Source organism: Phoca vitulina, unplaced genomic scaffold, assembly GCF_004348235.1.
Source record: "Phoca vitulina isolate PV1807 unplaced genomic scaffold, GSC_HSeal_1.0 scaffold12, whole genome shotgun sequence".
In the NCBI taxonomy this organism is placed as follows: Eukaryota; Metazoa; Chordata; class Mammalia; order Carnivora; family Phocidae; genus Phoca; species Phoca vitulina.
Genome location: NW_022589715.1, coordinates 30,386,723 through 30,458,301, shown reverse-complemented (window position 1 = coordinate 30,458,301; position 71,579 = coordinate 30,386,723). Strand labels below are relative to the sequence as shown.

Genomic DNA, 71,579 nt, shown 5'->3' with positions numbered 1-71,579 from the left:
CTCCCCCTGACTCGGGCAATCTACAGGCCAGAGGTGGGCTGATGAGCTGCTTTGGAAGGAGGCTGGATGGCCCTGCATGCCCAGTTTCTCAGGGCATGGAACACGAGAGTATGTCTCATGGACATGATGGTAGCTGAACGAGAGAGATGAGCCAGGGGGTTGTCTTACACAACCACCAAAAGGCCCATCTAGAGGAGCAATGGAGGAGCAAAGGAGAAGTTCGAAGTAGATTTTTAGGGACTGTCTGGAGGAGCAAAGAAACTGCTGCATTTCTAGGTCAAGAGAACTCACCTGAAGCTCAGTGGGGAATCAGCTTCTCCCTCTGCCCCTCCCCTCCCCGTTCATGCTCCCTCTCTCTCTCAAATAAATAAAATATTTTAAAAATAATAAAATAAATAAAACTGAAGTTGCTGTTAGGATTATAAGTCATACCTCCAGCTTTTTCGACATACAGTTAGATGAATAATGCTGGTAACAGTGTAATTCCCATTACTACGGCATCTTGTTTTCTCTATCGGATAGCAGAGGCTTTTTGTCCCCCAGCACTCTGTACAGGAAAGATGTTGCCTTCAGTCAGATTTGCCCTGTTCAAATGTGTCATTGTCCTTGTTTTTGGTTTTGGGTTTTTTTTGTGTGTGTGTGTGTTTTTGGTAAAAAAGGAGAGTGGGGATGAGCTTTAGTAAAAAGCCCCAGGAAATCTCTTGAGTTCTGTTTAATGTTCCCTTTTTCCTAAGTGCATTTTCAGAAACAGAAAAGTCTTAGCTCTTACGGAACTAAGTTTTGCAGTTGAGTCTGAACCTGGTCAGACACAGCAGTGGCCATCCTGGAGGGAAAGCTTTCCTGATCGGGCCAAGGGTGCAAACAGAAACTGCCTGCCTCCCGCCAAGCTGCAGCCCTCACCGTACGTGTCTGAGCTTCTGGGGAAGGCAGCTCCAGCAGAGAGAAGACGCTCTGCGGCTGTTCTGCCGACGAACACTGCAGTCGCACCCAGTCAGTCCACGGTCTGTGAAACTCTTTGGGACAAAACGGACTCCACCTTGTGGTCATACTTGAGAACTGCACCACTGCCCTCCGGGCAACTGGATCACCGTCCCCTCTTCCCTAGTCCTTTTCATACCTCAAGGTCTCTTAAAAAAGAAAAGTAGACCAAAATAAAGGCTACTGTGAGGAATCTGATGCAGACATCTTAAACAAAATTTGCCTCAAACTGTTGTGGGATCGGGAGCACAACAGGCAAGAAAGAATTCTTGAGATGTTGTCCCAGGCAACTGAGTAAGTTTATTTCCGTAGCTCGGGGACAGGACCCGTGGGCACAAAGAGCTGCACCTTTGCTGTAGAAAGCTGGTGGTTATATGCTTAGTGCTCTAGGGGGATGGGATGTGCAGGGAGTACTAGATCATAGATGTTTTCTTCGAATTTCTACTTATAAAACTACTTCCGCAAGATTTCTCTGGTGCTTATCATCCAGCTTGATATTAACTATCAGTAAGATGTACAGGCAGTCATGAAACCCTTTAAGAATGTAGCAACCAGTATGTGTTTGATCCTTGTCGGAACTTTGCGGGCTCTAAGTCAGCCTTGTGGGCTAAAGGCGAACATTTTTCTGCTTTTATCCCTCATCAGAACCACCTATATTCTTTATTCTCCAAGTTTCTACATTCTCTTCAATCGCTATTATCCGTTTTCTTTGGTTTCTTCAAAGCCACAACAGGCCAGGTGCTTTAAAAACGCTTTCATATTTAATCCTACAATAACTTGAGAGACTGACAAATGTTACTGTGGCCATTTCACAGATAAACAAATCTAGGCAAATGGGCTCCAAGTTTCAATAACGCACCCAAGGCCACACAACTAATGAGTAGAGGAGTGGGATTTGAACTAGGTCAACCAGATGGACAACTCAGGCTCTTTCCACCCAGCCTCGCTGCCTTTTCATCTACTCAGGTTTTGAAGCTGGAAACCAGTAAGGTGTTCTTGATTACTCTCTCTCCTTCACCCACATGTGGAGATGGTTTACTGACCCCACCTCCTAAAGGACAATGGAACATGTCCTTTCCTCTTTCCCACTGTCACAATCTTCCTTTGGCCCTTCCCTGTCCCTCGTGTGAAATACTGCAACGGCCTCCTAACAGTTTCCGTCCCTCCTGCACGCTACCCCACTGGAGAAAGGTCCTCATTTTAAAATCTAACTCTGAAAAGGCACAACCCATCCAGAGGACATTTAGGCCCCATGTATCAAGAGCCTTAACAATGTCTATACCCTGTCAATCAGTAGTTCTATTTCTGTGACTCTACTTCCAAGAAAGAATCCTGCGTATATAGAAAAAGCTAAATGCACAAAGACAGTGGGGGCAGTATTTTTGTTGTGGAAGAGTCATCCTCTACCACACTTTGAAAACTCCATGATGGGATGAATGATGTAAATTAGTTCGTTTCAACTCTAAACCAAAAGGAAAGTGTGGCCCAGGCCATCCTGGGGAGGTCCTTGGAAGACCCTGCAGAGCAGGTAGGTCCTCCGTGGTCACCGTGGAGGCCCCGCTCTCTGTTTGCCAGGTTCTCTCAGTCCGAGGAGCTCACGAGCCTACATGCCACCCTTGGGGACATACGGATACATGGTGGGGCTGCTCCTCACTGTTCCTCTCTGAGGTCTGGCCACCTCCCTGGAGCGCTGTCTGGGCGCTGGGCACAGGACCCTGGACTCCTCCCCCAGCCTGCGGACCTCTTGCCTGGGAAAGAGCCCCCAGTGCCGGCTCAGCTTTCCCTCAGAGCCATTGCCGGTCTCCTGCCTGCGCGGACAGCCACTAAATCACCTCAGGGGGTTTCGGCTTTTGAAAACAAAGGCAGGAAGGGAAGTGTGCTGTAGACAACTTCTTTTTTTTAAGATTTTATTTATTTGTCAGAGAGAGAGAGAGAGCATGAGCACAAGCAGGGGGAGCAGCAGGCAGAGGGAGAGGGAGAAGCAGGGCTTCCCTCGGAGCGGGGAGCCCAATGCGGGGCTCGATCCCAGGACCCTGGGACCATGACCTGAGCCGAAGGCAGACGCTTAACCGACTGAGCCACCCGGGGTCCCTCTGTAGACAATTTCTTTCAGCGTGCCACAGACCTCCCTGGAGGAAAGTAAGCCCAAAGCCAGGGCTCCCTGCTGGAGGAGGAAGAGGGAAACATGGGGGAGAATCCCACATTAGTGTCTCAACAAATTTCCTCCCTTGAGAAGCTCGAGCTGGCAATGTCAAAATGAATATTACACATGAAGTCTGTGGGCTGCACAGAGAGGCTGAGAGTCTGGACATCACACAGTTTCTACAAGCCATTCACCCCACTCATTTATTCTAGATGCAAATGTCTGCAGTTTTGGTGAAGACGGTTGAAAGAACAGATAGTTTTACAGCAGTGGCACTTGGTTTTTCCAGCTTTCCATGCCTGTGGAAGTCCCTCTCCTGTCTGTAGCCTTAATTCTCTCGGCCATATGACCAACTACCCTATCTCCATCTCCAGCCCTGACTTCTGAAATTCAGCTCCACGTCTCCAAATGACTAAGCGACAGCACTACCTGGACACCTTTCACTTCTTGTCCCAAACCAACCTTGCTGTTCTTCCCGAGTCAGCTTCCCCTGCACCTGTCTTATTTCTGTCAATGCGATGGCACTCTATATAAGCCAAGCAGCGTTCCTCTCTACACTGGCCCCTTCCAGAAGCCTCAAAATGCCTGCCAAAGGCCCCAATTTAGGCGCTTCTTTACAAAAGTTGTCCTGTTACGACCTCAAAGGCAAACAAATGGACTGGAAGGAGCCCAGTCACAAGGGCATCCGAGGTAGTGGCCAATCTAGACCCTCTAAGTTGCTTGGAGTGAAAGTGCTGACAAGCCAGAACACCCTCTATTACATGGTGGCCAAACTATCCGGCCATTTCTCTGCTCTGGAGACGCAGACAGGGGGAGCTGATATGGGCAGGAGAGTAAAAGTGGAGCTGGAGATAGATAGCAGAGTCACCATAAATGAGGACCCATGAACTTAAATTAGGCCATCAGGGGCGGCTGGGTGGCTCAGTTGGTTAAGCAACCGACTCTTGGTTTCAGCTCAGGTCCTGATCTTAGGGTCTTGAGATCGAGCCCCCCACATCAGGCTCTGCACTGAGTGTGGAGCCTGCTTAAGATTCTCTCTCTCTCCCTCTCCCTCTGCATCGCCCTTAAAAAATTTTTTAAAAAATAATAAATTAGGTCATCAGGAACTCTGTGGATATTATTCTCTCCTATAGCAGGTGAGCTTTCCAGACAGCTGGGGAGTAGAGAAGAAAGTTTAGATGTTTGCTCTGCTCTGCCCTCTCTCCTCCCTCTCTTCCTACCATCTTTTTTTCTTTTCCTTTCTCATTCTCTTTCCTTTCCTCCCTCCCCTCTCCCCCCTCTTCTTTTTTCTGGCCTACCCAGCATCTGAATAACCTCTCTGTTTGAGGGGAACCCCCCATTGCCTGAGCCCTGGCCGAAGGCAGGGCACAGGATCCTCGGCGGAAGCTGAGAGAACCGGGCACTTTCTGCCCCACACCCTGGAAGCTGGGATTTGGGCCCCTGGAGATCCTGCTACTGAATCCGACGCTCAGAATTCGTTGAGAGACCATTGCAGCAGGGTCTGATGTCAGCCGCGGCAGCTTTCAGAGGATGCAGCGGCCTGGGTGCCCACAGAGTGTGCAAGCCAAACCGTCCCAGTGGTAGAAAAGCTGCAAAGCTCTGGGAACAGTGAAGGGGTACAAGGGAGCTACCCCTTCTTAAGTGAGCTAGGCATCTATTGCTGTGAAACCAAGGACTCCAGGACATGGCGGGTTAAAGGAACAAATACTTGTGTCGCAGCTTCCCTGGTTTGGGACCCCAGGCGCTGCTCAGCTGGGTCCCCCATCAGGCTGCATGGGGTGGGGGAGGGTTCACGGGGCTGCCGTCTCACAGGGGGGCAGGTCTTGGGGGACATCTCCTGCTAAGCTCACTCCCACGGTGGCTGGCAGGATTCAGTGCCTCACAGGCTGTTAGACTGAGGGTGTCCGTTCCTCTTCAGCTTTTGGCCTGAGGTCTCCGGGTCACGTGGAGCTCTTCTCCATGGGGCAGGTCCCAGCAGTCAGCTTCCATCTGAGCCAGCGAGGGAGAGAGAATGTCCAAGAGGGAAGCCACAGAAGTGACACCCCATCATCTCTGCCACACGCAATTTGCTCGAAGCCCAACACTAAATCTGTCTCAAGGGAAAGGGCTTATGCAATGGTCTGAACTGTAGGAGGGCAGGTGGGATGCACCAATTGCTGTTTCAGAGGCTGTAAACCACAGATTCCTTGATTGTTAACATTTTGCCACGTTTGCTCCTCCTCCCCTAGATGTAGCCATAGCTACAGTTAACCTTGGAACGAGGTAGGGCTGAAGGACGCCAACCCTCCCCCCCCAGTCAAAAATGCATGTATAACTTTTTTTCTTAAGATTTTAAGTCATCTTACCCAACGCGGGGCTCAAACTTATAACCCCGAGATCAAGAGTTGCATGTCCCACTGACTGAGCAGGCCAGGTGCCCCTCCATGTATAACTTTGACTCTCCCAAAATTTAACTAATAGCTGACTGTTGATCGGGAAGCCTTGAAGATAATATAAACAGTCGATTAACACATATTTTGCATATGTGTTATATATGGTATTCTTATAATGAAGTAAGCGAAAGAAAAGAAAATGTTATTTAAGAAAATTAAAAGGAAGAGAAAATACATTTACAGTACTGTATTGTACTGAAAAAAGTCTGCACATATAAAGAGATGCACGCATGTGTGTGTATAAGCATACACACATATACACATACACACGTTTGATTGAACAATCAAAAATAGGTTACAGGTGTGAAGACATTTCACGTCTAATTACTTCAGCACGCATCTCCTGAGAATAAGGACATTTTCCTACATAACCACAGCGTTGTTGCACTATTTAACAATAGGGCTGTAATACCATCTATTATAGCCCACACTCACCTCTCCCCAACTTTCCCCAAAGTATTTTTATAGCTCTTTATTTTTTTTTTTCTGCCCCAGTATCTAGTCGAGGTCTCAATACTGTTTTTGATTGTTTGATCTATTTGATCCCTTTTCATCTAAAACAGTTCTCCCCAATACCATCTCTTTCTGGTTTTTCATACTGTTGACATTTTTGGAGAGTCCAGGCCAATTGCTTTATAGAAGGCCCCATATTGTGGAGATGATTATCTCCTGATGGAGGTGTTTAACTTCTCCCCATATCCACTTGTAAGCAGGAAGCTAGGTTAAACCATTTTGGAAAGAATACTTAGGAACCACATGTCTGGTAAAGCCTTTATTAGTGATGTTTGGGAACTGCTCGATTTCTCCTTTAATAAACGTATAACTTCCCTCTTGTCATTTGTTCTCTTTGGGGGGATACTGGGAGTCTGTGTGAATATCCTGTTCCCCAACAACCTTCTTCCCAGCAGGTTAGCATCCAGGAGTAATCCTGGACTTGCTTAATGATTATATTTGGGGTGGCAAATGCTAATTGTCTAACCTATCATTCCTTCTACATTTGTCACTCTGCAAAGACGAACTTTTCTTTTTCTCCCTCTTTTTTTATGTTCTGTTTCTTTGCTTTAGAATTATGATGAATTCATGCTTTTAAAAATTATTATATTATTAATTAGCATTATTCTTTTGATGTGCAAATTGTCCCAAATTCGGCCAATGAGAAACTCTTTCAAGCTGACTCCTGTATCCTTTTTTTTTTTTTTAAAGCTTTACTGGCATATAATTCACTTTCTACACAGTTCACTCATTTGGAGCATACTGTTCCATGGTTTTTAGTTTATGCACAGAGTTGTGCAACCACCAGCAAAATCCATTTTAGAACATTTCATCACCTCCTGCAAAAAACCCATTACCCATTTAGTGGTCCCTTTCCATTCCCCCAACTCCCTCAGGCCTAGGCAACTATTCATCCATGCGCTCTGTTCTTATATATTTGCCCGTTCTGGGACATGTCATATAAATGCAGTCACATAGTATGTGGTCTTTCATGAATGGCTTCTTTCACTTAGCATTATGTTTTCAAGGTTCATCCATGTTGTGCTGGCTCACACCAGTACCTCATTCCTTTCTAATGCCAGATACCATTCCTTTTTATGGATACACCACATTTGGTTTATCTTTCCATTAGTTGATGGGCGTTGGAGCTGTTTCCACTTTTTGGCTATTATAAACCATGCTGCCATGAACACTCATGTACGGGTATGTGTGTGAACATGTGTTTTAATCTCTCTTAGGATATACCTAGGAGTAGAATTGCGGGTCATATGGTAAGCCTATGTTTAACCTTTTGAGGAGCTGCCAGACTTTTCCAAAGTGGCTGCAGCATGTTACCTTCCTAGTAGCAATGTATGAGGGCTCTGGTTTCTCCATATTCTCACCAACATTTGTTATTACCTGTCATTTTGATTATAGCCATCCTAGTGGATGTGAAATGATAATCTCATTGGTTTTTTTTTTTAAGATTTTATTTATTTATTTGACAGGGAGAGAGCACAAGCAGGGGGAGCAGCCGGTAAAGGGAGGGGGAGAGGCAGGCTCCCTGCTGAGCAAGGAGCCCCATGCGGGGCTCGATCCCAGGACCCTGGGATCATGACCTGAGCCGAAGGCAGACGCTTAACAGACTGAGCCACCCAGGCACCCCTCATTGTGGTTTTGATTTGTGTTTCCCTCAGGCTAATGATATTGAGTCCATTTTTACCCTGGTACCTTTGGTTCCTTCCAAAAATTCATGTCTTATTTTATTTCAAAAAAATTTCCTTATATAATAGATTTGTTTTATTGGTATGTTTTTCTTCTTTGGGGACTCTGGTGATATATACATTGGCTCTTTATCTTCTGTGTCTCTCACTTTTTCTTGATATTTTTACTTCCTTTCCAAATTTACTTTTGGTTCTCTTGACCATCTTTAAATTTTTTTCCAAAAAGAAAATAATTTTTTTTTCTCAATGGCCTTTATTAAGTTCTTCATCTAACCTATTTTCCCTTAGACACCATATAATTTAGTTTTCATATCTCCAGACTTTTTTTTCCTTTCCTGAATTCAGTTAATCCTCATTTTGTTGCTTTCTTCTTTGAGCTTTTAAATATCTGACTTTTTATATTCTTTATAGCTGCTGTTGCTTGCTAAATGATATTTAATCCATGTTGAGAGAGCTGTGATGCCATTTTCCACTGCTTTTTGGTCGTATTTTCATTAGCTCAAAAGGTTTATTATTTTGTTCTGCAGTTTTTATATGGATGTCGGTTGCCATTTTCTGTTTATTCCAAAAAGTTTTGGATCCTCCTGCACCAGAAATAACAGGTGTTTCTACTGAGGGGAGATGACAGTGTAGCAGGCCTAATTAATAGGTCGTTACAGCAGGAGCTCAGAAGGAAGCAAGGAAGGATGATTTCTTAGGAAGGAAACCTCTGGGGGAAAATGGAAATGGGGGATGAATGTGAGCATTTAAAACAAAGTACTGGTAGAAATATGACATGCTTTTTTTTTTTTTTTAAGATTTTATTTATTTATTTGACACAGAGAGAGAAGGAACCCAGGCGCCCCAAAATATGACATGCTTAATGGAAAAAATAAGGGCAGATACAATGAAATCTTGCAGGTAAAAAACAATCATTAGCTCCGGGCTGCCTGGGTGGCTCAGTGGGTTAAGCATCTGCCTTCAGCTCAGGTCATGATCCCAGGTTCCTGGGATCGAGCCCCGTATCAGGGCTCCTTGCTCAGCCGGGAGTCAGCTTCTCCCTCTCCTTCTCCCTCTACCCCTCCCCCACCCTGGTTATGCTCGCTTGCTTGCTCGTGCTCTCTCTCTTCTCAAACAAATGAATAAAATCTTTAAAAAAAATCATTAACCCCAGGAAAAACAAAAAGCTGTAAGTGAAAGAAACATACCATTGTATAGAACTCATCAGTAAACAATATTTACCAGGTCATAATGATATAAAAACTGTCTACTGACTTAAGTTATGAAAATTGTGATATAGCAAATATAAGGTGGATGAGAGAAAATAAGAAAGGAGCCAAAATAGGGCTAAGTTCTCATCCAACACAATAAAAAGTCAGCAGATCAGGTCTCATATTCATAAATTAAAAAATAATGTACAAGTACATTACTTAAAAATATGGAAATAACAGAAGAGAAAGTTAAAGATTTGAAAATGAAAGCCTCTAATAAAGGAGATTAAGGGGTTGAACGGGCAGTAGCCTCCTTTGTCTTATAAGTCTTATAGTACTACATGATTTGAAAAAAAAGAGTAAGTGTATGTATTTAATAACATAAAAAATGTAATTAAAAACAATAGTTGAAGTGCCAGCTGGGAGACAGTGCTCTGAGAATTTGCATATTGTCCTTCTGGGTGAAGCGCACACTCTGAGCCAAGGGCCGCTTCAGTTTCCTCCACAGGAGGCAGATGTCAGGGAACCAGCTGGTGGAAGTAGGTGTGGCACCTCTCTAATTATACCTAATGATTCTCCTCCAAAATGTATGCTTCCCTTTCCTCACAAGTACGCACAGCAGAGCCTCTAACAGTTCCACTTGACTGGAAACTGAGATTGATATGGTCCTCTCATGCCGCTGGAGGCTACCATGTTGGCTGGTGACTGGTCCTGACCAGCAACGGGATAGACTGGAGGGAATGGCAGGAGGAGTATGACTGGAGCCCAGGAGGTCCCCTAGGGCACCTCATCACTACCATGCCAGAGACACAAGTTAATGGAAAGGTACTACATCACATGTAAGCAGTCCCACCAAAGCAGACTCCTCAACATGAAGATTTGGTTCACCCCAGTGGGTAAAGAATTCTGGCCAGCTTGAAGGTAAGGGGAACCTGGAATGGGTAGTGGAGAAGGGAAATCATAAATGCCAATAAAGCTTCTTGACCAGTTGCAAAAAGGAGGATTGTAGTCTCTCCTGGTGTTTCTTTTCTTGTGTCATGTATAAGTGTAGATCTTTAGCTATGGTCCTTTCCTTTTAGCTCCCTTCATTTTGTATTTAAAGAATATGGGTGATGGTTACTTTTTTTAAAAAATATTTTATTTATTTATTTGACAGAGAGAGAGAGAGAGCACAAGCAGGGGGAGAAGCAGAGGGAGAGGGAGAAGCAGAGGGAGAGGGAGAAGCAGGCTCCCCGCTGGGCAGGGAGCCCAATGTGGGGCTCGATCCCAGAACCCCGGGATCATGACCTGAGCTAAAGGCGGTCGTTTAACTGACTGAGTCACCCAGGCGCCCCTGGTGATGGTTACTTCTAATTGTAGTCTACATACTACAACACTGAGATGGGATGATGATGAAAATTGGGGGAAGAATGGACCATCACATACAGATGTGGACCTGAGGGCAGAGAGCCTAGCCATTCTACTTCAACACTCTGGTTAGGGTACATGTGCGAACTTTGCCACCATGAATTGTTTTTCAATTCCTGTGATATTATTCACTCAAGATTCAATTTTGGGCGGGACCACTGACTTGTTCTACTCCAGGTCATGTGCCCGTGTTCCAGCTACCACTAGGCAAGGAGAGTTCTGGTTTCTAGTGCAGCTTCTACTAGACCCATTGGCTTCTAGTGTGGGAGGAAAGGCCCAGACTCCTTCCAAGACTGAGAGTAGGGGAGGCTCCTGCAAATTAGAAGGATATTCAGATGCTGCGTAGCCAACAGGATCTCCATGATAGTGTATGCTTTAGTCTGTCCAATGCAACCATCTCTCCTACAACAACAAAAAACGCACTCATCCCCTCCTCAAAAGAGGACAGCTCCGTCTCATGAATTATTTTATCTGCCCCCAAGCCCACGTCTGTAGGTGATGGTCCATTTTCCCCCTAACTTTCAGGGGATTTCAGGCAGTTCCTCAAAGGAAAGATTACTTTCAGGCAGAAACAAAAGATGCTCAACAGAAAATTACAGAATGTCACAGCTGAAAAGAACCTTGGGAGTCATCCATCCTATCCCCGTATTGATGAGGAAACCATACGGAGCAGAAAGTGATAAAGGCCATGGAAAAGGTACACACCAAGCACTGCAGAGTTCCAAGGAGGGGTAGTGCAGGACTGGTTGAGATAAGGATGGGCTTGCCGAAGGTGGGGGGGATTTAACCTGGGACCTGACACGCAGTGGGTGGACTATACTGGTCTTTTGCTAAACTCAGAATTACTTTTCTGTTCATAGTCTGTTTATCTCAAATTCCACCACAAATAACTTCCTTGGCTTTTTGAGACCTTATTTATTTGGCCTTGGTTTTTTTTTTTTTTTTTCTCAAGTTCCCTTCATTTTGATTTGGTGTCCTGTTTCTCCATTTGACCTGGTTGCCTATTTGGACTTGGCCCGGTTCTCTGTCCAGCTGGGTGTCTTACCTGGAAAAGACCCAAGTCTCAGCCGCTGGGGTTAGGTGACTCTCCCAGAGGTCTTTGGGGTATTCAGAGAAGACCAAGGGTCACATAGGCAAATGCCTTCTGATATCAGACAGGTAACAAATGTGTGAAGAGGCTGGCTGTTAATTAATACACAAGTGGTGTTCATGGGACTTAATTTTTATTAAAAGACAAAAGCAAATAAAATCAATGTGCTGCCCAAACAAAGCCATCTGTGAGCTAGTTTCTGCTTTTGGTGTCAAAAGTTTGTGATTCCTGGTTTAGACAAAACCTGTAGCTATCAGGACAGGTTCAGGAAAACCCAAGTCTTTATGTCCTAAACTGGTGCGGCCCAGGAGCTCCAGGAGAAGGAATTTGTAGGCTATCCACAGCTGGGGTTCAGACCTTTACAGACCTGTTTTTATAAACTAGTGAGGCATTCGATGTAACCCAGATTGCCGAAAGTGCTGCTGAGCAAAAGGATCAGAAAGGAGGAACGGGTCTAACACAGGTACAGTGTGACCCCCTTCCCCACCCCAGCCTGGTGGTAGTTCCTCTATGCCCCAGGATTCCGCTGGGCAGTAAACGCTTAAGAGCTGCGTCATTAGACTCCTAGGTCTCACTGCTGGCGGGGGTGATGGTGGGAAGGGACAAGCATCACAGCCTTCCACAGGCTGGCTCCCTCTTCCCCTTGGACTCCATCACGGATTTCCCATCAGACCTGGCTGCTCATAGAGCCTCTAAGCGGTTCCCGGCTCACTTACCCACACCTTACCCACCCTTAACGGGACTGCTTAAGTCCCACGTCACCCCTGAAGTTTCCCCAACCACTCGGCCTGGAGACCTTCCCCTCCTGCGCTTGTGCCGGGTGGCACCAGTTCGCGCCTCGGTCACACGCCTGCGTGTTTAGATGAGAATGCGGATGCGAACAGGCACAAAGACCGTGGGACCGCCTCCCCCGTGGCGGCGCTCCTCGAACGCGATCGCGTGCCCTGCGCAAAATGAATGAATGAATGCATGACTCAGGGTGCGATCTACACGCTAGAAGAGAGCGCCCTTCCGCACAGCTCCGGAACAACAAGCTCTCGCAGGACCCCGCTCGTCCGAAACAGACAAACCTGAGCCGCGAGCGCGGACGGCGAGGGAAGGACGGCCGAAGAAGATCCGGCCTCCCATAGGCCAGAACGGCACGAGGGGTGGGCTCCTTTGGGGGAACCGGTCGCGTATTGGTCGAGCCTCCAGTCTTAGGGCTGGGAATGACCGCTCCGCCCCAAGGGCCGCCTCCGCGCGGATGGGTGGGCGGGCCCGAAGGGCGTGGCAGGTGCGCGGCCCCGCCCCTGGCGTAGCGGGCTCGGGCGTGAGGGCCGCGGTCTCCGTGTGGGACCCCCGCGTCGGGGCCGCCGCGTTGGCCTGCTGTCGCCGCAGGCCCGGTCGGGGCGTCAGAAGCGTCTGAGGCGAGGTAGGTAGCTTTCGGCACGCGGGCGCGGGAGTGGGGGCTCCGCAGCCCCCGCCCCCGCGGCCCGGCCCCCTCTGCCCAGCAGCCTCTCCGGGTCTGCGAGGCCGGACCGGGCGCGTCGCCGGGCCCCGCGTCCCCCGTCGGGAAGGGCACAAAGGGCTCCTGGGGGTAGGGGCGCCTCGTGCCTTCGCGTCCATTTTGCAGGCGGAATGGCGGGTGCGGGGCGCGGAGGCGGGAGGCCGGGGTTGTAAGAGCCTGAGCCCGGGGAGGCCGGGCCGAGGGGGGCGCGCGTGTCCACGTATCCTCGCGTCCGAGCAGCTGCGCGGCTGGTCGGCCCCGGCCGCGGGCGGACTCACTTTCCCTCGCGGCCTCTTCCCGGGCGTGTGCTGTTTACCCTGCGCGCTCGCCGGGGGCCAAGTGGCCCTGGGAGTCAGGCGCTCGCGCAGCTCCGCCGCGGAGACCCTCTCTCACCAGCTCAGGGTCATTCCCACGGGAAAGATGGAGACGAATGATGCTTTCTTGGTGCCGTGAATGCAGCAGCTGCTGAGGGGAAAAAGCAAAATGTCTTGCTTTTTTTGCCTAGAAGGGCCACCCTTTCCAACTGTCATCACCAGAACTGTTCTCAGCAGCCTAGGGGCACATATATGCTCAGGTCCTTCATAATTATTTGGTTGGGTTCGGTGTATTGTTTGTAATAAAAATGAGCGGAAACCTGCCAGTGCCAGAGCAGATTGGACCTCACTGAGAATTCAGTTGGGGGGTGGGGAGTGGGGCCTGCACAAAGGTAGGTAGTATTCATAAATACCCTAGCAGCTGCTAGATCTAGGGTGAGAAGGATGTTGTTAAAATGAATGACAAAATGTACTAGGTCAGTTTGCCTAGGGTTTGGTTAAAAAGAAGTAGAGGTCACCACTTCTCATCCTCATTCTCTGTGTCACCTGGATCAATTCTAGGCTACTCAGTACTGAAAAGAGCAAAGAACTCAGTTTCATCTCTTCTGAAAAACTTTTAAAGCTCTTCCCTACCCCACAGCTAATTAATCATGTCTTCCTTTAGGCTACTTTCTTCTGCCTCTGCTTTTACACATCACATTGTATTGTGGTTTCCCCAGCTCCTAGCACAGTGCTTGGAACACAGCAAGACACTCAGTGACTGAAGCCAAAACAAGACAAAACAAAACCAAGAAAAGTAGTGTAGCCAAAAGTTGACAAAACAAAAATTTTCATTCCTTTAATTTGTTGGACCAATTATTTTTACAGGTTAGGGAAGCAGTTGACTTCTGGCTCTCTTAAGTTAAAACAGGCTTTATCTGTCATGTTACTAATTCTGGATAAGTTATTTAACTGCCCTGTGCCTCAGTTTCTTTATCTGTAAAATGGGAGTTATAGTAGTACCTACTCCATGGGTTCTGAGGATTAAAAAAGATATTGATATAAAGTGCTTAGCATAGTTCGTGGCTCAAAGAAAATGTTCAGGAGCTGTTAGCAGTTATTAGGATAAAAATAAACAGATACTTGAATAGATTTACTAATACTAAGTATCTGTGTAGTACTTGACCCTTCAGGGTCTATGTGCCTTTTAGTCCTTATCTGTTGCTTGACTTTAAAAAGTCCTTAAGCCTTTCATGATTTTCCCCCACAGTGAAAGTATTCCATAGATTATCTGTGATTCATTCAGAGTCTCACCACCTACTGGAGATTGATTAAGTGCCAGATAATAATTTGGCCAAGTATTACAGTAGTAGTTGGTAAACTCTTGATGTGCTCTGACGCTCAGAATGGTCCTGTAAGAGCAGAGAAACAGATGGGGCCTGTTGTTGCCAACAAGAAATCTTCAGGATGATTGGTTCAACCAGAGAGGCAGAGCTTGTGGAGATGGACTTGGAGTGGCTTTTCTCCTTATAACTTAACTCTGTTCTCATGAAGAAACTGTCTCCTGTCTTTGAAGTTATCCACAAACATTGTGAAAAGTGGAAGAAGTCTTCTTGTTGGCTTTAGCCCTGTTGGCCAGACCTAGAGGTGGCAGATAGAACCCCTAGGGGATGTTGCCTCACTTCCAGGTTTTCCTGCACCCCTTTCTGGGGGCAGGAAGCAGGCTAAGTTGTACATTTCCTTCCAGCTGTAGGTCCCCTTGACATGTCAGTTTCTCTTAAATTATTTGGAGTCTCCAAAACAAATACCTTCTTTTCACTTGTAACTAGCACAGGAGAATTCTGGTCTCTGCTTCTGTTTTTAACGTAGCTACAACGAATCTTGAATCCTTTCTAGGGAATACGGTTCTTTCTGGGGACTCCTTTCCAGATGTGACATACTATAATTAGCTGTTAAAAACCTGCTACAAGGTGTGATCTTTCTCTAGTGTCCTGTTGGAAAGACTTTAAGGACAAGGACCATAGATTTCCTTCTCAGGTGTGCCTGGCATAGGATAGTCACTCAGTGGAGTGCCCCATTGGCGCAGTCTGTAGAGATGCAACTCCTGATCTCGGGCTTGTAAATTTAAGCCCCACGTTGGCTGTAGGGATTACTTTCTTAAGATAAAATCTTAAAAACAAACAAACCACAGTGAATGGTTGTAAAGCCATTGTAGTAGGTCTTTCCAGTGTGCTGAAACAGGCTTACTGACTAACCTGGTGCTTCTGAAACAGTACCAGTCACTTGGAGATCTTGCTCAAATGTGAATTCTGATTCCAAGACTCTGGTGGGGCCTGAGAATCTGCATTCCCAGCAGGCTCTGAGGTGATGCAGATGCTGCTGGTCTTCACACTGAGTAGGAGGGTACTAACACAAGTGTCTGCATTTGGTGGTGGTTTTTTTTTTTTTTTAAGATTTTATTTATTTATTTATTAGAGAGAGAGAGAGCACAAGCAGGGGGAGCAGCAGGCAGAGGGAGAGGGACAAGCAGGCTCCCCGCTGAGCAGAGAGCCTGGCATGGAGCTTGACCCCAGACCCTGGGATCCTGACCTGAGCCGAAGGCAGAACACTTAACCGACTGAGCCACCCAGGCGCCCCTGCATTTGGTTTTTAGAAGTACTGCTAAAAACGGTTTTGTTTTTATGGTTTTGGAATGAAGTCTTGGATTTATGATCTTTTTTTCTATTTATTATGTTACTCTATTTTTAACAATTCTTATATTTTGTTCCAAAAAATGATTTGAGAAATCATTCCAAGATACTTTCCATATAACAAGATTTTTAATAGAAGTAATTGAGGCAGGTAGGTTGAAAGAAAAGTAAGATGAAGTCAAGGGTAAGATTAGTACAAAAGGTGAGTGCCTTTCTGTCCTAAGCTTTTTGGTTGGGTAGGGTTGCAGATTTGTTGCTGAGCTTCCTAGTAGTCAAAGCAAAGAGGAAATTTTTATCAGTTTCGCCAATACCTTTCAAGTAAAAACAAACTGGCTGTTCAGTGAAACACTTGTTACCAAGACCAGAGAATTCTCCAGTGTGTTCTCCAAAAGAGGATCCTTTGGTACAGTGAGCAGCATTCTTATCAGTAAGATTCTTATCAGTCTTCATACATGTAACCTGACTGCCTCACAGAAATCACCCAGCACAGAACAAGCAGTGGCTTGTGGAACTGCAACCATGGTTCCAGGGCCAGCTTGCTCAGACAGTAGGAGAGATTTTTGTTACAGAAAAGCTGTTTTTCTGCCTTGCTCTTTGGTGGGAACAGAAGGTACGGTTATTAACACGTGAAGTCCTCAGTATCCTCATAGGTTGAGTTTTGTTGGATGGGGACAATCTGCTAAGGAGGCCAGAGAGCTTGCAGTTGAGTGGACAGGGGACTGGAAGCTCAGCCAAGCTCCTTGTAGATATGGCAGTGACATCTCTTTAAAGGCCTTCTGAAGACCTGCATGATGAGTTAGAAGACTGGCCTTGCTGTGTGGCTATCTGGTGGTCCCAGTCAGTCGCCAGCCTGTGAGTGAGTGAGTGAGTGAGTGAGAAAGCAAGAGAAGCAGCCTGGCCGCAGCCTTCCCGCCTATATTGATTTACAGGGAGCCAGTGGCTCCTTCTCAGGTGCTGGAGGATTCCCTCTGACTTTAAGCAAAACATAGGGAAGTAGCCCCAGGAGGAGAAGGAAAGGGGCTGCTGGTGCTGGAGCATTCTGAGGATGGCATCAGCCTATTACCAAGCCATGGGAAACATGTCTACCCTCCGTAGCTTCTTCCTTTTCACTTGGCTTTGACCTTCCTTTTTACTTGGCTTCTTCCTTTTACTTGGCTTTGACCTTCGAATAAAAAGGTAGACACGGTGCTCAGGGTGACCTGCCCCACAGGGAAAGACAGGGCCGATGTGGAAGACTAAGGGACTTGGGGGCTTCAATAGCCAGGGCGGGAGCAGGTAGAAAGGCAGTTGCTCTTGGCTGTTGACCTCCCAGTCTCACACCTCCAGCCACAGCAGTCCTGGACCCACCCCATTCTGAGGCAGGCCCTGGCCTCTTGTGACTGTCCCTTTTGTTGGCCTCCGCTGCATATGTATTTACCCCCTATCTTGCTGCCTCCCACGCCTGGATTGGCTTCTGCCTTTAAGCTTCTTTCCCATAAATCCAGTTCCCCCAGAAACTGTCCAGCAACGCTGCAGTGTTGGGTCCTGCGCCGCTCCCTCCCCCTTTCCTAGTGGGCAGGTTCATGTATTTAGAGAAAGAGTACTAAGAGCTTCTTCGTCTGGTGGTCTGGTCAGATTCGGCCACTACGTGTGCAGTGTTCACCACCTGTACCTGTGGGCCCCTGTGAAGACACGGGGAGTTTGAAGCATCTGGCCCCTGAACTGGTAGGGCTTGCTCATGTAGCCGCTACAGGTGGCCAGCTGTGTGCTTGGCGACAGAGATGGGCCTTGCCTCAACGCAGCATCCCTGGCAAAGCTGGTATAAATCAGATGATTTCGTAGGGAGGTCGTGATTTAACAAATCCTGGAGATAGTCCTTTTTTTGATCGGAGGAGGATTGCTCCCTGGTTGATCATTCCTCTCCGAATGGTTTAGTTAGGAGAGGCATATTCTCTCTCTCCCCGAATTCAGCCCTCCTTTCCCTCTCCTGGATAGGAGCGAGTGGGAGGGAGCACCGGCAGCTGTGACGGGGGCCACACGCGCGGGGCGCAGCCGATACCACGACGGGTCAGGTGTCCAGGCTTACAGAGATAGCTTTGCCACATACGTGACATGTGAGCATATTTTTACTGTAGGGCAAGCAGATGCCAAGCCTACATCACTCCTAATTATATATATCTGGCAGGTCATATGGCCTCTGCGGGAGACTAATGAGAATTTTAATAACAAAGTCCAGGTGGTCGCTAGGATATCCTGAAGCTTATATGGCTTGTCTCTTGATTTGGCCAAGAACAGGGCAGTTCCAGTGTGTATAGACCTTTCCCAGGTGGAGGGTTGAATTAACTCTTCATTGTCTGTGCTCTGAGACTTGCAGGCCCTCACTCCAACCTTGTGGTACTTCCCTGTTAGGGAGGAGGTCGGCTGAGGCCTCTGCCCATCCCAGAGCCACTAGCCTGTAGGAACACTGTAAGATATGTGATCTCTGGGCAGGAAGGCCCCACATAGAGTGATAGGTTCTGTTAGCTGTTGATCTGGGAGTTGGTTCAATACCACAAGTCATTTTCTTCATCCGGAGCAGTCCATTGGAAAAGGAATAAGCTGCTTCTCATTGGAAGTGTCCAAGCAGAATCCCCACCTCCACCCACACCCCAGAAGGTTAGAAGGAATGATGTGTAAAATCTAAACCTGTGGAAATGAGGGCTGGGCCTTCGTGCAGATGCCCACCTGGCAAGTGCAGACAGGATTGAACCCCAGAAATCTAAAACTTGTGCATTTGTTAGGCCACTTCATCAAGATTGATGTTTTAAAAATGCTTTGCCTTCAACAGTCATCACTTCAAGGAGTTTTCCCTGATTATTTCTATCCCAGTTGATTTCTCCCTTTGTATTCTGTAGCATCTTCTATACAACATGGAATTAGCTCTCATGGACTTCTTTTATTATTTATTTATTTTTAAATATTTTATTTATTTCACAGAAAGCACAAGCAGGGAGAGTGGCAGGCAGAGGGAGAGGGAGAAGCAGACTCCCCACGGAGCAGGCAGCCCGATGTGGGACTCGATCCCAGGATCCCGGGATCATGACCTGAGCCGAAGGCAGTCCCTTAACCAACTGAGCCACCCAGGCGCCCTCATGGACTTCTTCTTTTTTTTTTTTTTTTCTTTTAAATTTTTATTTATTTATTTATTTGACAGAGACAGCTAAAGCAGGAACACAAGCAGGGGTAATGGGAGAGGGAGAAGCAGGCCTCCCGCTGAGCAGGGAGCCTGATGCGGGGCTCGATCCCAGGACCCTGGGATCATGACCTGAGCCGAAGGCAGATGCTTAACGACTGAGCCACCCAGGCGCCCCCCTCATGGACTTCTTTTAATTCTTTTCTTTCACATGTATCTGTCTTCTCTTAACTTGTGTAGTTGGAGGGGGGCATGATTTGTCAGGCAGTTTAAAAAGTAAGATTATGAAGAGACTGTTCATCCATACTGAGAAAATAAACCTGCCTTTTCCGAAGCACTGTTCTCATGAAAATCATTATTTCAGACCATCTTACCTGGTTGCTGAAGGGCCTCTGGCGACAGTGTTAACCTAGTTCAGGTTTGTATGCACACTTGAAAATTACCTAGAGTTGTCTCCTAAATAGCTTATAATTCTAGCTCACCACTCCCCACCCCCCAGGATAAATGGATACCTTCTTTTTTGAGTAATGAGTCCCGACAAGACATAAAAATTACATCATCAAAACAAAGAGATCATTTGTTTGCACTCTTTTCTTGTCCCAGCATCATCTTATTCCTGCCCCTGTTGTAAGACCACACACACCCTTTAGGGGAACAGGAGAGCGGATAAAAGGGGAATTAGCCACCCATCATGGCCTGACTCTAGCCATTGAGAAAGTTTCTAGGAATGGAGCAAGAAGTAGAAATTGGGGGCTGCGGGTTACACTTTTCCAGCTCATGGGCTCAGCTTCTAAACATCTTCATGTGTAGCTTTTTAAACAGCCACATGGTGAGGCTGTGGCTCTATGAAAACCTGTCTCAGTAGGACTTGGTCACTCATCTCTCCATCCTGTCACTCTCTTCCCTCTTCCATGTGCTGATCTGCTTTGTAACTTGTTCCCTTGATGGTTCATAAAGAGCTCGGGTTCTGGAGTCACACCGTCCTGGATTTGAATCTCTCTCAGCCTTGGTTTCCCTCTCTGTGAAGGGAGATAAGGGGACCTGCCTCCCGTGGGAAACCCACTCTCGCAGACTGCTGGGGGGGTGGTGTAAATGGGTGCCACCCTTAGAGGCCATTTGGCAACATAGGCAAAGTATGTGCAGATGCCTTCCCCTCAGCAGCTGTACTTCTGGGTGTTGATGCTGTGCCCGTGCTAGCAGATGCACAAGGGCTCTGTGCACTGTGTGCTTCTGCCTGGGTGGTGGCGGTTCCTTGCTGCGTTGCTTGCAATAAGGAAAGACTGGAAATAACCCCAGTATCCACCCATAAGGGACCAGTGAAATAAACCAAAAGGCACTCTTCCGGAATACAGTGCTGGGCAGTAATAGGAAAGAAAGGAAGCTCGCGCTCTCTGTGTATTGCTGAGGAAAGATATATGAGATACTTTTTTTTTTAAAAAAAAAAAGGAAAGAAGGGGCGCCTGGGTGGCTCAGTTCGTTAAGCAACTGCCTTCGGCTCAGGTCATGATCCTGGAGTCCCGGGATCGAGTCCCGCATCGGACTCCCTGCTCAGCGGGGAGTCTGCTTCTCCCTCTGATCCTCCCCCTCTCATGCTCTCTGTCTCCCATTCTCTCTCTCAGATAAATAAATAAAAAATCTTTAAAAAAATAAAAAAATAAAAAAAAAGGAAAGAAAACATTTTGAACAGGGTGTCCTGTCCAGTGTGCTGCTTTTACGTAAAGAGGGAGGATGAAAGAGATTTTTGTGTTTGCTTGCATATGCATCAAGAGGTAAGAGACATACAAATTACTGAGACTCTTTATTTTTATGGGAATTTCTAATAGTAAATATTTTGCCTTTGTTCTCTGAAACATTGGCTGCTTTTTTTCCCTCTGTTAGATTCCTTTGTGGCTTGTAAGATGACTTGTTACACTGATTTCTGTGCCCCCCCCACAACGCTGATTGGCACCTGCTGACACTCAGTATACATCGTGCGCCAGGCACGTGCCCGGCATGCCCTGTGTGCGGTAGCTGGTTTGTTTTATTTATTTTTAATACTTTTATTTATTTGTGAGAGAGAGAGAGGGAACACAAGCAGGGGGAGTGGCAGGCAGAGGGAGAAGCAGACCTCCCGCTGAGCAGGGAGCCCGATGGAGGGCTTGATCCCAGGACCCTGGGATCATGACCTGAGCCGAAGGCAGACGCTTAACCAACTGAGCCACCCAGGCATCCTTGTGGTAGCTGGTTTTAGTGAGGGATGGAGACAAGGGCAGAGGGAGACTTCTATCTGCAGCGCATTTTATATTTCAACCACGTTACCTGTCCAGAAAACCCCGTGCAGTGGTTGTGAGAAGTAAGAGAGTACGTGTGAAGTGTGTATGCTCTTCTGGGGTCACCTCTGAATGGGCCTGGAGCCTCATGTGCCCAGGCAGACAGAGTAGGACCCTTTTCCAGGACGGGATGCTCTCAAGGTGTGGCTCTGCCCACCCAGTTCCCCAGTGTGCGAGCTGAGCAGGATGAGCCCCTCTCCACCGCCAGCCCCACTTTCTCAGGCTTCCCTGTTGCTCCCAGCACCTCCTCTTGCTGTCACTTCAGCTCCTGGTCTCTGCGGAAGCAAGGCTATTTTTGTTCAGGTTCTAGCTTTGAGGTTGGTCCAGTGCATTCCAGGTGGCCTCCGAAATCCTGGGCACTATGCTTTCCTTGTTCCCCTTCCAAATCCTCCCGAAGCTCTTGCCCCGCCTGCCAGCTCTCCTGCCCCAGCCCCCAGTGCTCCCAGCCTGTACTTGTTTCTGTACTCTTAGGCTGACCGCAGGGGTCTCTGTTAGCCCTGAAACTCTTAAAGGAACGGTTGTATTTTCAGGTCCAGCTCCCACATTGTTCCTTCCCTCCCTGAGTGCTCGCCCTGGTTCCCCCTCGCCTGCCTGCCCCTCAACCCGGTGCACGCTTGTGTGTGCTCTCTCACTCACTCTCTTCACTGTCCCGTGCACACATGCTATGTGGCCATTGCCATTGTTATCCACCCGGATTTCCACGGCTTCCCTCAGCTGCAAGTTAATCACAACCCAGGCTAGTGGGAGAAGAGTTGCGGCTCGCCCTCTCTCCGGTCGCTGGCCACCCTTGGAGTGAGAAGTCGCCACCAGCTCCACAGCCCGAGGTGGGGTTTCTGTGTTTTGAGAGGATCCTGGCTCCTCCAGCAGGCAAAGCGGTCACTGTGGGAACACCCTGGGCTCAGCCAGGGCCTGAGCAGGCCCTGCCTTGCTGTTCCCTAGAGCACAGCGGTCAGGGCCAGGCCCGAGCCGCCTGCCGATGGGAGCGCTGCGGCAGCAGAACTGTGGCCACGGCCGGGCTGGCGCAGGGAGGCCCCAGGGGGGCCGGGACGGAAGTGCGGCTTTGCGCCTTGGCTCTGATTTGGACCCGCATTCACCTGCCTGGTCCCCCGCTGCTGGGGCTGCTGCTGGCCCTGTAAAAGCAGGGGACAAAATGGTCTGCTCCTCCTTCCCCTTCAGAAAACTCCGGGGCCAGGGAAAAACCAGACCTGTGTTCTCCTCTGAGGAAATAAACACCATTTGTTCTTTCTTTCCTTTGACCAAAAAAAAAAAGAAAAAAAAGTCCTTTTTTTTTGAAGTATAGTTGACATATTTATATTAGTTTCACATGTACAACCTAGGGATTCCACAGTCGTACACATCACACAATGCTAACCAATGTAAGTGGGTAAGTATCGTCACCATCTGTCACCATACGGTGTTATTACAATATTATGGACTTTATTCCCCACACTGTGCTTGCTTTTTATGCATCCCTGTGACTTATTTACTTTATAACTGGAAGCTTATACCTCTTAATCCCCTTCACCTGTTTCACCCATCCCCCCCACCTCCGGCAACCACTAGTTTGTTCTCTCTGAGTCTGTTTCTTTTTGTCGTTCTTTGTTTTGATTTTTAGATTCCACATATAAATGAAAACATGTGGTATTTGTCTTTCTCTGACTTATTTCACTTAGCATAATACCCTCTAGGTCCATCCACGTTGTCAGAAATAGCAAGATTTCATTCTTTGTTTCCATAGTCTTAAGCTGTTTCCATATCTTGGCTGTGGTAAATAATGCTGCATTGATCTGTTCAAATTAGTGTTTTCCTTTTCCTCCCGTAACCGTGCCCAAGTGGAAGCGCTGGAGCGTCCCGTCCTGCGGGCTTTCGGGCTTTCGTTGTCTCAGGAGCCCGCACACTGTTCCGCACAGGCTGCGCCCGTTTCAGTAATTCACCAACACTGCCCCGGGGCTCCCTTTTCTTCACCTTGTCGCCAGCGCTTCTGTCTTATCTTTTTGATTTGGGCCATTCTCACAGATGTCAGGTGATCTCTCACTGTGGTTTTGATTTGCATTTCCCTGATGATGAGTGATGTTGAGCATCTTTTTATGTGTCTGTTGGCCATCTGTGTGTGTTCTTTGGAAAAATGTCTATTCAGGTCCTCTACCCATTTTTAAAAATCAGATTTTTTTTTTGGCGTTGAGTTGTTTTGAGTTCTTTATATATTTGGTTATTAAACGCTTATTGGGTACATGATTTGCAGGTATCTTCTCCCATTCAGTAGGTTACCTTTTCTTTTTGTTGCTGGTTTCCTTCATTGCAGATGTCTGTCTTAATCATTAAAAAGCAAGGTTTCCTAGGTACAGATGCAGAGAATGTATCTTTTTCTTTTCTCTTCCCATTTTGTAGGGAGCTGCAGGCTTCAGGGGAACCCTGACCTGGGGACATCTCCATGGCCTTGGGGGAAGAAAAGGCCGAGGTGGAGGCATCCGCGGACACAAAGACCCCGTCCTGCGGACGGCGGAGCTGCGGAGCGCAGGAGGTGGACACCCCGGGGCTCGTAGGCGGGAAGCAGGAGGAGCCACCGTGCCTGGAAGCCCAGGCTGCGGCAGGGTCTGCCTCCCCTGTGTGGGGGACAGAGGGACTATCTGCCCCTGCCGCCAGCCCCTCTGGAGCCGACCAGCCCCAGGCCAGCACCACCAGCAGGGAGCCAGGAGCTGGTAGATCTAAGCTTGCTCTTGGTTGCCTGCCCCTTCCTGCTGGCACTGGGACTAGAGACCTTTTGCACTCTGTGGGAAGCCAGGTAGGTAATAAGGCGAATGGGACGGTAGATGTAACTATTGTGGTCCTTTGGGAGTATGTTTTAGCATTTCCTTACCATCTTACCTGCTTTCCCAGCCCCTGTACAAGGAGGGGAATTGGGGGCTGGGGAGTCTGGGTGTGATGATTTCTGTTTTACAGGCTCACCTGGAGAGTTGGGCTTTGGGGCCAGTGGGGGACTCTGTCCACAGCATCTCCTGTTCCTCAAGAGTGTGACTGGTGACCTTCTGAAGACTGGGGATGCTGTGGCCAAGACCTTGTGCCCAGAGGGCTGGGCCATGGAAGCTGTAATAGGGGGAGCCGTGTCCTGTTTCTGACTTGGTGATCTGAACTCTTGGGGGTGGGGGGCCCTGACGAGACTTGGGGAGGGAGGGTGCAGGGCTGTGGGCTCCTTCAAGCTCTGAGACTCTATCCCCTTGGGACCCAGGGAACCTGACAGAGCCTTGGAGCCCCCGTGGTGGGCGCCACTGTCCCTGGGTAAGTAGAATTTCTTGGGCCTCCCTGACTGCAGGGAAGCCTTGCCTAGTCAGGTCACAGGGAGCAAGCAGTCGTGCTTGGCTCTGTGACCTCAATCTTTCAGGCCCTCGGTATAATTGGGAAGGTGACCGAATGATCCATCTTTCCCGACTCTGACATCCTATTATGTTCTGCTTGCCAAGGCCCTACTCCATGGGAAAGGCTTTGATTGCGCCAGGATCACTGTGGCCTTGGCTGCTGCATGCTGCCCCCACGCGGTTCTGCCCCGTGAGGATGCTCTGAGTATGACTGTCTGGGAGAAAACACTAGCTGGGCCCGTCTGCCTGGGAGCCAGGGGTGGTGCCCAGGGCACCTGTGAATCCGAGATTTAGTGAGGCAGCAAGTAAATGAGCAAACACAGAAATAGGCTGTTTCATGAGCTCACTACAAATGGGCTTATTATTGTGGTGCCTGTTCGTCGAGCTCTGACCCTGTGCTTTTCACACCTGAGTTCCTTTAATCCTCATGTCCCGAGGAAGTGCTACTATTACTGTCCCTATTTTACAGATGAGGGAAGGGAGGCCCAGAGTCTCCATCTGGAAGGTGGCAGTTGGGTTGGCATCAAGTCTGTCTGGTTCCAAAGCCCACGCCCTTAACCACCATGCTGTCCTACCTTCCTCGGGGGCAAGTTCTTCATCGAACAGATGAGTTGAAGAAGCTGAGATGAGGGACTCCCTTTGTTCATTTATAACAGGCATGAGCTGAACGGGTGGGGCCTGGTGGGTCACCTGCAGAGGGGGCGGGCTGTGGATGAGTCTTGGGGCAGGGGTTTCTCCTGCCCAGGACACGCTTCTCCGAGGTTAGGTGGTGTGCCCCAGCCCCAGCGTGACGGAGCCGCTGTGTGCTTACCTGAAGACGGGAGGGTGGGAGCGGTTTGGGGACGACGGTCGGCTTCCCGGAGCACGCGGAGCTGTCGTGCTGGCCCCTCGCCACATGCTGTCTAGTTCTCGCATCAGATGGCAGACTCCGATTGCAAGAGCTCTCCTGAATATCATCTGGGTCCCCAAGGAAAATTCCACAGTTGTCCTCTAAGAAAGAAATTTGGTTTGCTTATTTTCACCTTAGTGCCTTTTCTTCCCTCTTCTCATTGCAGATGGAGGAGACCAGGCTTTCTGCCTCAGAGGATCTACCTCAGACTCTTAGCGTTCCCCGAGCCGCAGGCCTTTGCTCAGGACACGATGCCGACAGCGAGGATGACCCGTCCCCGGTTGAGTCGCCGCGGGCGCTAGACCTCAGCCAGCAGCCCCACAGCTCGGGTTTCCCTTTCCCGCCAAGGTGGAGGCCGCCGGGGAGCCAGGCCGCCGCTGCTCCTCAGTTCTCCAGCCGCAGCGTCTCTGCCTCCTCCCTGGGCAGCAGTCTGCAGGGCCACCGAGAGAAGGCAGAGCCTCCACGGTGCTCCATTGCCAAGGTCTCCTCCTCCCTGGAGCTGGTCGTCCCGCAGTCGGCCCCCTCTGTGGTGGGGCCAGGGCCGGGGCTCCAGTGGTCACCACGGCCCGCGTCCCCCGGGGTTGATGCTCCCGGGCTGGGCAGGAGGCGCCTCTCCTTCCAGGCCGAGTACTGGGCCTGTGTGCTACCAGACTCCCTGCCTCCTTCCCCCGACCGCCACTCTCCGCTCTGGAACCCGAATAAAGAGTATGAAGATCTGCTGGACTATACTTACCCACTTAGGCCCAAGCCTCAACTCCAAAAGCACCTTGACAGTCATATACCGGCTGACCCTGTCCTGCAGGACTCCGGCGTAGACCTGGATAGCTTTTCTGTTTCCCCAGCAAGTACCCTGAAGTCACCCACTAATGGCTTCCAGAATTGCCCATCAGCAGAGGCCTCTGCCCTGCCATTCTCTAGGCCCAGAGAGCCAAGCCTTATGCGGTGGTCCTCTGGAGTACCCCAGAAGCAGGGCAGCGTGGGGTTGGCATCTTGTAACCAGCTCACATCTACCCCCAGAGCCCCAGGCAGTAGGGACGCTCCTTGGGAGAGCAGAGAGCCAGCCCCGAGGGGTGTGAAGGACTGGCTCCCCATGGGCAAGCACCTTGAGGTGGGTTCTCCCCAGCTGAGGACATGGGACAGAGGGTGGCCTTTGCCCAGGACAGAGAGAGAGAAGGGGGCCAGCCAGGGCGTCTGGCACCCTGCCTGCACAGAGTCTGGGTGGAAATCAGAAGAGGAGGTAGAAAGTGATGACGAGTACCTTGCCCTGCCCACTCGGCTGACGCAGGTTTCTAGCTTGGTTTCATATCTAGGTTCCATTCCCACCTTGGTGACCCTGCCCACTGGGGCTGCCAAAGGGCAGACCTCCCTGGACGTGTCAGACAGTGATGAGCCAGCTTCCCTCCCGTCGGACTCGAGCCAAAGCCAGCTTCCTTCTGGGGCTGCCTTCAGAGGGCCCAGGGGCCCCAAGGGCCAGAACCGCCGTTTGCTGCGCTCCTTCATCCAGGCAAGGGGCTCTGCAGGGGACGGCAGTGTGGGGAGCCGCCAGGCCCTGGGGGTCTCCGGACCGCTGGGAACACGCTCTTCCCTGCCAGCTGTGTGGGACCAGCGCGCGTGCTTGGACCCAGATGCCACAGGGCAGCCTCCCAGGAAGGGAGAGCAGGGAGAAGAATCGCTCGTGCAGTGTGTGAAGGTAAACGTACGTTCAAGGGGCTTCGCCGAGAGGTGTGGCTTCTGCCAGTGCATGGAATCACACGTAGTAACCCTGAGCACTTTATATGTGCCAGGCACCGTGCTGTGCCTTCTTACTTGATTCTCACCGCTCGGCCCAGTAAGGACTACTGTTGTCATTCATGTTTGGAGAAAAGGCAGTGAGCGGTTAGGTAAGCTGCCTACCCAAGGCTGGAGCCTGAGCTTAACCACCACTCAAGGCTGCTTCCTAGGCCTCTTGACCTTGAGGATTAAGAGGTATTCTGCATAAGAAACGTCTGTGTTCACATGCCTTTAGGAAATACTGAACGAAGGTAAATGGTTTTCTTGACTGTAGGCCTTCTGAGAGCTTCAGTTTGATAAAGTGGTGGAGCTGCAGAGTTGGGAGTCATTAGGTGCACTGTGTCCTAGCCATCTTGGTCACCAGAGCTCGTAGACGCGTGACTGACTGGAGGTAGAATTCACACTCTGGGGAACGGGGTCGCCAGCCTCAGGCGGATCTGAATTTGAATCATGGCACTGCCATATTTGGAATTGCAGCTCAGTCTTCCGAGTTTGCTCATTTGTAAGACGGGGAGCCTTGCCTCTTCGGGATGTTGTGTGGATTACATGAAATAATTCACGCCAAGGGCTTTGCGTAGTCCCTGATACAAGGATGTTCGGGAACATGGCTCTCCACACACACACAGTCCACGCGCGGCCTCGTGTCCTGGGTGAGCGCACGGACACTGCACGCGCGCAGCGGCATGCCAGGTGGCGGGAGACCCATGAACCAGCACGACAGACGTTTCCTAGCATCTGAGGGCTTCAGTCAGCCCCGCAATGTCCCATGTAGGATTTTATTTGTCCTGTGAAGGAGGTAGGGCGCATGTTAGCATGTGTCTCTTTTGTGATAAAAGATTGAAATACTTTAAGGAAAATGCAAAACAGGTACATGCAGTTTTAATTCACTTGTTTCCTGCCATAGGTTCAAATTAGTCACGATTATAGTCATTTATTTTGTTTTCCTCAGGGACAGTTAGACAGTTAGCAGTGGTACTCACCCAGGAATCAATCTCCATGGTAGGAGTGCCTCCTCTGGGCCAGTCCCTGTCCTCCCGTCAGCTCCTCTCCCCACGTGCAGGGCAGGCTGCTCTCAGCCTGTCATTTTTGGTGTCACAAAGGCTGAGGGGAGACAGAAACCATATTGCCCTCGCAGAGGTCTGGAGTCATGGGGTGGGGACAGGCAGGGGAGGAGGGAAGAGACTGACCCCTCAAGTGAGGGAACGCTCAGGAAAGGTGCACAGTCTGGCTCCCAGAATCCCCTGGATGGAAATGTAAAACGCAGTTCGTTCAGTAACACTGTGTGTTCTTTTATTTGTCTACACAGACGTTCTGCTGTCAGCTGGAAGAGCTGATCCGCTGGCTGCATAACGTAGCGGACGTTACAGACCACTTGATTCCATCCAAGTCCAATCTTACAGGTCTCAAGTCTTCTCTGCAGCTTTACCGGGTAATATGTGGTCCTGGCTTCTGGCCGTTCACTCACCAGAGTGGTGGCTAAGCACTTGATTACAAAGTAGAAGCTCAAATAACTCATACTCGGTATGCTTGGCGCAATTGGCTGTTTACATGAAATCTAATCAGAGGCCCTTTTCAGATTCTTCGTGCTGAAAAACTAAAATGTAGGAGTTACTTCCCAGGCCAAGCAGAGTTTGGAGAAAATATATTTATCCTCAGTCAGATACACTTAAGGGAATTTGCAATGTAATTTTGCAGATGTCTCAGGGGTTAAGTGTAGAACTGCACTATTACGAGTCACTAGTCACATATGGCCATTTAAGTACAATTAAAGATTCATATTTTCCAGTTGTACTAGCTACATTCAAGCGTCCCGGCATTTCTATCATCACAGAAAGTTCCGTTGGACAGCCCTGACTGGAATTTGCTTCTCCGTGTGTTTGGTTTTTGGGTTGAGGGTTTTGGGTTTTTTTTTTTTTTTTTTTTTGCCTCTTTTTCATTAAGGTCTTGTTATTTTTTAAATCTCTTTAATTACGAGTTCTGGTTAATTTGACTTTAGATCAGGTGTATTTGGAGTGATAGTTTGTGCCTGCTGTTCTGGAATAGTTACCAGTAGGTTCCCCTTCATTCTCAGAAGTACAGTCACCCCCAGTATAACATCAGCCTTGACTGAACTACCCACAGCCCTCTAGCATGTCTGGTTGGCCAAGCATTTCTAACCTCTTTTGAAGGAGCACAGGTAGTATGTGGGGTCTGAGCCTGTGAGGCTCGTCTAGAAAGGATTTTCTGAGACAGTCCTTTGAATTTCTGGAACCTAATCGAGTGCCTTTAGCGGAGAATGTGATGTACGTATGCCTCGGCCAGAGCAGCAGCACCCCAGCAGCCCCGCACCCTGGCAGGAGAGAGGGCCAACGTGGCGCCAGCTAAGATTCAGGGGCGGGGCCTTGCCTGGACGGGCCAGCGCTGTACCTTCGTGGGAATGCTGTCTTCTGCCTGGTGGAGAGAGGTTGCCCTGAGTTCTTGCCCCGAGTATGCTTGAGGAAAGAGAAGACTGAGTGTGATGGGGTCCTCTGTGTGCAGCTTCCGAGTGCGTGTGCAGAGCTGAGCAGCGCCCGCCCCTGGGAGGCTTAGGGGCAATACCACTGTGGGGAGAAAGGAAATTGCCGGGAAGTTGTGCTCACACTATCTGGGTGGTCTCTCCAGAGTGCCTCAGCCTCATCCCCATCAAAGCCAGTGCCAAGGAGAACAAGTACAGTCCCTGCATTTTATCCCTCACTCTGTCCTTCTCTGCCTCAACTTGCAGACTAGCCAGAGCACCTTTCTTGCTTTGTGGGTAGAACTGAGAGCTGAGCTGGGAGTTATCCTCACAAGTCAGTGAAGACTCGCCCTCTTGTGTCACCCACACAGCTGTGTAATGATGTGGGATCACTGTCAGCCCCTTCCCCACACAGATTGGTGCATGCCGCATGCGTATGTGTGAGCTACCTTGACCCCTGCTTAGAGGATAGCTCGTATAAGCAAGTCTGTCCGTGTGTTCACATATTGTCAACCTTGACTCTGTCTCATATGCTTTGTCTTAACACATTGGGTTTATGGCAGCATATGAACTACAGAAAATACTAAAGAATAAAATAATAAGTACAGGTATTAGGGCAAAGGAAAACTAAAGACAGGAGTACAGTTAAATCCAAGAGTAAAATTCTAACTCCAGAATGTGAACCACCAAGTTCTGTCCCCTGTACCAAAGGTTGTCATGGATTTGACTTTACACATCTTAGCAGCTAAAGAAACATCAAAAACAACTACAAGGCTTGGCCCACGAGGGGAAAACAAATCAGCTACTTAGGAGACTCACAGCTTCCCCGATGCCTCCCCAAGGCCCACGGTCTGCACAGAGCAGGGCACTGAGCGAAGAAGTGGGTGGGGGCCCTTCTCTGTGGCTCTTACCAGGTTTGTTAGAACAGAAGACAGTGTGTTTGGGGGAATCCCATAGCCTTGTGAGTTTATAAAGAAACCCTGACTCCCAAGCTGTTCATGAACCAGGCTCTCCCAGGGAAAAGAAGACTCGTCTTTTGTCCAACTGTAAATGGAAAAAAAGATCGAGTCTGTATTTACTCTGGGCTCAAAGTAGGTGAAGTTAAACTAACGTGCTGCTTACTTGGGGAATTCTGAAAATGGGATGGGTTTGTCTTCCAGGGTAGAGGGGAATTGAGCTACTCCACAAAGGATCATTTTGAGTAAGTTTTACAGAACAGTAGTAACAAAGCTTCTTTCTTTCTTTTCTGATGTGCTTTAAGCAATTTAAGAAAGATATAGATGAACACCAGTCCCTGACGGAGAGCGTCTTACAGAAAGGGGAGATTCTTCTTCAGTGCCTGTTGGATAACACCCCAGGTGAGACGCTTGAAGTTTTGAATCCAGCCAGCACTCCTTCCCTCTCAGCAGCAGGTCCAGGGGCCACAGGGTCACCGGTAAGGATCCAGTAGTGCCAACCCCCCCTCCCCCACCCACCGCCTTAGATTCTGTTGGCTGCCCGACGGCCCTCACCTCGTCACTGCCCCTGCAGCCTCTCAGTGAGCTGGTCACCAAAAGGTAAGCGGAGTCGAGCCTGCAAGGACACTGTTTTACCGTCCCCTGGTACTGACCTGCGCCGGAATGCTGGTTTTCATGCAGGCGTCCTCGGTTCTCTGATAGGCTATTCACAGTAGGGGGCCCTCAGGGGTGCCCTTCCTTTCCCAGGCTGGACCCCTCTCTGGTTATGTGCTTGCTGTTCTGCTAGGAGGAAGTATCCGTTTCGGTGTTTGAGAGCAGTCCATTCTGAGGGAGCTGCTGAGAGTTCATTTTGCAGGACGGGTTCCCAATTTAGGAAAATGTAAAATCACAGACTTTAAGAGTACGCCTAAGCAGGCAGGGTGCGAGGATTCACGATCGGTGTTGCCCTTGCTGTGGGCAGGTGGGAAGGAGGATGAGCTCGGAGAATGCTGGGTTAAAGCCAAGAACTGACGGATTGCCCAAAGCAGCCCCTGATTTCCTGTAAGACTAAACAAGCAGGAGCTCAAAGATCGCATCTGTATTCTGCCACGGTTTTGGAGTGAGGTGGGGCTTCTGCGGGAAACCAAGCACAGAAGCAAAGCTGGGCCGGACCCCTGGGCTTGAGAGGCAGTGAGGTGGCGCTGGCCCGACCAGAAGCGCTGGGTGCGTGTGAGCGAGGTGGCCTAGAGCAGTTTCTCAATGGGCGCTACCCACATTTGGGGCCACGTGATGCCGTGGCAGGCGGGCTGTCCTCCACAGTGCAGGAGGGTTAGCAACATCCCTGGCCTTCACCCATTAGATGCCAGGAGCACCTCCACCTCCACCTCCTCTCCAGTAGTTGACAACCCACAATCTCTCCAGACGTTGCCAAATACCCCTGGGAAGAAAAATGACCAGGGTTGAGAACTGTGAACGGGCAGAGGGATTTCAATGGGACAGGGAGCCATCGAAGGACTTTCTAGCCGGGCAGTGGTTATCCAGTGTGAACTGGGGGAGCCGTTGGCAATCCCCTGCCCTCAGGAAGCCTTTGTTTTGGTTCTTGCACAAGGGTTTTTTGGGTTTTATTGGGGCAGAAATTCAGTAGGTCAGGCTCTTGTGCTACTTGTAATTACATCCGTGTTGTACTGAACACCGTGCGCCAGACGCCGCGCGCTGAAGCACTTAACATACCAGGTTTTTGTCCCGTTCAATCACAGCCTTGTGAGATGGATGCTGTTATTACCCTCACCTCAGCGTTGCGAACTTGCCTTGGAGCACACAAGCGGTGGCAGCCTGCTCAAGCCCCCTGATGCCGACTGCCCTGCTGCTGGGTCTGGAGGTGTGGGGGCCCGAGCAGGCAGGGAGTGCGCTCCACACTAGGAAACTCTGCCCAGACAGAGGCCACTTGGAACAACGGGCCTCTTAAAAGCTACAGGTTCTTTGACCTTCCTTCAAAAACCAATCCAGTAATAACTTCTCAGTGCTTAATCTGGGAAAAGAACATCCCCTTTGCCCTTGTCTCAAACTAAGAGTCATTTGGGGGTTCCTGTGATTTTCAGGTATGTACCCAGGCCCTTTGAGATGGACTCATTGCCCCTCCCATCCTCTGCTTGGACTACCAGGAACTTGGGTGTTGTGTGAAGACCACACGTTCCCCTTGACCTTCACAGGGTCTCTTCCACTAGATGCACAAGTATTCAGCTCTCTCCAGGGCACAGTGCCAGCATGGGTCGAGCCTGAGCGCACACCCCCCTACCCAGCTTCGCAGCCCGCTTTCTCCCCCGGCCACAAGCAGAACCATAGGAACAAGAACCACATTCATTGCCCCTCCAAAATGTGTCTGTCTCCGCCTCCTGCCAGAGGCCTCCCCGTGGAGAGCTGGCTTTTTCACTGCTTCGGTGCACGCATTGCCAGTCCTTTCTCATACCCAAACTCCGCACGCAGCTGGATCACACGACTGGGACCTATCGGCCCGAAGCTGACCCAGGCTCCTGAATGTATGTATTCCATTAAAACACCAAAGCCTGGCTGGGAAGGATTGCATTCTCATGCCCAGCTTTCCTTTTCCTTGGCCCCCACCAAATATTCTAACATCCTAAAATAAAAGTTCAGAAACAAAAATAAAGGTTCCCTGAGCTCCACTGACGAACACACAGGACTGAGCCAAGGCCTGGTAAAGGTGGAGGGGAGAGCCCAGCGGCCGCCCGCGCAGAGGAGCTGCACCCCCTGCTGTGGCCTCCCTAGAGGCTGATCTCCCCACAGCTAGACCTGCTTCCTTCTCTGGCCGCATCCTCTACCGATAGGCAGCTTCCCCTTTCCCTTCCGCTGCTGGCAGATGTTGCAACTGCAGCAGGAAACTGGACGGAGTGTTAACACAGCTGATAAAGGCTCAGGAAGCTAAAGCAGCCTTTGTGTTTAACAAAGGAAATAAGGTTTTTAAGAGAAAAACAAGCCTGCTGTGATGCACTCTGAACCTAGTCCATCCCTTCCTCGTTGGAGGAAATCTTGGCCTCACTCACCTCGTCTTAGCTTTGCTTTCAGATCCTTTTCTTTTGAAGTCTGTTCCTCGAGGACCCACCAAAAAGGGTTCACAAGCATTCCCGAATACATTACCAGGCTACCTGTACACCTGCTAAGTACCAGTTCCCCAGCCAACAGAGGCTCTTAGGACCTGACAGCAGGACCCAATGTCCTAATCTCAGCATATTGTTTTAAGCCTGCCCCAGAGGATCTGGGTGTGCCTTGTGTCTCAACTCTAAAAGCCAGATTACACCAGTCACCAGAGAACCATGCTTCTGTGCCTTTTTGTGAATTATGTAAATCCAAAGTGGAGCCAGCGGAATTCTTCTCTCAGCTCTAATCAGAAGTTAACATGGATCCCCCGGTGCAACAGCAGTCCCTGGAGAGTCACTTGTTAAAAAGTGTGGACATCCTGAAATTATTGCCATGTTCCTATTTTGTGTAAAAATGTTACACCCTTCTATGATTCTTTAGAAAATGTAATCACATGTTGTGTTTTTGTTTTGGGGTTGGTTTTTTTTTTGGCCTAATTGCTTTGAACCTCATTTGTTAGTGTTAAAAGATGTCCTCGGGAGGATCTCGAAGCAGCCCAGTGAGCTGGAGAGCCATGCAGATCGCCTATATGACGCTATCTTAGCTTCTCTGGACATGCTGGCTGGCTGCACCCTCATCCCGGACAAGATGCCCATGGCACACAAGAGCACGGATGTGAAGGGGATGCGCCTGGTAAGTAGGCAACCCAAGAGAAGAAAATCTGTCCTTGGACCCCAGTGCCGGTTAGGGTACAGAGCTCCTGCTCTAACAGTTGGCTAGTTCTTAGAAGCTTGTTGAACCAAGTTACTGAAACAAATGAGATGCTAGAAGACTCTGACACTGAAAAAGGGAGATGCTGCCATTGCCAGGAAGAAGGTTGAGGGTCTTCCTGTGGTGAGCTGGCTCACTGCGGTGCCTTCCGGGACTTCCTTTCACCCTTGCTGCCTGTCCGAGGACTAGGGTGCCCCGCGCTCGCACTTCTCTGCCCCTTCAAGACAACAGTGGCAAAACTCCTCTATCCCTAAACTTTTTTAATGTCTGCATGTAAACTTCTCCAGTATAGGGCCACTGTCAGGCTCCCTGTTCTGTAGGCTCTTCTTGCCCAGCTCTTTTTTTTTTTTTAAGATTTTATTTATTTATTTGACAGAGAGGGAACACAAGCAGGGGGAGTGGGAGAGGGAGAAGCAGGCTTCCCGCCGAGCAGGGAGCCCAGTGCAGGGCTCAATCCCAGGACCCTGGGATCATGACCTGAGCCGAAGGCAGAAGCTTAACGACTGAGCCACACAGGCGCCCCTGCCCACCTCCTTTGGTGCTCCATTTTCAAGCAACTCGAAAGCACCAAGTGCGCACAGAGTCTCAGTTACTGATAGGTCCCCACCCCTCCCCTTCCCAACAATGATCTCTGCAGACTGCCTTCCAAAAAGGGCTAAGGGGATTGGCGGGGGTAACATGCCTTAGAGACTTAACAATACAACTTTCTTTTGATCTTTGGGAAAGTGGAACAGGGAATGATAGGGAAGAGGAGCTAAGAGAGCAGAGGGGGTGGGTGCCCAATGTGGGATCGCCACTGCCCAACACTCTGTAGGATTCTACAACTGGACCATATTTTTTCTGAAATTTCCTCTCCTACAACCAAAATGCGATGCTTAATTATCAGACTTTCTAGGTGACAATTCACTGTAGCCAAGAGAACGTAAAGGATAAAATCAAGGTATATCAAGAGGAGGGAGTCCCTGTACTTGCCTCAAAGAAATTTGAGCAATAGTCATTTTAGTTCTAAAATGAATACAGTGATTGTTGTTGTCATTTCTTCCTCTGCAGCACTCTGCCTGTAAAAAAAAGTTTCTCTTTCTCTTTCAGGCATCTTCTCAAGCAGATATGTAATCTGTGGACTAAAACCTGGCTGGTGGGAAACTTTCAGGAAGCCCTTGTAAGAGCCATTTAACACTCAAATCAAGGGGGAAACTTAACTGTAATGTACTAGCTTTAAAATGCCTTTCTCTTCCCTGAAGTAAGGGCTTTTGAGTTACTGTTCTTTATTTAAAATGAATCCTTCCAAACTGAGGTTTTCCTTTTGGTGCTTCTCTACAAAAGCCTGTAGCTTTACAGTTTTTGATAAAATAAGACTAATAAGGCTTACAGGTCTGTCATACCCATCCCCCCCCATCCAGTTAAAAAAAACAGAGCTCCTAAAATAGTCCACCTGCTGAAATCCTTTAAAGGTTCACATGAGAGAGAAGGTACCAAATACTTGGTATTTTCAGGCATACCAGAAGACCCAAGAGACTGAAAAAAAAAAAAAAAAGAATCACTGGCCAGGAACTTGGGTCTTTTTATAAAATTAAGCTTAGGTTTTATAAATCCCTCTTAAAGATTTTAGAAGAGACTTTAAATCCCCAAATTAATAGAAAGTTCTGAACAAATTATTTTTGGTTATTAGGACACTTTTTAAATTATCTTCAGGGTTTAGGAGGGCTCCATCTGCCTGCCTAACTAATACGTCAAAGGAAAATGTGTCAGAGACTTAGGGAACTGCCACTGAGCTTCCGCAGGACTATGGCCTGATTATCCACACCTAAAGGGTACCTCCAGGAGGACGCATCAGTCCATTCCTAGTCTCCAAGATCAGGGAGGAGAAGGGCATGGACAGGGTCACGAAGCCTGGTTAACTACAGAAGCTAAGGCTGTCAGTGGTGAAGGAGAAAAGGGAAATTTCATTGCTTGGGAGTGACATGTACCTTGACAGGAAAAAAAAAAAAAAACTATGGATCAACCATCAGTTCTGTAGCTTTCTAAAGCAAAATGTTCAGCTGTTGCTGGTAACCACAGATTCTGCAAAAAAGGAAAAAAACACCTTTAAAAAATTTCTCTTGTGTGAATGAACGCGGAAGGAGGGGAAATCACATCTCCCCCTATATATTTCTAGCATTATGGTGGGCTAAAGACTTCAGAAAAGGATTCTTCACACTTAAATATATGTGAGATAAGCACTTAAAGATCTCTTTTCAAACTCCTTCCAGATGCTCATTGGAGGAGGGTTCTTAAGAAAGGAAGATCTCATGTTTATAAAGAAAAATGAACAAGTCATCTTGAACCTAAAGAAGGTGACATTGGAACGATTATTCTCATGAGCAGACTTCTGACATCCCCTCAGAACAAAACATTTAATACAAAATTACCTTCTTTAAAAGAAGTTTAGGACTTTAGTTTTGGGGCCACATAATCATAACACTATCTCATCTACCTCCATATGAACTTAAAGTCCTATTATTAAATGTGACTTTTCTGCTTTAAAATCTCTGACTTTATCGTCACTGGGAAAAGAAGCTGTTAAAATCTAATATTTAAAGATTAACTACAAAAGTAAACTATATAAAGTGCACTATTTCAAGTGCCTGCTGCTATGGTATGATTTACCAATGAGCAAGGGCATGATGAGAATTCAACCCTGCCATCTCCATATTAATCTTAGTTCCATTGTGAGATTTAAAAGACAGGACAAAACGAAACACCTCCAGAGCAAATAATTACATACGTAAAATATTCTTAAAAACCTACAGATGCTTTAAAAATGTCTAATGGCCTGTGTTCTTATACTGATCTATTTCACCTTCTCTTTGTGGCTATAAATTGGTACATGCCTTTCTACTGTTATAACAGCCCTGAGGCGTTAAACCCATTTATTTGCTAGTATTTGATAGACCTGTTTCTATTCACAAAAAACCTGAAGACGACAGCCCCGGGGAAACAGACTTGGCCAATGTCACAGCAAGTGAATGCTGAATATGCCATTCTGTTCCCATCCAACCTAATAATTACCAGCTTCAACAGACAGGAATTTTCAGAGCATTTTATTTCAGAGTACCCGGTTTCCCAAGAAAGTTACTACTTTCATTACAGAGATGATCTAAGATATTTTTATCTATCTCCTTTGAAATAAGGTGTGACTGAGGGTACTCTGGACCTAGCTTGTGAATGCCACTGAAGAGTTCTATCTTTAGCAGTGCTATAAGGAGTTTGAGACCACCCTTAAAACTCCAGCTGAAATGGTTTCAGCCTAGGAAGCCACTGCAGCATGTCCATGAGCAGCCACAGCCGGGTTAGGGGCAGACAGCCTGGCCGGCCACTGCACCAGGGCTGGTGTGCATTCGCCTTAAGGACAGAAGTGGCTTACACGGACATAAGAGTAGTTATGAGATCCCACGTTTACCTGTAGTAACATTTCCTAGTAGTCCCTGTAAATCTAAGACCTGGGTTCAGGTTGCAGCTCCACGGCTAGGCTCATCTGCAAATAGGAGACAGTATCAATACAGGGCTGTTTTGAAACTTCAACGGGAACATAAAGAAGGGATGATGTCAAGATGCTGCAATGGCAACATGTATGCTAAAGGAAATCTCAGTCAAAGGTCAAAGAACAGGAAGTTCCTGCTCAGACCAGAGTGGCTATCATTCTATTAGGGTTTCCCAGAGATTGCAACCACTCAGGCTCAGAACACTTGACTTACGTAAGCTTATTCACGGCAGCCACGGGCATTAAAATATGACAAGTGGGAATTCCCCTTATTAAGTGAACAAATTATTAAAGCCCATAGTAGCTTGAAGTGTTTGTATATTTTTTTCAAAACTGCATTTATTGTCATATGCAAAAAAGCAAATAGGGAAGCATGCTGAAACATCCTGCGGTAATAAGCCCCAGTCTTGACTGCTATGGGGGAAAGAACACTGGATTTTCAAAACTAAGTAAGTATGTAAATATGCTTACATCTTAAAATAAATTCATGTAATGTTCGTTCTTGTTAACTCACCAATAAGCTGCCAGTTTGAACAGCTTGCTGTATAAAACTGAAGTGCACAGCATCACATTAACGGTTGTAGCATTCATCTACTTTAGAAAATAGTTTCTGAATTCTTTCCCCCTTTATACTGTATCATTAAGGCAAAAACCAAACCTTTGAAGCATTAAAAAAAAAATCTTCACCCAAGTAACTATTGGTAACTTGAGGGATTTTTCAGTTGCCTTATGTGAGGATGAATAGATCCAACAAGCACATCTATAATACAAAGTAAACTATGATTTTATTGTGAAATTCTCATAGATGGAAAATTAAATTGAATATTTATTCTGTCCATTTCATTTTACAATAATCTTACCACTTATTTTTGTACCATGTATTTCAATTGCCTGTTTAGTGAAAATAAAGAAACCTATCATTTTTGGCTTGTTTTTAAATTTTATCACTGGATTAAAGATCCCACCATAAAACGTGCTGCCAACAGCCACATCCCAAGCGCCTAAGTAGAGAATGTTTTGGCTGCTATTTCAACCCCAAGGAAACAATCTCTGACTTCTATCACCTCAAAATGTCGTTAGCAGAAGATTTTCTGTTTCCCACAATAAAAACAAACCTTAGGATCTTTAAGGTCCTATTTAACAAAATTTTCACATGTGCAAAATTCCACTGAAATAAATACATTTTTCTCATTTATCATTCCCACCTAGCATTTGTGTTTTCAGTTAATTTTTAGGGATATAATTCCTAAAATTAGGGCAATCAATAGTAAATTTCCTGCTTTCTACTTTAATGCTTTAATTCTCCTCCAACCTAAATTATACAATTGTGGAGGATAAAATAGTTGACATGTGACTCAGAGCATGGAAAAAACAGTATCAGCACACACATTAGCCTGATCACTTGCCAATTAGGAAAGGTGTGCTGCTTTCCACCTCTACCACAGAAGAATTAATAAAGTGTTGATCGATGAAGCCATTTCAAATGGTTTTAGAGAAGGAGCAGAGATAATAGACTAGATATCATACATTCTAGACTTGTTTTCCATACAACTTAAGTCTCCCTGAACCACTAGGCTTGGTTAAATCCCAACACAGCACAGAAGCCTCCCTAGGTCATTTACCGGGTATATTATCGGAAAGCATATTGGATGCTGCTCTAAGATAGGTCTACAGTGCCCTGGTTGCACACACAAATGGCTGTTCGGAGTATAATGCAAGGCTCTATTTCCCTTTAACCATAAGAATTAAAACAATACTTATCACCATACAGTTTGATATTACTTCCAATAAGTACAATATTTATTAAACATATCTTCAGTTGTTTTGTTACATAGTGTGCAACAAATTACAATATTCTGCAGCCACAAATTATATGCAGAGTATGAAGAAACTATTAATCAGATAGTGTAATCTTTCCATTTATAACTCTACAAGGAAGAACTAGCAAATCAGATCTTACATATAACATCTCACTAAACTTTATGCATGGAAAGTGACAGACACTGGTTGTGCTGTTTGATACAAAATGGCTGAACTTCATCTTCAGAAGACTAAACCTGACATCTAAACATGCCAATATAAACATCAAAACAAAATATATTCTAACCAACCACGGGAAACAGTCTGGTATCAGGAAAAGCAACAAGGATTACACACATTATTTTATAAACCAGCACACAAAGGTTTAAAACAGTTCTGAAAATGAAGTTAGCTGTCTTGAGTCAAGGGAATAAAAAAAAAGTCAGTATTGACCATTTACAATCTCTGACCTTTGTGGAGACGGTAAGAATCTGTTGTAGTGCAGCTACATACAGTACAATTCAGGCAATTTTGTTTTTTCACTTGGGTTCAGATTGCAAATTCATTGCTGTGAGAGAAGGACGGAGGCAAATTTTAGCAGCAACCTCCACCTGACTGCTTGACCGGAGTGCTCTGAATTTTCACATTGGACTTCTCTGCACCACCAGCTGTTGCTCCAGGACCCATTCGCTTTTTAATCTCAGCTGCCATCGTCATGAAAGACTGTTCTACATTCGTTGCGTTCTTAGCACTGGTTTCCAAAAATGGAATTCCAAGGGAATCAGCAAATTCCTAAGAAAATAGTAAGGATTAATTAACACTGAACATGTTTTCCCACTTAGTGCATTTCTATCATCTGAAATGGGGAGGGAGGACGGCCTGAGTTTACTGAATCCAAACAGACACTGCCCGGGCTGTAAAGGCTGTACGCTGACCGTACCCAACTTCATCCAAACCGAACACCTTCACATTCAGTTTGGAAATCACACTTGAGACGTACCTTTGCTGTTGTGTAGTCTACTACTTTCTTTGTGGTCAGATCGCATTTGTTCCCTACCAACAACTTGTTGACGTTTTCACTGGCGTAACGGTCTATTTCCTGCAGCCACTGCTTAACGTTATTGAAGGACTCCTAAGCAGACAGACATTTTTAAGAATGATCATACAGTTCTGGACACAACTGCTCTAAATAAGCAAGTAAAAACCAAAGGTCTTTCCTGGCCTAAGAAGAACTAGTGAGGCAACTCTAGCTACAAAATAACTACAGTGCTGGGAAGGAAGTGAAGTGATATAAGACTATCGGTACCTATATGAAAAGAGATTAGAATCTGAAGGCTTAAGGGAGGGAAATACAGTTCATCTTTAAACTACAGCTCAAATTAAAGATTTTATTTAAAAGAGCGAGCACGAGAAAGCACAAGCAGGGGGAGCGGCAGGGAGAGGGAGAAGCAGACTCCCCGCTGAGCAGGGAGCCCGACTCGGGGCTCGATCCCAGGACCCTGGGACCATGACCTGAGCTGATGGCAGATGCTTAACTGACTGAGCCACCCAGGCACCCCTGGAATATGCAATTTAAACACACCTATATAAAAACCTGGTTTTTGAAATCTGATAAAATGTTGGTTCATGAACAAGAGTGCCTAAGTGTTGTAATACTAGAGAGATCAAAAGATATTAAATTACTAAATTAAAGATGCTTGTTTTCTTTTCCACAGACATATTTAGGGAAGGAAAATTTTCATACTTCAGTATCTCATGGTAATGACCTGAGATTTTTAAAATTAGCATTTTTTTTTCTCCTGTTGACATAACTCACCCAATACTTCTAATGGCACAGACTGAAGTCTATGATTCTAATTATCTCCTAATTAGCTATGATTTCCTAGGTGAGGTGAGATTTAACATTTGCCACAGAAAAATAAATTTTAATATTCAAAGTTTATCTTTCATTCTTTGATAGAAAAAAAGGACCCTGAAATTTTCTTTCTGATCAAAAGAACATTCATGGCCCCTGGACCACCATCTTCACATTCTCTCTGTACCCCCTACATTCTTTCAACATGAGCTAATCTTTAGATACTCATTTGTCCTTTTTTTTTTAAGATGATTTATTTTAGAGAGAAAGAGCACGCTCAAGCGGGAGGAGGGACAGAGGGAGAGAGGAAAGAGACTCCCTGCTGAGCAGGGAGCCCCATTTAGGGCTTGATCCCAGGACCCCAAGATCACGACCTGAACCTGAGCCGAAACCAAGAGTCGGCAGCTCAACAGACTGAGCCACCCAGGTGCCCCCTCACTGTCCTCTTAAAAATCTTCCTCCAGCTCATCCTATTTCTGAACCATATCCTCCATAGGCAGAGACCTCTAATCTCACTAAGAGGTCTAATTAACAAATTCCTGCTAATACTTCGCACCAAGAGCACAGTATACACTAAACAAATCCACAGCTCCCTACGAACTCTTGCCAAAATGAACAAAAAGTTACTTAGTTGATGATAAATATAAGCAGTCCCTTGAAAGCATATGTAAAAACTAAATTTCCTATTTACTAAAGGAAAATAATATAAAATTTTGGTTGGCCAATTTATTTGATATTCAAATAATGGAGGGAAGAAAAATATCAATGTCCCTTAAAAAGAGTACTGCTTTAAATGTTTTTTAATGTGACATTTACATTTGGGAGTGGACAAAGTATTCTGCCATGTATAATACTGATGCCATATAAGCAAAGTCAAAGAATCTGATATTTATCAAACAACAACTTCCTACTTTGCCACAGTAGCACAATTCCCTCCTGGAACTTACCTGATCTGTCACATCATACACAACTATGATGCCGTGGGCTCCTCTGTAATAACTGGAGGTGATTGTTCGGAATCTTTCTTGGCCTGCTGTGTCCCACTGTTATAAAACAATCAAGAAATCCAAACAATTCCGTTAAATAAGAGTTGGGGGAAAGAGCAGGAAGAGGGAGAACAGTTTAAAATTTACATAGTTTTGGAAATTATCCCGATTTGACATGGAAACATTAACCCTCAATGCTCACACTCCTAAATTGCATGGTAATTGCCAAATACCTGAAGATTCAGAAAAGAAGGTAGTGCCTATAATTTAGCTTGCTGTAATGCTCCCAATAAGCTCTTTGAGTCAGAAACTGTATTTTACTTTTCATATTCCCTACAGCCCTCAGCACGGTGTAAGGCATTCAGTATGAATGCAGAGACAGGTTGACTTGATTAGGAAAGCTGCTGGCCTAATGCCTCATTAACACTGTGTACTTTCACAAATAAGACAGGATCACTTGCTAGCACATGCACTGAAAGGACCTAATTCACATAACTACTAGTCAAGATAGTACTTTAACCATCTCAGTAAGATACTATCTCAATCCTAGGAAAAACAATGTAAAGATGATTCCATATACTTTCATAAAATCATTTTAAGATCCATTTACCACACTTTAACCATATAGGCTCAAGCAATGAAAACAAATGCTTATGTTGTTACATTAAAATTCTGGGTTTAAAAAATGTTAAAAACATCAAGAGGCAAACTCAATTGTTAGATTTAAAAAGCCTTGGTTTTACGGAAAGCAATGAGAATTTTGTTTAAATTACTCCTACTCAATGACTTTTTTTTTTTTTTTTAAAGATTTTATTTATTTGACAGAGAGACAGCAAGAGCAGGAACACAAGCAGGGGGAGTGGGAGAGGGAGAAGCAGGCTTCCCGCCAAGCCGGGAGCCCAACGTGGGACTCGATCCCAGGACCCTGGGATCATGACCTGAGCCACAGGCAGACACTTAATGACTGAGCCACCCAGGCGCCCATCCTACTCAATGACTTCTTAAAATATGTGTGTAATTAGAATAGCTACCCACCCCACTAAAAGAGATTGGTAAAAGATAAGACTGATGGGGAAATAGCACAATGGTTACCATTAAAAACACAAAAAAATGGACTCGATGCATAAGACAAATGGAGATTAAAAAGCAACAGCCTCTTTCTTTTAATTAAATATTTTATTTTTAAGTGATCTCCACACCCAATGTGAGGCTCCAACTCATAACCATGAGATCAAGAGTCCACTGAACCCGGGGCGCCTGGGTGGCTCAGTCGTTGAGCGTCTGCCTTTGGCTCGGGTCATGGTCCTGGGGCCCTGGGATCGGGCCCTGCGTCGGGCTCCCTGCTCTACGGGAGGCCTGCTTCTCCCTCTCCCACTCCCCCTGCTTGTGTTCCCACTCTCGCTGTGTCTCTCTCTGTCAAATGAAAAAAAAAAAAAAAAAAGAGTCCACTGACCCAGCCAGCCAGGGACCCCAACAGCCTCTAAAGGGAGGAACTGTAAAGTTTTGGAATATACTGATCCCCACTAACGTCTTAAATGGCAAAACTAAAGGTTCAGGAACACTCAGTGAAACCACATCCTTTTTTTTTTTTAAAGACCCAGCCCTATTGCAATTGGGGGGAAATCTGAATACAGACTGGATATTAAGAGAATATTATGGCATTAGTGTCAACTTTGTTAGATGTGAAATGGTGGTTACACAGTAAAATAAAGATGCACACTAAAGTATTTTTGGAGTAAAATATAATGTCTGTAATACATTTAGCATTCTCCAGGAAAAAAAGAATGAAGCAAATAAGGTAAAATGTTAACAACTGTTAATCTAAAAGCAAACAAACAAGTCACCACAGCTTCATTACCTTTTCTGTCCAAAGTACTAAGCTTGAGAGCGCAGAAGACTATTTAGATCTACTGTGTAAGTGAGGAGCCTCAAAGTCTTTCAGGATATCCGTGGAGAAGCATGAGCTTTGGAGTCAAAGCAACCTGACTTCAAAACATCAAACCTACGTTCCTGGTTATTTAACACTAGGGAGAGTCACCTAACAGTTTTCTCAACTACAGAGCCTAGGTTATCACTCACCTTATAGAATTGCTAAAGGGGTTTAAATGAACTAATGTTTGTAAAATGTCTAGCCTGATTACAGAAGCTGCTCCGTAAAATATTAGTTCCCTTCTCCACCCACCAACCCCTTTCACAAAGATAGCAAAATTAGACAAGAAAAGGAAGAAACTGTTTCCAAACAAACTCTAACATAAATAATTGTAGCTGACTAAGCAAAGGCATCCAAAGAGTAAAATCTCTGACGTTCTCCTTGCCGCTCTGAAAACTCCTGTGACTTTTCATCCTAACAGTACTTTCCTCTCTAACTGATCACCCTTTGTATCTAATTCTCACTACCCCTCATAATCACAGGGTAACTGATTTTTCCATGTTTGTCTCTCCCACTGAAATGGAATCTCTTCCTAGGGGGCTCTGTTTCCTTCATCTCTATAACCTTGCATCTATCTTTGAATGGATTAATTATGAGAAAAGGGCATGAATCCTGAAGTGCAGAGGAGAAAAAAAATTCAAAGTCCAAATCAAGAGAAGATTTACCCCATGTAGTTCACACTGGCTGGACTCTATCTCATATTTGATTTTAGGAATCACATTTTAATAAAAGGCACTCCTACAATGTGCAAGAGTGACCAAAATTGTAAAAGGTTCTGGAAACATGCTTCCAGAAAGGAATGACTGACTTCAGAGGTAGAAGGTTGTGATAAGATCAATCTAAAGGGCAAGCTGCCAATAGAAAATGAATTAATTGCGTTTAGGCGGCTCCGAAAGGCAGAGGAATAAGAGAAATTAAAGGAAACTGGCTTCAGCTCAATATAAAGAATTAACAATCAGAAGTTATTTATAAATGGAACTAGCTGCTTTGAAAAATGGTGAACTTCCCAGAAGTGTTCAAAAAAAAGGCACCAGATAGCAAAAGGAAATTCCCACTGAAGATGAAAGGAAGACCGAGTGACTGACCTGTTAGATGCCTTCCAGCCACAGGAAAGTAACAATAAATGGATGTTTCACAAATATACACTAAAATCTTATGAGCTCAATGATGACACATAATCATTTCACATTACTAATTAGGTTAGACAGCTGGGTACATCTTTTTTTGCAATATTCTTTGTGGTACCAAGTATAAAGTTGGCACTCTACATACAATGGGAAAAATCAATATGAAAGGTAATCTGTTCACGGGTTGAAAGAAGTAAGCTATCTCTGATAACTATATCCTTGCAAGTCCTAATTTGTAGTATCAAGTATGGTCACTTGTATGGATCCACAGTTCTTCTGTAATGTACCTTCTTTTTTCTTATCAAAGGCAGATGAGAAAATGGGGCAACTAAAAAAACAAAAAACTGTCAAACATCCATTTATTTGGGTATGTCACATCACCAGTAACATTTATATAATGTCCAAAAGTTTACAACAGGCTTTCACATACATTATCATATCCACACACAGAGAGCTACTGGATTTGGTTCTCACAACTACCTTGTAAGTTAGTAAATCAAGTACCATCATTTTAGAGATAAGAAATGGAGTCCCAAGAAAAAGGCCCAAGTAAGTTAAACACATGACTCTTTGACTCGTAAATACCAGAGTGAAGATAACATATCCAAGTTTCCTAACTTCAAATCCAGAACTCCTTCTAGCAGTCACTGGTTTTCTGTTACCTTGTACGAAGAGTCAATACTGAAAGATACCCAGAAATTAATGTTTTTAAAGACCAGTGATATGTCCACACTCATAGTGCCCAAACCCATATAAAGGTGATACAACTGAACTACTACAATTGCCTGTTTTTAATTCAGGGTTGGGGATGGAAGAAACGGATAAGGGGGCTAGGATGGCACAGGGACACAAAACACTGAAGCAAGCTGTGAGTCACTTGGTTCTGCCAGTAACTGTGGGCAAGTCATTAAATCTCTTGGCATTAGTTTTCTGAGCTGTAAAACATGTTAAAAAAGCTAAGTTCCTTTCCAATAAAATTCTGTTTCTACAGAGTTGGTACATACAATCTAATAAATACAAAGAACTAAACAAAACTTTTCAACTAACCACATACATGAAAACCCTCTCCCCTAAGGTTTCTTTTAATGTTCCACGGTATTCAGCACAGTAAGACATGAGGAAATGCTCAATCTACTTTCACTATTAAGGTAAACTTCAACTGAGGACCCCCCCCAACTGATAAAAGCACAAGAGAAAGAACTAGGACCAAGTACGACTTACAACACGTATTTCTTTATGAACAGAAAATTCAACGAGGAAGGTAATCTTAGAGAAGTCATTTTTCATCTAAATTCTTATTCTACCATTCTATCACAAGTACATGATTCTTAAGATCCTTTCAATTTTAGCATGTTAAAAAGTAAGTAATACATTTTAAATTTACTAAAATGATTTCCAAAACACATTCTAGTCTCAAAATGACTTACTATTTGAAGCTTGATTGTTTTCCCATCTAACTCTATAGTTCTTATTTTGAAATCCACACCAATTGTGCTGATGTAGCTTTCTGTATACGTATCATCCTGAAGGGAAAAAAAAGTCAACATACAAAATTAATGTTCAGTAGAGGAAATATGAAAATATAATGTCAACTTTTATCTACAAAGTTGATAAACTTTATAAGCCATAACATGTTGAGAACAGCTACTTCATCCCACTCCAGTACTCAGTTCATGTTCTGATTACAATACACTTTTTAATAGCAGTTTCTTCTTAGGATTTTCTCAATAGCTGTTCTTTAATTTTACCAAACATCTCTAGGCAAATTCTTTACATACATATCAAAAAAGGTTTCATATTTTCAATGATTACAAATGATTTTTCTAAATGCTAATCAGCAAAACTCTTGCTCCCCTGACCCTCCATCCAATGTATTCACCACAAAGGAATGCTCCTGTCATTCTCTTCCAGTTTTTTTTTAGGAGTCACTTTTACTTCCTAGCTATGACTTTTAAAAATTTAGATATAATACACATACCATAAAATTTACTTTTTTGAAGTGCACAACTCAGTAGTTTTTAGTATATTCCTAAGGTTGTACAACTGTCACCATTATTTATTGCAGAATATTGTTATCACCCTGAAAGGAAACCCAGTAGCAGTCACTCTTCATTTCATCTCCCCTTCGACCCCAGAAACCACTACTAATGCAATTTCTGTCCCTATGGCTTTGCAAATTCTGGACATTTCATGTGAATGGATGTGGCCTTTTGCGTCTGACTTCCTTCACTCAGCATAGTTTTCAAGGCTCATTCATGTTACAGCATGTGCCAGTACTTCATTCCTTTTTATGGCCGAATAATATTCATTGTGTGGACAGACCACATTTTGTTATCCATCAGCTGACAGACATTTGGGTTGTTTCCACTTTTTGGCTACTATGAATAATGCTGCTATGAACATCTGTGCACAAGTTTTTGTGTGAACAATGTTTAACCCAATGATAAACTTTTAAAATTACACCTGTTTTCCTAAAGTATCTGTTATGATATTCAGAATGGAAACAAAACTTTTTCTTCAAGTGAAAATGTTTGTGAAAAGATATGTGAATGGAGAGATCAGCTATCACCACCTAAACCCACTGAATAATCTTAGGCAGCACAAAGCAACACCTAGCAAGTACTCTGCCAACAAAGATGGGCCTAAATCTATTAAGAGCAGCCCTATCAAAGAGAACTTTCTTTGATGATGGAAAGGTTCTATAAACTGTGCTAGTCAAAACAATAACCACTAGCTAGTGAGAATAAGGAACTGAATTTTAAATTTTATTCAAATTTAATTAATTTAAATTTAAATAGCCACATGGGGCTAGTAGCTACCATAAGAACAGCAGAGTTCTGGGCTTCCAATTACAGTAACACGAGGGATAAAGGAAAAGTTTAAAGTCACCACAATGAAGCAAAGTGACAAATCTAAAATGTTGGATAATCTATATGACAACTGCCCAAGTTCTGCAAAAAGTAAGACATGAAAAATACATAAATAAAAAAGGAGGTTGGAAAAACTCTAGATTAAGAAATTAAGCAGCAAACAACCAAATGGAATGTATAGACCATGTCTGAATCCTGATTCAAAACAACTGTGATACCACACTTCTGAGACAATCAGCAAAATTTATTTTCTAAGCTGACGATGGCATTGTTATTTTATAAGAAAATGTCCAGTTTTTATTTATTTACTTTTTAAAGATTTTAAGTAATCACACACAGCGTGGGGCTCAAACTCACAACCCCGAAATCAAAAGTCACATGCTCCACCAACTGAGCCAGCCAGGCGCCCCCAAAATGTCTTTTTAGAAATGCATATTAAAGTATATAGGAGTGAAGTGACACATTTGGGATTCGCATTACAACACTCCAAAAAAGAGAACGGGAAGAAATGAAATCAGTGTGGGCAAGTCTCCATAATGTTGAATGTAATGTGTACATGGAATTAAAACAAAAAAGATCGAAGAAAATTGTCAAATGTGTCAGAGAGTTCCAAGTGTCTAGAGGTAGCCATGTTGACTTCCTCATATAGTCACATTTATGCACATGCAGAATAACTGAGTAAAAGGATATTTTTAAAGCACTGAATGCAATTTGACAAAATGCTGGTCACCATTACTAGGCATTCATTTCTTAAAAATCTTATTTATTTACTTCTTTCTAAATGAGTGCCTAGTAAGTATCAGGTATGACAGAAAGAGGACGGAGAACAAAATGAGTGCAATAAACATTCACTTAGCACTCCCACATGACAGGTACTTTGTTGGAAATACTATAAATGCTTTCTTAGAATTTTTATAAGTTCCTAAATGTGCCTTACTGGCATACCTCTGAGCCAATACACATTCTCTTCCTTCTGTCTAAATTTTCAGTATTTCTTTCTGCATACCTCCTAATCCCTAGCCCCTCGGTCACAATTTTTATTCATTCTTGGATTTTGAGCTCAGGCAATACTGACTGTCCAAACGTTCTTTAACTCTTGGCCAATAGTTAGAGATTCTTCCTTCTGTGCTCCCATAGCTTATACATTTCATTATTATACCTTGTGCAGCTCATCTCTATTCTAGAGGCCCGGGAATCAGTATTTTTTAAATGCTTCCCAGGCAATTCTGCTGTGTGGGAAGGCAGTACTGAAAACCTGTGACTTAGGGCCGCCTGGGTGGATCAGTCGTTGAGCGTCTGCCTTTGGCCTGGGTCATGATCCCAGGGTCCTGGGATCGAGCCTCGCATCGGGCTCCCTGCTCCCTGCTCAGCAGGAAGCCTGCTTCTCCCTCTCCCACTCCCCCTACTTGTATTCCTGCTCTTGCTGTCTGTCAAATAAATAAATAAAAAATCTTGAAAACCTGTGACTTAGATCAACAAGCATCCCAGAGAATATTTTCTTCGAAACAGACACCTCAGGCTGTACTCATTTTCATCAAGAGATGCCAGATTCTTCCCACATACCTAGCATTGCTGATTTAATATAGGGATGATTCCTGATTTTAATATTTGCCAATTTAATAAAAATTAAGTATTACCTAGTTTTAAAGTCCTTTAATTACAAATAAAATTGAACTTTTCATATTTACTGTCAATTTGTGTTTCCTCTTTTGTGAACTGCCCATTCGGTTATTTGCCCATATTTCCATTAGGACAAACATCCTTTTCTTATTTAGTATGTAAGTGTGCTTTATATATTGAGAAGATCATCCCTTCATATTTTTTTGCTAGTATCATGTTTTCTAACATTTTCATGCACTTGACATTAATTTTAATGCAATCAAATTTAACAATCCTTTCTTTCCTGATATGTTTCCATGTTAGAAAGTATTTTCACACAAGATTAAAGAGCCACCTATGTTTTATTCTAGTAGTTCCTTGGTTTCACTAGCTGTTACATATAATAAAATTATATTAGGGGTGCCTGGGTGGCTCAGCCAGTTAAGTGTCTGCATTTGGCTCAGGTCATGATCCCAAGGTCCTGGGATTGAAGCTGCATCAGGCCCCCTGCTCAGCGGAGAGCCTGCTTCCCCCTCTCCCTCTGCTGCTCTCCCTGCTTGTGCTCTCTTGCGCTGTCAAATAAATAAATAAAATCTTAAAAAAAAAAAATTATACATTTTTTAAATGATATTCATTAATACGGTCACTCATCAGAAAAGTCACAGTAAGTATCTGACATGCTATCAAGCTCACAGTGGCGAATTTTAAGTTTTCTAAACTTCTAATCTTCCCTTGAAGACTAGAAAGCTTGAATTTTATTACAGACAGCAAATGCCATCAGATATTTTCCTTGAAATGATAGTCTCAGTTCATTTGAGAAAATGTCTGCCCAATACCATCAAATTATACATAACTAGTTTGTCAGTTGTTCTTTCAAGTAAAACAAAAAGAAACAAATTAAAAAAATGAAAAAAGCTGCTAGTTCAGCTCACAACTCAACTATGCAAGTGCTTTTATTTTCCTCAAGACAACCAACATAATTCAGTCTGCAGTACACGTGCTTTATATGTACTCCTCATTTTTCTCACACAGAACATTTAAAAAAGAATACTCAAGGATCACGATTTTTAGAAATTATTCATTTCTACTGTTCTCATCAGACACTCTTAAGTGAAAACTCCCCCCCGCCCCGTGAATAAATACAGGTAAATACCATGACTATGAGTACAGTTCAGCACTTAGCACTGCCTTAATGTGGTGCTGAGGCACCAGCAGTTTTGTCCACCACTGCATCTGCATCATGAGAGCAGATGTCAACACAGTGAAAAAGGCAAATGTCTTTTGTCTTAGTACTAAGTAAGTACTTACTTAGTAAATACTAATGGCTTAGTATTATTAGGATAAAAGTTTTAATCTCATGGACCCTCTGAGAAAGTCTTGATGATCCCCAAGGGTCTTTGGTCCATACTCTGAGAACCAATGACCTAGACAGCAAGAAGGAAAACATGCTAAATTTGAAGGCAGTTGAGAAAGACTATGAAGGAGACTGTGGGTTCTATTCAGTAGGTTTAAAGTTATATACCTCTTCATAAAGTGTAGCATATAAAACACTATGTATGCCATTGTCAAAAAAAAAGTCTGTATCAGGCCTGGCTTTTTCCTTTATTCTACCAAAATTTTCCTTGAAGATTCATTTTTTCATCAAGTCACTTAAACACAGGCCAACTATTTGAACTCTACCAAGAGTATTAGACATTCTAACTTTATAATCATGCTTAGCTGAATTTCTTTTAAAAGCAACAGCATTTCCTCTACTTAAGAGTCCAAGATATCACTGGGAATATACACTTGGAGGCTTTTAAATATATAAATTCTGGAAGAACTACTTTATTCTGAATAAAATTGTTTAATCCTTTATCTACCTAGAAAACACACACAGCATTAATTTCTTTAAAGGCATTTCAATTTCAACTTACTGCAAACCTAAGAAGGAGGCAAGACTTTCCAACCCCAGAGTCGCCAATCAGAAGTAACTTGAATAAATAATCACTGCAAAAAGAAAAAGAGGATCACATTAATAACAAGCATACTGCATTCTAAGTTCTACAACAAAAATATAGCCAACAATAGCTCATTTGAGGACTTCTAAAAGGCCCATGAATGGCTTCAGAAGCCTAAACTGCAACCAACAGCAGAAGCCCTTTTCATGAATCACTAAACATGACAGAATTATGTAAAAGGTAAGCAAGGCCACCCATGATCTCTTGAGATCAATGAACTTCTACTTCCAAGGAAAGAATGAAAGAAAATATAAGTAATGTGTACTCTTGGAGAGCCCAAGAGACTTATGCTAGATAAATTCCACTCCTCTGCAGTATTAGAATACAGGGAGTTAACTTTCCATTGTTCTTGCCAATGAAACATAAATCTCTCCTTCAAATTCCGAGACCAGATCATTATTTCATAGCAATCCTCCAAAGAAGGGGCTTTTACGATCCTTTCCTAGCATCTATCTGGAATTCTCCCCATTTAAAAAAAAAAAAAAAGGGATCATTTAAATTCTAAAAACCTGTATTAAAAAATATTTTCGACTAGAGATGTGGTAAAATCAAATGCTGTTTACATAAACATACAACTTTACCAACTTTCTAAGTTTGTATTAAAGCTTTCTTCAGAAACTGAAAGCTAGGCTCTATTTACATACATTAACCTCCCAGGCCTAACTCAAAAACCAGCCCCAGGGATTCCTTCCAAGAACAGGATTCCTTCCTGGACCTAAAGACAACATACTGCCCACGGCCTCCCAAGGAGTCCCTCACAGATCCTTTTCAACTTGGACCACTGCTATGTATTCTTTTAAGTAAGTTCAAAAGGACCCCAAAATTGAGAATTTACATATTTTTTAAGGAAACCTATTCATGATTTTCAGTTTTGTCCTTTGTGATTTAAAAAAAAATGATACTTGAACTTAAGATGAAACCCAAATATCACTCACAATTTAAATTTAGATGACAGTTATCATTAGTTAAATGTAAGCAAGATATAAAACTTTCAGAAGTAATCATCTCTGTGGATATTCATCAACTGCTACCTAGGTTTACATAGTAATACATATCACTTAAAAATTTTTTCTAGGTTTACCAAGTTATCATAATACATTTATTGTTCCTAATTATATCTGGAAAAAAAAAGAATTAAAAAAAAATCCAAAGTGCCCTTAATCAGCAACAAAATAAAAATCACAGAAGGAAATAAGAAGCTTTTAAACAAGTCATTAGGAAGAGGACTGAAGCACAGGATGAACTAAATAACATCCTTTCCAATTTGAGATCCTAAAGAAAAAAGGAGGGGGGAAGGGGTAATAATTGTAAAATTTGCCCTTAATAAATAATACCTAATACCAAACAACTTTTATTAGCCAGTAAAGCTGCTAACTGACTTTAGTACTATTGACACCCTCCTTTGAAAAGCTAAATAAATTCTTAAGAATGATGAACACTGAACATCAGCAATGAGTACATGGTACATGTTAACAATTTACATTTCAGTTAGCAAGAATAATCTCACCGTTAATATTACTTCGCTTTTAACAGAAATGTAGACACAACAAATGCCCTGAATTTACCAATCTCCCAGAGCACCGTGCCAGGCATCCAGTAAACACTCAATAAAACCCCCTGAAATGGCTGTACTGTAACCCATTACAATAAAGGACAGCACTAGGCCACAAATATTCATTACCTTAAAGATCAACTTCTCTATTTCAGAGTAACCATAAGGCTGGCAAAAGAAAAACAGGAATGCCTCCTAATAAGTGTTACAAATTACATTATGGTTAAATGAAATTAATAGTCAATTTTCTAAAAATCAACTTTTTTAATGATCACATTCACTTTAACTTTTAAAAAGTGTTATTTTAAAACATTTATGAGTTTGATAATTTAAGGTTCACAGCTATTATAAATAATATGAACAGTTAGCACTCTTCTCTGCAATGAGATAATTATTGCTAAAGACTACTTTGTTCTCTCCCAAACCATCAGCTTTACTAACATGACAAAAGACATGGAGGAGAATGGCAAACAAAATCAATCTCACAAACTTCTTCCTCTTGTTGAATAAACATACCTGAAGAGTGTGATCAATAGCATGTTACTTGCATTGGGACATTTAAAATTACCTACCACTAAAAAATAAAAAAAAAATAAAATAAAATTACCTACTACTGTGGTAGCTTATTTCTAAGTTATTAATATTCCGAATGTTCAAGAGAATTCAGAGATTTGAGACTGCTTAAAGATATTTCTCTAACTATAATTTATAAAACAGAATACAGTAAAAATGTTGACAAAAATATGCAAATCTAAAAATACAGAGCATAAGGTGAGAATTCTGGTATAAAGTCAAGAATAATTTAGCAAATGGTGAGACTTTAAATGTATTTTTCCTCTATTCCCCAAGAACTTGGATCAGTCTACAATATAATTTGACTTAAGTGAAAAAACTGTATTATTCTAGTTCGGATATCTATAGTCACTACTGTAATAACCACTCTTCTACTTTAGATTTTCTAGTAAATCCTATTCACCGTTCTCAAAACTTCCTCTAGTCTTTTTCATGTCTATATCTAATTTACTATGACACTGAATATCTTCTCCCCCTCAGTAGCCTGGAATCTATTTTTCCCCACTCTTATGTCTGACATATCTGTGAGTGTGAAGATAAACCAACTCATTCTTCTGTGTATCCAAAATCTAGCATTGTGTCTTTTACAAAGCACGTGCTAACAGATCAGAGAACATTTTAATTTTGCATTTTTAATCAGATTCTCCCGTGAGATACAACTAAAGAAGACCTACAGCCATCCTTGATTAACATTTTGGGCAAAAACTAGGGGAAAAAATGGATGGGGAGATGGCATGTCAAAAGGACACAGGAGCCAACCTGAAAGTTCTGTCACTGGTCAAGGCAGAATAACTCGAGCCACAAAATAAACCACGTATTGGGTTATAAGCCAAAGAATAAAATAAACATCCATGAGTTCATACTGGTATCAAGTATTAAATAAATAAATGGGAGAAGAGACCAATCTTCCTGACAGGAGTCTAAAAATATGTGTAGAAGGAATTAGAGAGGAAGAAATTCATTAATAGATCACCACAGTAAGAACTGCTGCAGGCAAAATCCACCGGTGAATCCTAAGATTTGTGAATAAACTTTAAGGAAAAACAGGATATTTACATGGCCTCAAAGTATGTCCCCGCCAAATATTTATTACTGTGGTGGCTTTAACATGTGTCCACAGATTCTCTGAATACTCCTCCCTCTAGGAGATGGACTTAATTCCGTTTTGTTGAGTGTGGGCTCTTAATGACTGCTTTCTAAGAGTATGGAAAAGGAAATATAGTAACTTTATAATGGAGAAACCTGAGAGCCAACACTTTAAGTGATTAAGGTGAATATCACCAGGAATAAGTCATGTTGATATCATGTACCCTCTGATATGATGTGGCGAGTAGAGTGCTTCACCTTTATAGTATCTTCCCCAAAGTCCATAACCCCAGTCCAATTATGAGAAAACATCAGACAAATCCAAATTGAAGGACATTCTACAAAATACCTAATAGTACTCTTCAGAAGTGTCAAGATCATGAAAAAGAGGAGACTGAGAAACTCACAGACTGAAGGAGGCTAACAAGTAGAACCAACTAAATACAACATAGTATCCTGGACTACATTCTGCAAAAGAAGACGGACATTAACAGAAAAACTGAAGAAACTGTAATAAAAGTCTATAGTTTAGTTAATAATGTACCAATATTAATTTCTTAATTTTGATAAATGTACCTTGGTATGAAAGATGTTAATATTAAGAGGAAGCTAGGCGAAGGGTATACAGGAATTCGTGTACTGTTTTTACAACTCTTCTATAAATCTAAATTTATTTCAAAATAAAAAGGTTTAAAAAAATAAAGTGTGAGGACATTAGTGAAATGGGTACAAAACAACAATCTCTTTGATAAGCTAGCTCCTGATATTTTTTAAACATAAGAGAGACATTTTGTGTTTTCTCAAGTTAAATCAACAAATCATAAATCATGCTGGAATCTATAAAATAAAAACTTAATAGCTGCTTTTCAGGCACAAGTATTTTTATTATCAGGGAAAACTCTTTTGAACTGCTGAACTTATAACAACACAAGCATTTTAATTTAAAGAGGAGATAATTCAGTGAGAAAGCTAAGAAAGTTAAGGTAAGACTGACACAGATTAAGGCTAGACAGGGGTAGATTTGGGGAAATTAACAGCCTTTAACAACTGGATGGTGGGGCATCAAAGATAATAGCAAGTGAAAAACTTTTTGCTATCAGTTTCTCCTGTAAGTCAATTCATGGTCTACTTTAGCAATACTGGAGATTCTTTATTTCCATTATTTAAGATCTGGACATAATCTGTTTTTTTCTTCTTTTTAAAATATTTTATTTATTTATTTGACAGAGAGAGACAGCGAGAGCAGGAACACAGGCAGGGGGAGTGGGAGAGGGAGAAGCAGGCTTCCCGCGGAGCAGGGAGTCTGATGCGGGGCTCGATCCCAGGATCCCGGGATCATGACCTGAGCCGAAGGCAGACGCTTAACAACTAAGCCACCCAGGCGCCCCTGGACATAATCTTGATACCTCTACCATTTTTGTATGCAAGCACTAACAGAAAATTTTCTGTACCTTTAAAAAAGACAACTATTGTGAGTATGAAGCATTATACTTTTAAAAAGTTACTAAAATAAACTTTGGTTCAAAATTCTACTTAGGTAAAATGGTTTCCTTCTCATGAAGTTACCAAACTGCATACATAAAATATGTAGTAAGGAAAGAATCTGCTTATGTCTGAATCTAAAATGCTACTGGGAATTCTAAAATTTCTAAAAAGACTGTCTATGTGAAACACTCTTATGTGAAAAGATTACATTTTGTTTAGTATAACCCATTTCACATGGTTTTTTTTAATTTTCACATACAAAAAAAATATGGGGGAAAATGGGCACTTCTAAATTTTAGGATTGCAATTGATATTTTCTTCTTTATACTTTTTTCAAAGTCTGCAGTAAGCTCTTCTTACTCTTATAACAAAAAAGAGGAAAAAGTGTTAATCAGAGGGATTTTTCAAAGACATAACACCTTTGCAAATTTGTTCAGCATAACTGTCATAACACAAATGATTTCTAAGTAGGTAGAGTAGGACTGCGTTTATAAGCAAACAGCATTGGCACATTCCCAATATAGCCACAAGTATTTGAAGTCAACTTTTTGGATTAAATGAAAATAAACATTTTTTTCTTTTATGAAATAAAATTTAAATTATCAGATACAGTTCACATGTCAGTGAATACTTTTTAAGGGAAAGTTGACTGACATTAACAAAACTCTCAACATCCCACCCTTTGGAAGGAAGAAAAGACAAAAATAAAACAGCGGAGGGACTATAACATAAAGTTGTTTTTATCCACACACAGTACCCCCAAAATACAAATTTCATAATGTCACCTATAATATAAATATACCTTAGAAAAGGCCTACTATTTTTAAAAAGTTCAGTGGAAAGTAAATTTGTTTTTCATCTGGAACAAATTCACTTGCATGAAGGAATCCTGTTATTTTACCTTTTTATAAATGTCATACTTGAAAATAGCCTAAAACTAAGCTCACATATAAAATTTAAAACAAAATTATGACTATGATATCATGACATAGTGGCCAAACAAATTTTATTCACTATTAAGCTATACACGATTAGACTTTGGGGTATGGAATGATTAATTAAAATTTGGGCTGCAGTTAATTGTGTCTGACACCAATTTTTCTTCTTCACTCATTTTAAGTATGCTCCACAGAAAACAATTCAAAATTGACCATCAGGCTGGAGAAAAGAGGTAAGAACTTCCAGTTCCTTCACATGTTTCTACATTGTTTGAATTTTATAAAGCACGTATTACTTTAAGGGTTAAACTAAATAAAAAACAAAATAAACCTTCAGCCATGGACAAAAGCAGTCTGTTACTCAAGATAAACAGTCAAAATAATCAATTATCAAGAATCTGAGAGTACAAGAGTCATTCCTCCAAATTTAAGGAAATAGCCAAGCAATTTTTAAAAAACTGTCCCCATAATCTACTAAGGCTACACATTTTTCTTTGATATTTAGAAACAATTACTTTTCCAGGTTCCATTTTAGCTCTGTTTAGAACAGTGTTCCAAAAATTCAAAGCAGGAATTCTGAAAATGAAGGAAAGTTTGGTAGTGCTAAAGAAGTGGCAAGCCATACAAGAGGACAAGAGAATAGACAGACGGTCTCACAACCTATATAACAAGTATTTGCTGAAAACTATTCCAGGGAGGAGGTGTGTTACCCTCTACTTCTTCTACCTTTCAAAGCCTGCATGGGTTTTAGAGCTGGAAAGACCTGTATTTGAATCCAGATTCCATCGCATACTAGCTGTCAGATCTTGAGGCAAGGTACTCACTGACCACCATGAGCCTCAATTTCCTCATCTGTAATATATTCCATTAGCACCCTCTATCACTCAATTAAGCTTCTTGTCAGGATTAGAAATAATGCCTCTAAAACCTGTAGCACAGTATCTGGCACATTACAGGAGCACAGTAAGTGGCTTTTATTATTATTCTTCCTTCCTCTCTCCAAACTGCAAGGTAACTTGATGAAAACCTTCAAGAGCTTTGACAAAAACTTTGAAGCTATTTATCCAAAGCTTCTGTTCAGATAGCTGACAAGATATCACAGGAGTTTACTATTGTAATCTAAAGTAAAAGTTTAAAAGTTACCCAACTAACAGTTCTAAGTACTATGATCACACCAGTCACAACTCCCAAAGCCTAGTAACACATAAAATAGTAACAGGGTCTGCAGCAATCGTGCCCTCTCCAGCAAAAGAAAGTCAGTTCTTTGCTTCACTTGCTTTACTCACAGAAAGATATTCATGACTTTTAAGGTCCCAAGTATAAATATTCAGGAACAGTCAGGAGGGTAGAAAAACTGAGAATGGATGCAATAATTAACTTCAAGCCTAAAGAAGCTTTAAATATCAACCCAACACAAGATGTGAAGGAGAAAGTCAAAGACAATATGTACCTCGTAACATGTACTTCACAAACCCTTAACGTTTCTAAAAAGACCTCTCTAATCATGAATTTTAAAACAAACTAACCACAGAAATGTTAGTCACTTAATTAACTGGCTCAAATTTTAAATTCCTAGAGTTAACCACAGTAAATTAGAAACGGCATACTAGGACTGTGAAATCACAGGCCCTTGAGTTAAAATTCCAATTCTGCTAATTACTCTGAATGCCCTTAAGCAAGCCATTTAACTCTTCTCTGCCTCTGTTTCCCCATCTGTAAAACTAGGATACTATTTCTTCACAGGATTGAGAGAAAGAATGTACATACATAAAATTTCCGGCTGGTGGTAACAACTCAAATTGTTAGTTGTTGACCACATCCCATAACTAGCACCAAGGGTTCTGGAAGGTCCTGCTGTTCAGTGCTCTGTTACTCTCCAGCTAAACCAAACATAAGTAAAACTTTCTGTTAATGATAGAAATCATAGGCCTTTTCTCTAAATCTTTTGTGCTATTTTGCCATTCTATTCTTTCAAAGTATCACAAGATTTAATCTCTGCTAATACTATGATACTGATTATACTTGTTTAAGCATTAGTCATGTTCTTAACTAATTGGTAAGGACCTGGGAGCAGAGTCCATGTTTCATAATCAAAAAAACACATCAAAAAACAGAGAAAGGGATGGCTGTTTCCTTTACCAAGCTTTCTTCTAAGGTTAAATTAACTCTGAGTGTGTGTGCATGTGCATGCATGTGTATACACACACATATAGGTATGCATTTGCCGGAAGATTTTTTTTAAATCTGTATTGAAAAAATTGTTAAAAGTAGACAAAAACAGACATAATTGTGTGATGATTAATCACGTGTGAGAAAAGCTTTAAAACTGAAACCACTCGCCACTTACATATATTCTAACATTCTTTATTAGAATATACATGTCAAATAACATCTGCATAGTACTGTACAGTTTACTCTGGAGACTCAGAACTGAGGTGGTACTAATCACATTTTATGGATAAAGAAACAGGCTCAAAACTCATAAATAACTTGCAGAGGTAAGTGGCAGTCTGAACTTAAATCTAGGGTTTGTAACTCCAAATGCCGTTTTTTATCACACCACATTCCTTCAATGATATATTTTATATACTCAGATGATAAAAATATCAGTAAGTTAAGTCATACATACAAAACCTATCAGAATAAATCAAACCATCTATGAACTAGCACACAGGACCTGACCAAAAATAAATAAAAGTGTGATTCACTGTTTAAATTAATTTAGAACATTTGCATTAAGTAGAGAATAAGTTAGCTCAGCTCAAAAAGCATGATAAATTTTAGAGTTCAGACTTCATTAGCTTTTAGTAAGTGATGAACCCAACTGCTCTTTATGAAGACAGGTGCTAGCTACCAATCTACAAATAAAGCATTAAATAATTATCCATAGTGTATCTTTCACAAAGTTGCTTCAAATGTCCTTTTGTAAACCTAGCTATTCAACTATTTTTATAAGTTCCATCAAACGCTTAAGACTATATTAAACTTGGCTAGGCATTTACCCTAACTACATCCATATGGATTCTGAGGTAGCAAAGATACTACAGAGATGACCTATTGCTCTTAATGGGAATGCTAATGTTCTGTGAACTTAGTATGCCTCTGTTTCGATGCTCTTGGAAACAATTCATATATTAAAAACTTAATGAGAAACAGAAAGGTAGCATTTTAAAAAAAGAAAGAACAGAATAGGTCATCAAAATAAAGCATGCCCAAACACAGCTCATATTTGAAAACTAGTTCAGGATACCAGATTTTAAATTAAACTGTCATTTTTAGGTTTTCACATTTTGAAAGAGTGGTAATAAACATTCTCTTTTCTGTTTTCAATCTCCTAAATCAGGCATTCTTAAGGCTCATGAATAGGCTCAGGAAAAAAAAGCAGCATGCACTTTTATGCAAAATGTTATGAGCACGTATGCACAAAGGGAGCAGGTCCACAGAGTTCATCAAATGCTCCTAGGGGTACATGACCATAAATGGGTTAAGAATAACTGCCCTATATACCCAAAGCCTGCAAGAACACTAATTCAAAGGGACACATGCACTCCTATGTTTATAGCAGCATTATTTGCAACAGCCAAGATATAGAAACAGCCCAAGTGACCATCGATTGATGAATGGACAAAAGATGTAAAAAATATACATTTATATATAATGGAATATTATTCAGCCATAAAAAAGGAATGAAACCTTGCCATTTGCAACAACATGGGTGGAGCCAGAGTATAACGCTAAGCAAAATAAGTCAATCAGAGAAAGACAAATACCATATGATTTCACTCAGATGTGGAACGTAAGAAACAAAACTAATAAGCAAAGGGGAAAAAATGAGACAAATCAAGAAATGGGTTCTTAAATAAAGAAAACAGTTACCAGGGGGGAGGGGAGTGGGGAATGGGTGAGATAGGTGATGGGGATTAAGGAGTGAATTTGTTGTGATGAGCACCAGGTGATGTATGGAAGTGTTGAATTACCATAGTGTACACCTGAAACTAATATGACACTGTTAACTAGAATTAAAATAAAAACTTAAAAAAAAGAGTAATTGCCCTCAATCAAGTTGTTGGACAATACAGACAGAGTGGAAAAGACAAAGAATAATTCCATTTAAGTACTATTGTTATTCAAAGGAAATACATTCAGACAAGTTGAATCCATCACTGTTTCTGGAAAACTTCAGTTACATAATGTATTCAACTTCACTTGTAAAGCTCACTAGTTTGAAGGGCAGCCTGCATAAAATGCCCCGTGTGAAGACCTTATGCCAAGCAGAGTAAGCACTTGTTAAGTACTAGCTACTATTAAAAAACAGTGTTTCCGAAGGTGTTCCCCCTTGTGAGCAAAGGCACTTACACTTAACACTACCTGTCAGAATTAGGAATCTACAAACAAGGAACAGAGTAAACTTAATCAGAACCTATCACAACCTTGGATTTAATAAAGCTGAGTGTTCTGACCACCTGAGCCAACCAGCCACAAAACTACCAAGGAAAGCTTCATTTCATACTTCTCCTTTGTACCCCATTTCTTTAATTATTAAAGTCAGTCAACAAACCAACACTTGTTCTCTTGCTCCTCAAGACTATTATTTTTTTTCAAATATCACCCCACCATTACCCTTTTATAATCTGAAACACTCACAGAGCAGTTCCAAAGAAAAGCCAAGACCTAGGTGTTCTTCCCTAAATTCTATTCTAGACATCAAAGAAGCAGTACCAGCTCCACCTTCTACAGGAAAACAGTGGAAGAGTCTGACCACTCCCTTCTCCCTGTAAGATTAAAAAAAAAAAGGCATTTTTGCCTAACTCTTTTATTTTTATTTTTAAAATATTTTTATTTATTTATTTGACAGAAAGACAGCGAGAGAGGGAGCACAAGCAGGGGGAGTGGGAGAGGGAGAAGCAGGCTTCCCATTGAGCAGGGAGCCTGATGCGGGGCTGGAACCCAGGACCCTGGGATCATGACCTGAGCCGAAGGCAGACGCTTAATGACTGAGCCACCCAGGCACCCCTTGCCTAACTAACTCTTACTAAAACTCCAAAACTGAGTTCAGACAGAGTGGTAAAAAACTGATAAGCAACACATCTAAAATATCCCATGCACTGGCATCCAATACCCATTTTTGGCTTATTTTCATCTTCAAATACTCAAAGTACTTTTTAGCAAACCTTAAAAAAAAAAATCTCAAAAACTTTAAGAAGGATTTTATTTGACCTTAAATATTTTCATATATTAGAGACAAAAGTAGATAACATTAGCAAAAGCAATCTATTCTTAATTATTAAAAACGGAACTATTACAACTGCAAATAGTAAAACCATCATAATCGTATAGTCAAAAGTGGCCAAGAAAACATATGTACACAAGGGATTGCTAATAGGATGTGACTATAACAAAATGTCAGACCACAAATTACTAAGATTGCTTCCAGAATAAAAAAGACTGAACTATCCAAGAAATAAAATCACTTATAAAGCAAAATTCTCTTCAAAAGTCAATTAAAGTTGTCAAGAGAACATTTGATTCTGAAGCTCTTCCATCTTTAACATTATTTTTTAAACTTTAAAAATTTTATTTGGAGTATGTAAGAAACTGTCAACAGCTCCCATTTTAATGTAATTATGAAAAAGAAGAAATTTTTAAATGCAAAATTTCAGTTATCTTCAAATGATCTTACAAGATCATCTATTCACACAAAACTCTGAAGATTCATTCTGTGGAGATTCTATACAGCTCCTAGAAACTTACACTACCCAAAGAATCACATCTGCTGATTCTCTACAGACATTATGAAATCATATACCCAATAGTGAGAATACTGGTTATTATTCTTCTTTAAAATTTTCTGAATTTTTCAAACCACTACCAACACCACCAAAAAGTCATCAAGACAACCAACAAAAAGGCAACTTACTTTTAGTTGATTTATGCTTCTTTTCTAATAAAAAAAAGTTCTAAATAAAAATTATAAAGCCAATTATGACATACTTAATGAAATTATACTGACAGACAATAAGACTGATTAAGTTGCTTTTACATTCAAACCCTTATATTAAAAGACAGATTAATTCAAAGCACAGTGCTAGCAAAAAAAAAAGTCAAATGTTCCTTAAGTCTACTATGACAGAAGAGCTGTTTATAAGACTGATTAAATCTTGAGCCATAATCTTAAACATCACTCCGGAGCCATATTAAAAAACAAAACAAAACAAAAACAAGGCATTTACTATAAAATTTTTCTGCATTAAAGAACTACAGTTGATCCAAGTAGACTACTATAGTCCTTCCTATTATAGTTAACTGGTATATCCATGATAGGTACACATACTTCATTAACACATTCCTTATAGATGAAGTAGCTGAAATGATTTCCTTGACACTAAAAAATCCACTAAAAGCTAATGGGTTAGAAAAAATGTTTCTGGTATGAGAATAATGTTAAGCATTTCTTAACCAGTATGCTGAAATAATCACTGCCCGCTTCACCACCTAGCTCAGAAAAATCAAAATCTTTCTTCACATCTCCAGAAAAAAGAAAGCTCTGATCTTTTCCATCTACTTTTTCCACTATTCAGATTCCACTTCCAGTTGCTTTTTCTTTTTGTTTGTACTTGAAATTCAGACAAGTCAGTCATTACCCTTAATTTCTATACCATAAAGATAATCCAGGGTTGTCATTTCTCTCATACTAGCCAAATAACATAGAAAGTAGTCAAAGGGACAGCTTAAAATTTAACCATTGACTGATATTATTTCTTATTCTCCTCACTCCCAAACCAAGCTTAGCCAAATAACATAGAAAGTAGTCAAAGGGACAACTTAAAATTTAACCTTTGACTGATATATTTTTCTCCTCACTCCCAAACCAAACTTAACAATTTAAAGATCATAAAGTAAAAGCATTCAATAAAAAAGCTACCAACAGGTAATCGTTTGTCGACCAATAATCTAAAATCCTGTTCTTTCTGACAGAACCAAACCTCTTTTGTCAAGAACCCATTTCATTACCACATTCAGTGGCACCCATGAAGAGTTCTAAATGTTTCCAAAAGGAATAAATTAGTAGATGATAAACCAAAACCAAGGAACATTTAGATTGCACTTTTAAATATTATCTAGTATACTACCCCCTTTCACAGCAGCATATAATGCATGTGCTACAACAAACATGTATTATAATGTATAATATATCTAACATATATGTAGCTATAAATGCTAGCTATTAAGACATCATGGAATCATGAAAGGCACTCACCCATTGAAAGTTTTAATTTAAGAAAAAAATTAAGATTTTAAAGTTTAGAACAAGGTATTAAAGTAAACGGACTTGTATTCAGTGATAAAACTCTAAGAATTTTTTTCCTTCTTTTCTCTATTTTCCAATTTTTCACTAAATACTTTTATGACGGTAACAAACTTCATTAAAGACAAAACGAAAAAACTGCTGAAGTCACATTGTTAAAAATCTGCCTGCTGGTTGCCCTTGTGACCTTCCCTAATAAAATATCCATCACCTCCTCTCCAAATAATTTTCAGTAATGCTCCTCCAAAGGTTTTTCCAAACTCCTATTTTATAGACACGGTCTAGAATATAAATATAGTAGATCTGGTACTGGCATAGCCGATGGCAGAAAAAGTATAAAAATGTCTGGGTTTGATTCTGTTAAGGTCATTAATCTAACCGATGGTTTGGCACTGTATATACTTAAGAATTGCTATCACTGCCATTTACTAACCATTCTTCTTTCTTCCCCCTTGAGAAATCCTCCTCATTCCCTACTACTTCTCTAAATCTGCTAATAATTCCCTTAGAAGTCTCCTTTCTATAAATTTTTCCTGAACCAGACTAGCCAACCACAGCCCTCCACCCTCCTTTGAAATCTTCTTGCTCCTATCCATCCTGCACATGTGGAACAAACTAGATCTACTGGTATTTGACATATGTAACAATCTATTTTCTATATCCCATTATAAACTCCTTGAGGGTAAGGATCATATTCCTAAATCCTAGCACTATTAGAATGTCATACATGATGACATATACCACCTAGAGTGCTCTTATGTTTTCTTTTACATACACTTGAATTTCACAACTACCCTGATAGGAATAATGACTCCTACTATCCTATTTTACAAAAGGAGAAACAAATTCAGAGGCTAATTTGTCATGGTTCTGTTCAACTAATCCTAAAGATCTATTTATAATACTAAGAATATGTAGCAAATATAAGAAACTCCCTGAAAAGAGGAGGTTTACAAGTCTCCATAAGTGGCAAATCCATGTACTTTATTGATGCCAGGAAAACCACCAAATTAGGGACCTCAAGTTCAACTCTCCCTAACTATGCAAAACCAACTCTGTCCTCGGAGTCCTTGATAAAGAAATTAAAAACTGCCAACATAGCAAATATGGCACTATGAGAACACTATCCTCAACTTCTTAAAGTATATAAAATTCTAATGGAATACAGTGGCTTCTGTTTAGTGCAAAAGGGGACATTTCAGCATCAAACCACCATATTACAAAACTTGAAGTCAGAATGCATTTTGCAAGAGCCATGTGACACACACATGACAGTCAGCTAAACTGATGGGTGGACCTTTTAGGGGAAATGTTTAGCAGTAATTGACCAAAGCAGCAAATACACTCAGCTTTTAAAACACTGATTTTTGCTTAAAAAAAAAAAAAAAAAAAAAATCCCTCTCTCCCCCAAAGCCTTCTGACGCTGAAGAGGAATACCAATTAAATCTCCTCCAATCATTCATTAATTTATATACGTAAACTGAAGGAGGATTTTAAAGGTCCATTAAGGAGGAGCCCAACGAAGTCTTCCCAAGGAAAGTGAACACCAGTTCCCAGGAAAGGTGTCAGGTGTGTCACATATGCTGTGTTGACTTCTTGAGTAAGCAAGAAAAAGAAATGCATTAACTTTTCATGACACGTCATGGAACCTCACTCCCTATCTTCGAGCATTCAAGCAGGTAACCCAAAACCTACAGATCATAGAGCCCGTTCGTTTCTTTCAACTTGACAGCAGTCTTCCTTTACTTTGATAATATCAGAAAAATGTTCCTACGTCTTAGAGGTCTGTTTATTTTTTTTTCTCGACCTACAGAAGACAAAATGACTTCAGTGCCCTCTAAAAAAAATTCTCACAAATGCCCAGGTTTTCAGGATGGCAAATGGGCCCCTTGAGTTCTTGAAGAACTCCAGGAAATAACTTAAAAAAAAAAAAAAAAAACCCACTAAAAATTTAAAATCTCTTCTCACCATCTACTCATTCCCCTCAATCCCACGCAGTCCTGAAAAGCATCCATATTACCTGCAACCTGGCCGGGAGGGTGAAAGAATAGAGCCAACAAGCTCAAGATTTACAAGTAGAGCTGGTTTCCACCCAGACGATTCTGACAGCTCCGCAGAGTGCGGGCGCAGGGTCTGACAGTGCCCTCTAGGAGAGCTCTCCCACCCTAGCCTCTCCCCTTAAAAACAAGTCTTCCTTCAAAAGTCACTGCCTCCGCGTGAAGCTACCCCTTCCCACCGCCCCACCACCGACTCCCAAACGCCCCAACCCCCTCAAAAGACTGTTCCTCCGCACCGGCCGGGCACTCAAGGCCTCCAACCTGACCTGTCCAGGCCCGGGCGGCTCACCCCTCCGGCCCGACCCCTCCCCCCGGCCGCCCCTCCTCGGTCAGACAATGGGGCCCGACTCCCGGCCGCCAGCATCTCCTGCCCTACCACCCTCACCTCACCGAGGCCGAGGCCCCCACCCCTGCCTCAGCCCTCCTCGCTCCCCTTAAGCTTTTCCAAGCTGGCCCACGGACCCAGCCGACCGGTGCTCTCCTGCACTCACTATTCGGGATTCATGCTGGACATGTCACTGCAGCTGCCGCCGCCGCCACCGCCGCCCTTGCTGCTGCAGCCGCCGCCCTGACTCTTCAAGCCACGGGTAATCGAGAGAGAGGAATGAGATAGGCTGTTCCGGGAGAGCAAACGTCTTCCCCCACTCCGTCCCCTTAGAACACAATCAGCAGCCGCCGCCACTCAGCTATCGCTTCCACCCAAAATGGCCGCCGGCGAACCAGGAAACAGGAAAGCCTTAGACCGAGGGGTCTTTACACAGCCCGGAGGGCGGCCGCACCGCGCGGCACGCCGGGAAAGAGAGTTCGAACACCGCAGTGGGCGCCGAAGACCTACGGCGACGCGGCAGCCGGGACTCAACTTCCCGCAAAGCTTCGCGCCTCTGGCGCATGCGTATTTGAGAGCTTGTCGCCCGCCCCATTCCCCACTCTCTCACCTCCCCCTCTTGCCCCTCCCTGCTCCCCGCCCCGCTGACTCGCTGGCTAGGACTTCGCTCGGACTCCCCCTAGCGGATTGGCTAAGACCGAGTGGCCCTGGTGATGTCATCAGTGAGACGTGGCAGGCGGGCGAGTCAGCGCCCCAAGGGGGAGGGGGAGGGGAGGAACAGAGGGCGGTGTCGACCGCGGACTGAGGTTGGGCGGGGGGCGGGGGGGAGGTGATCTGGGGACTCCGAATGGTGAGGAGAGAGGGTTAGCAATCAGAGCGAGTGCCTGAGAGCGGAGGCGGGGAAGGAAGGCAGGCTGGAGTATACGCCTGGCCAGTCCTTCCGCCTGTGCACCCTTGCCTGGCCGGACCAGCCTGAGGCTTGAGCTTTCCAGCTGATCTCAGTACGTCGGCGCTGAGGACAGAAGAGGAGTCGAGGGGCCTCTGTTGAGAACTTCGGGTCGCTGGAGAACACGAAGCCGTTCTTTCAGTTCTCTTCCCTACTCACCCAACCCCACTGGATCTGGTCATCGTCCAGTGTTGGCCGCAGACACTACCATTTTCTTTTATCATTTTTTACCATTTCTTTTCCAGCTCTGCTCTGATCACCTCAGTGTGGATATTACAGGAGCCTCTGAATGGAGGCTGCCTCTCTCTTCTCTGCCCCGGACCATTTGCACACATAGCCAGATTTATCTTCCTGAAAAAGCACTTCCATCATGATCCCACAGTTTTCAATGGCTCCACTTTTCATGGACGCGATGCAGCCCTAAGTCAGCCAGAAATTCAAGGTCTTCCTGCCCTGGTCCCAGGCTTCAAGTTGAACTGTAATTTTAGTTATTTAATGCTGAACTGTTCTGCAAGATTGAAAAATAATAAGCGAGGGAAACATGCAATTCACCACTACATAGTGCCTAGAAACTCTGGGAGTAATATTAACATTTCTAAAACCTAATAGTCTTAACATTCTTTAATCAGCTCAGGAATTTAAATTTCCACTAAACTTTAACACATTATCTTGGGTTATTTAACTGCAAAGGGCATAGTATAATACATTGTCCAAAGTTTATCTTCCAACTTGTTCTAAGAACCAAGAAAATTATCTCTCAAGAGTGATTGCAAAATCACTTTAAATTACTGTGACACCATACTATAGAAAGAAGGCAGTTACTATTACCCACTTACTAAATATACTCCTTAACCCTGAAATTCTGCCTTTGTTGACAACCTCATCAAACAGCACACTGGAGTTCCTTCACATCATATTGGCTTCTGAAATGAACATGGTCACCACACCAGAAATACCCTGAGTGGATCAATGATAGACATTAAAAAAAAAAAAAAAAAAAATGTTTATTACTCTGGACTCTTGTCCCTTCTTGCTTACTGTGATTTCACAGAAGAAAAACTCAAAATCTCCAAAGAACTTATCCTGAACTAAAAAATAGTTTGTAACTTGTCTCTACCCTTAGGAGGTACACCCCTAAACTTCCTTTAATTATCTATTTCCTTTCCCAAAAAAGAGTTACCTCCTAATTACTTTTAACTTCAGTGAGAGAGTAGTTGTAAGAATTAAAATAAAACAGTACAAAGCATATAACACCATGACTTTGGGGCACTTAACATTACCTCTCTCCTTCCCTTAACTGCCCTGGAAATTTTAAGTGCATGTGCTATATACCAAGAACAGAACATTTCATATCTTAGTTATGGTGGTGTAATATGTGAGGAGATCAGAGGCAGCTTAGCCTGGGAGTGGTGGGTGGTCCTTTCCTACCTGCTAGTACAACTTATGTCATTTACATTAAGATTTCCTTCCCAAACTAGAGTGTCAGTTTTGCTGATTCAAACTTCACTATATAGGTGTTTAAAAGTAACTGTTTTTGTAGTTCAGATTAATAACTCAGAATAATTCATCAAACTAGCATGCACTCTGTTGGCTGCCCCATTGCCGAATCAGAATTCTCCTAGGGCTATTTGTCCATTTATTCTTTGGCTCATCCTTTTCTTCCTTTCTTTTTTCTTTCCTTCTTTCCTTTCTTCTGGTCTGCCTTTCTTCCTTTTCTTCCTTTTTCCATTGATCAAATATTTATGACCTGGTACGTAATAAGTGTGTTTGAAACTTGTGCTTGGAACCATGAGCAATACAAAGGTGAGTGACTACAGCTCTCAGTCTGCCAGGCCTGTAGGGGAAAAGGCAAAAATACATTTAAATGATACGAGGTGTATAGGGACAAAAATCAGATCAGTGATTGCCAGGAACTAGGAATGGGAGGAGGGAATTGTCTACAAAGAGACACAAGGGAACTTTTTGGTTTCACTAAAATATTCTATAACTTCATTGTGGTGATGGTGAGTTACTCAACTATATATTTTGTTTGTCAAACCCATAGAACTATACACCTGAAAGGGGTGAATTTTGCTGTATATAAATTATACCTCAATTATGAACCTGACTTTCAAAAATGATATGAGCTGATACAGAGGAACAAAACAATTCTAATTCAAACTATTAGGAATGCTTTCATGAAGGAGGTGATACTGAATTAGGCCTTGAAAAAAATAAAATATTGGTCATTGACAGAAATGGGGAAAAGGGAGCCTTATATCCCAGAATGACAAAATAATGTGAGCATAACCCTAGAAGTGTGGATACACATGTATTTAAGGAACAGAGATCACAGGTTCCATGGTAGATAAGGTAGGAGATGTTTAGGTTAAGGTAAGGTAAGGGGGGCCCCAAATGCCTTCTAAGGAGTTTCAGCTTCGTTCAGTAGGTTGTGGAGAGAGCCAAGAAAAGTTCTGAGAAGGAAAGTGAGGTGATCAGTTCAGTGTTTTATGTATGTATGTATGTATGTATGTATGTATGTGTGTGTGTGTGTCAGTGTTTTAAAAGAAGCCCTATGGAGTTCTGTGGAGACTGGAGGTAGGGAGATTAGTTAAAAGGTAATTAGATTCACTTAGGCAAGAGATGATATGTCCTGACCTAGGGTAGTTGTATCCAGAATGGAAAGGAGGGAAGATTCCAGAGAGCAGGTTGTAGAACCTGAAGGGGGGGGGGGAGGTGAGGGAGGGGGAACTAAAAGTGACCCAGAGACATCCAGTTTACCTGCCAGCATGGAAACCAAGGCCCCAGTTAAAGTCAGAGAACAGAAGAGAAAAGCCTTGAAGAGGGGTACAGGTGGAAGACCGTGCAGTTTGAGGGCAGAATTAAAGTTGCCCTGGTGTGGAAGTACTAGAACGACCAGAAATGGTCCCCTTTCTGAATCAGCACATGCACGTGCGCACACACACACACACACAGAAGACTGTCAAAGACAAATCC

The 71,579-nt window shown here is 43.3% G+C and overlaps 2 protein-coding genes across 3 annotated transcripts; one reads left to right on the top strand and one right to left on the bottom strand.

Annotated features, from left to right (window-relative positions):
* The first annotated feature begins 12,722 nt into the window (after window positions 1-12,722).
* Window positions 12,723-38,986, top strand: CEP68 (centrosomal protein 68). 2 transcript variants are annotated; one of them, XM_032410840.1, is made up of 8 exons: window positions 12,723-12,846; window positions 23,753-24,146; window positions 25,773-27,296; window positions 28,683-28,805; window positions 31,111-31,207; window positions 34,398-34,570; window positions 35,738-35,807; window positions 36,898-38,986. In XM_032410840.1, the coding sequence occupies exons 2-7, from the start codon at window positions 23,796-23,798 to the stop codon at window positions 35,759-35,761; spliced, it is 2,292 nt and encodes a 763-aa protein (XP_032266731.1). In that variant the 5' UTR covers window positions 12,723-12,846; window positions 23,753-23,795; the 3' UTR covers window positions 35,762-35,807; window positions 36,898-38,986. The 2 variants fall into 2 exon arrangements, with proteins under 2 accessions (XP_032266731.1, XP_032266730.1); XM_032410839.1 differs by lacking the exon at window positions 36,898-38,986 and having other exon boundaries at window positions 35,738-36,182.
* A 953-nt stretch (window positions 38,987-39,939) lies between these two features.
* Window positions 39,940-68,056, bottom strand: RAB1A (RAB1A, member RAS oncogene family). Its single transcript, XM_032410841.1, has 6 exons — window positions 67,824-68,056; window positions 52,252-52,324; window positions 47,294-47,389; window positions 42,771-42,866; window positions 40,969-41,100; window positions 39,940-40,760 (listed from the first exon to the last, which is right to left on the bottom strand). The coding sequence occupies exons 1-6, from the start codon at window positions 67,844-67,846 to the stop codon at window positions 40,563-40,565; spliced, it is 618 nt and encodes a 205-aa protein (XP_032266732.1). The 5' UTR covers window positions 67,847-68,056; the 3' UTR covers window positions 39,940-40,562.
* Between the last annotated feature and the right edge of the window lie 3,523 nt (window positions 68,057-71,579).

Coding starts and splice junctions, on each gene's coding strand:
- CEP68 (XM_032410840.1), top strand. CDS start 23,796: ATGGCCTTGGGGGAAGAAAAGGCCGAGGTGGAGGCATCCGCGGACACA. Junction 27,297..28,682: donor CGCTCGTGCAGTGTGTGAAG/GTAAACGTACGT, acceptor TTGTCTACACAG/ACGTTCTGCTGTCAGCTGGA. Junction 28,806..31,110: donor CTTCTCTGCAGCTTTACCGG/GTAATATGTGGT, acceptor ATGTGCTTTAAG/CAATTTAAGAAAGATATAGA.
- RAB1A (XM_032410841.1), bottom strand. CDS start 67,846: ATGTCCAGCATGAATCCCGAATA. Junction 47,390..52,251: donor GCCTCCTTCTTAGGTTTGCA/GTAAGTTGAAAT, acceptor TTTTCCCTTCAG/GATGATACGTATACAGAAAG. Junction 41,101..42,770: donor TGTATGATGTGACAGATCAG/GTAAGTTCCAGG, acceptor CTGTCTGCTTAG/GAGTCCTTCAATAACGTTAA.